Source organism: Colossoma macropomum, unplaced genomic scaffold (genome assembly GCF_904425465.1).
Source record: "Colossoma macropomum unplaced genomic scaffold, Colossoma_macropomum, whole genome shotgun sequence".
Classification (NCBI taxonomy): domain Eukaryota; kingdom Metazoa; phylum Chordata; class Actinopteri; order Characiformes; family Serrasalmidae; genus Colossoma; species Colossoma macropomum.
This window is the reverse complement of record NW_023494810.1, coordinates 18386496-18458584: the sequence shown is the minus strand read 5'-3', so window position 1 is coordinate 18458584 and position 72089 is coordinate 18386496. Positions and strand designations below refer to the sequence as shown.

The 72089-nt window shown below is 39.6% G+C and overlaps 2 protein-coding genes and 1 long non-coding RNA gene across 4 annotated transcripts; 1 reads left to right on the top strand and 2 right to left on the bottom strand.

The window, feature by feature from the left end:
- Nucleotides 1-18985: 18985 nt before the first annotated feature.
- Nucleotides 18986-22087, bottom strand: LOC118800070. Its single transcript, XR_005006161.1, has 2 exons — nt 19955-22087; nt 18986-19622 (listed from the first exon to the last, which is right to left on the bottom strand). It is a non-coding gene; the product is annotated as an uncharacterized LOC118800070 (long non-coding RNA).
- An 8606-nt stretch (nt 22088-30693) lies between these two features.
- top1l (DNA topoisomerase I, like) lies at nt 30694-40064 on the top strand. The gene is made up of 21 exons (XM_036560087.1): nt 30694-30848; nt 31196-31220; nt 34285-34381; nt 34702-34816; nt 34966-35012; nt 35274-35366; nt 35542-35623; nt 35714-35811; nt 36037-36152; nt 36383-36504; nt 36612-36734; nt 36888-37075; nt 37454-37598; nt 37763-37906; nt 38163-38348; nt 38472-38540; nt 38925-39039; nt 39148-39275; nt 39386-39480; nt 39597-39746; nt 39869-40064. The coding sequence occupies exons 1-21, from the start codon at nt 30816-30818 to the stop codon at nt 39969-39971; spliced, it is 2274 nt and encodes a 757-aa protein (XP_036415980.1). The 5' UTR covers nt 30694-30815; the 3' UTR covers nt 39972-40064.
- Nucleotides 40065-43998: 3934 nt separating this feature from the next.
- si:ch211-232b12.5 (zinc fingers and homeoboxes protein 1) lies at nt 43999-65350 on the bottom strand. 2 transcript variants are annotated; one of them, XM_036560085.1, is made up of 3 exons: nt 65202-65350; nt 54694-57707; nt 43999-44371 (listed from the first exon to the last, which is right to left on the bottom strand). In XM_036560085.1, exons 2-3 carry the CDS (start codon nt 57555-57557, stop codon nt 44338-44340), a joined length of 2898 nt encoding a protein of 965 aa, XP_036415978.1. In that variant the 5' UTR covers nt 57558-57707; nt 65202-65350; the 3' UTR covers nt 43999-44337. The 2 variants fall into 2 exon arrangements, with proteins under 2 accessions (XP_036415978.1, XP_036415979.1); XM_036560086.1 differs by having other exon boundaries at nt 65104-65217.
- Nucleotides 65351-72089: the final 6739 nt, after the last annotated feature.

Here is a 72089-nt window from a genome sequence, read left to right as displayed (position 1 = left end):
CATACATGGACACAGGAAACAGGACACAGATACCTCGATGTGCATATGTCCATGCCATAATGCCTGAACACTAACATTACTGATATCACACTGCTAATGCTGTTACCGATCTCTCCTTTTAGAGTTAAATCCATGATGAGTGAGAGAACTGTCAGATTCACAGCCCATCGCTTCTTCCTGTTTTTTCTCAGTGTTAGTCTTCTTTGTCAGAGATATGAGGAAAATGCATCTGTTGAAAAATGAATTTTAAGACAATAAAAAATTTTAAGACAAAAAAGTGAGGGCATGCCAAGCTCGCTGGTAGGTGGGCAGTAAGGATAGTGATATAGGATTACATCATCTTGTAACAAAGGAAAAGGGCTGGGGAACTCCAGCCCTCAGGCAGCTGAGAAAAGTGGTTTATATGCCAGAAACTCTCCCTCTGGCATATACTTTCAGCTTTGTATCTTACATGCACAAAAAGCTACATAACACAATAAATGAAAGGTAAAGCATTATAAATTCCCTTTATAAGTAGAATATAATGTAAAGTATACATACGTTTACGTTTATCTAAAATCAACTCAGGCATTTAGTGCACAAAGAAATGTGACAAGGCTTTAAATAATACCTCTGCATGAGCGTGGCACTCAGCTCACATGCATAGCTGATGTTCAGACAATGATGTTCAGTGTAATGAAAGAAGCATCAGGATGAGGCCACTTGTGTAAGAGCACAGTTGAGTGTTGAAAATGATATGGACTGCCACCATACTGGATGAGGCCCAAAGAGAGGATGTTCCTTTGGAAGGATTGAAAACAACAAAGTTGATTAGATAATTCATAATTCTATTGTTTTCATCCTCTAACATGCCTCAGTCAACACGTAACAGAAATGATCATTTGCAGTTGAGGCAGGTGTGAGCTTAGTACTGATATCTCTATCTGTTAAAAGTTGTGTTAAAGGAGAATTACACAATTTTTAAGCACAATTTCATCATTAAGATGCAAAAAAAAAGTTATATAAAATGATATGAAATGTTCCATTGTGGAAAAAAGTACAGAGTCAGAGTTGTTCACAGTGGCAGTGACAAGAACCAGACGTTTGAAGAGTTCAATGTCTCTAATCTCTCTCACAGAGAATTATTACATCAAATGATTATTAATAAGCGCTAAACTCTATTAGAGCATGTTTACCACATGCTGTATGCTATAAATTGTAGCGCTCTGAGACTTGCAGTATTACACATTAAAGTACCAAGAAGAAGTAAATTTATAAATATTGATACAGTGTTGGTGATATTGCCATATCTATATTTTGAACACAGCTGTAATAGCAAACAACATATTAATAAATTGAATGAACAAAGCGCAGATATTTGAGTACTGTAACCCAGCTTTACCTAAACATTCTGCTCTTTTGTATTACAATAAATACTTCATGAAATATACTTGTTTGGAATAGCCACCAAATCTAAACATCTGTCTGACATTCATATAGTTTTATTTAAAAAAATTAAAACTTGAGTCTCACCAGTTGCTCAGCTTCAGATGATTTCTGATGAGAAACATCTAAAACAAAACAGACACATGAGGTAAATACGGCAAAACAATAACAGCAAAGCATAACAACGAACGTGAACACAAAACAAACTGGTCATTATATATTACTGACTAAAATGTAGCCGAGTAAAACATAGATTTATTAATCTAAAGCACAAATAATATATTTAAAAAATATTCTAGAAAGTTCTTAGATTTAATTCTGAGGCAGCTTTTCATTTGTTCCAGCTACCTAAATGCTTCAACTGACTGATTCTGCTGCACACCAGCATAACATCACACCAGATGAGACAGCTGTAGGTTACTAACGCTATGTTTACAGGGCGCTGCTGGGAGCTGGTGCTAAGCGACAGCCGCGAGACGTAAACAGACAACCCGCTTGGCCGCTAGCTAACTATACGCTAACCTAACGCTGGTGTCTTCACTCGGCAGATCGACCCAGAAATACAGAAAAAAAGTTTACTCCAGCTGACTGTTAATGAGGCTGCTCATCTCATTTTGTCACTACTCACCTTTTAAAAGCAGATTCTGACCGTTGCAGTCGTAACTCCAGTCGCCTTTCCACTCGATCCAGTCAGTTAACTTGAGTCAGCTACGCAGCTGAAAATCCTCGCCTTTGGGAGCTGAAAGCGTCACCCGACAGGCGGCGCTGTCTTAGTAAGGAATGTAAGAGACTGTCTTATCGAGGTTTAACACTCGCTAAACAAACTCGATAAAACTGCTCGCGTTTGCGACGCGAGTGAGTCGCTCACTGTAAACGGCTGTAACGGTCGCGTTTGGCTTTAAAAGGAGGACCGGCGGAGAGCGCTCGCGCTTCAAAACCGAACGTCCAAGCGTCGGAGTCCCGCGCTCCGATTGGTCTGAAACTCCCGCCAGTCTTTTGTTTTGTCCTCCCGTAGATCTTTTTTTTCTGGTTCGCGCCTCTCTGTGCTGAATTAACTGTGATGTTTTGTTTTTGTTTGTTTGTTTGTTTGTTTGTTTTAATTTAGACACAGAGCAGAAAACTGCAAACCCTTGAAATACATAAGACAGCTGTACAGCATTATTTTACAAAGCATCACTGGAGGCCATGTCTTAATATATTAAAGTCAAAGTATGAAGTTGGACATTTAAACAAAAATCTATTTATTATGTAATTTTACGTGGTTAACCAATATAGGTCTTTATATTACTACTCAAATACATTTGTTTATTATTGTTTGTGTTTTCCTAATACCTGGAGATAATAATTTTGAAAGTTATACATAGTATATAAAAAGTTTGTTCTCTCTTTCTGTTGGGCCAAATTAAAAGTCCTAATGGTCTAACTTTGGGCAGCCCTGATCTACTTAAGAAAATAAACAGAAGTGTAGATGTTGAAGAGAGTGAACCAAGTGCTTTTTTTTGCATTAAGTTTTTGTGGTATGTGATCTCTAAAGTACTCAGGTTAGCTGTACATTTACTTCCTATTAGTTCAAAGTTGTTTTATCTTGGTTCATAGCTTGTTGTCTCTGGTTACAATTGTACATTTGAAAATAGATCAATGTTGTGTTAATCATAGTTTTCAGCAAATGAGCAAAAGGCTGTGACTGACTGTGATTGTAACATTTACAAATGGAGATAAATTAAAAGTTATTCTGCCATGAACAGCTGGGTATGTACTGCTACTTATAATGTTGTTTTAATAATGCATCTGTAATTTCTCTCTCTCTTTATTTTGTCATAACATAATGCTGTTCTATGTGTACTGTTGTTTCCCAGGTCTGCGTGTCCATTAACTCTTATCTTTGCCAGGTGTGTGTTCAGGTAAAAGCCCATGGATCTACAAAACAAACGCCAAACAGGTAGACAACAGGGTCCAGCCTGATCATGTTTCACCGCATTAGTGAACTGTTTTTCGGGAAGCTGAATGAAGCCACTCAGAACAAGGGTCCAGCAGAGGAAGGGTGGCTACTAGTCAGCCTCACAGGTGGGAAAATACACACACACACACACACACACACACACACACACACACCATGATACACACTACAAGGCCTTAAGTTAACCCTGCTATATCATTATTACAATTTTTCTTTGTTGGATACAGACTGTAAAAACCAAATTAATCTACAGAATGACATTTCAGTCTATTATTTTTAACATGACCTTGTGTTGCTATTCCTACTCAGGTCATCCCTGATGCCATCTTAGGGGCCTTAGTTTATTAGCTCAAAAGAAGTGTGTTAGATGAGCCCTCGAAGGGGTGATGGACCAAGTGAACACAAAACACAACTTCAGCAAGAAAAAAACACAAAACTTCAGCAGGAAAAAAACATAGTAATCTTTTCTAACCCCAAAACACAGCAGACAAAGCATAGCAATTGAATACTTTAAAATATGTAATATTTCAAAACCATGACAGTCAATTCATTATGATCACACTGGGTTTAAGGTAGCAAACTACCCAATCTGTTGTACGTGACTGCTGATACAACTTGATTATTTTGCTCTGCTGGCCTGCTTGTTAGCATGCTAAAAGCTACACAGCTAGCAACAACAAAAAAGAAAAGCACCATGGTTGTAGCCAAAGCATATAGTCTAACAAAGCAATTATTCATAAATGCTTTACAATACAGAGTTTGCATGGCTAGTTGTGTAGCTCACTGAGGCTAAATTAGCTGAGGAGGGGGGCATTGAAATTGAATAATCCATTCTCTGCTTTCCCCTGCTCCCCTTGTACTGCAAGGGGCTCTTGTGTAACGTAGGTGTAATGGAGCTGAACAGTCTGGTTCCAGAAGTAAAAATCCCATTCAGAATCGCCACAGGGAATTTCATTTTTAATCATAATATTTTATCCAGCCAATGTTAGACTTACCTTAAGCTTTGAGATTGTGAGATGAGGATACATGCTCCATTTAAACTCAAAAATCATCTTTGTTTCCGAAAAATTGTGTATTACTGCCTCATTCCTCTTAAAGAAATACACTACCCATACATCCTGAAGCAAGCTCCACCAATCAGAGACGTCGCTGTTACCATGGAGAAAAGCAAAGCAATATTTGTCAGCAAGCAGCAGCAACAGCTGCAGTGCAGTTTTCACTGTCAGAAATGATGTGTTTATTTAGTGATTAGCAGAAAACAGTTAAAAGGGCTAAAAAAAACAGTGTCTGACTGTGTAGTGGAATGTAGTTTGTATTGCAGCAACAGACTTTTTCCACCTTTCAAGTTCCCTTTCAGTGATTATATTTGTCACTTGGGGCCACCTCAGTGAGTAAAATAAGAAGATAGGGAATGTCTAGTTTAATATCATTTTTATGGAATTAGACAAAAATCATTTTTTCATAAATCATTTTATAACCAACACTTGATAGCACCAATAAAAGAAAAGTACTGTTAAAAGTATAATGAAAAAATGCAAACATCATCTGTATATGAAACTTATTATGTATTACTATATATGATAATTAAAAAACAGTAACATCTACAAAAGTACCAAAGAGTGCTGCATATGTAGTCCAGTACCATGGTGAGCTCCAAGGGCGATGGCCTGGTTGAGCACGGTGGGCGAAGTCTCTGTGCCCCTTTCAAGAAGGCCACAATCAGCTAGTTGGAGCAGTTACGTAGACTTTGAAAGTAGAGGGAAATCTCTTCATCTCCAGTAGCTCCTGCAGGAATGAAAGCACTGTTTCCACACAGCATGAAAGCAGGTGTATTTGGTTCTTTGAGCATACATACATCCAGCTCAAGAACACCTGCCACTTGCCTTCATTTAAGGCATGCGTTTGAGGAGATCTTGCATGCAGAATTGTATTTCTGACACCATGAGAGCATGATAACAGATCTGAGGTGGCCCTAAGGGCAGCCATAGCTGGAGAAACTCCAGTCGTAGATGCCACACATGGCCCCCCAGCTGGGAGAGAAGGTCCTTCTGTAGAAGGAGCTCACACGGAACGCCTTGTAATAAAGACACAGAGAAACCACAGCCATTTCAGCCACTCTGGCACTACCAAGACGACCTGATGTTCTCTGTGAACTCAGTGGGAGACAGGGAAGCAGTTGGAGAAATGCATACAGCAACTTCCTCCGTTAATCTTGGGCCAGTGCATGCTGTCCCAGTGGACTGTCTTCAGAGAATCACAGCTGACAGTAAATTGGGCTTGACGTATGTCCCTGTCCATGTTAGCCTCAAGTCATACTGACCATGTCTTGGTGAAGTCTCCAGTGGCTCTGGCTGAGTGCATCTGCTGTTGGGTTCACTATACCTGATAGGTGGAGCAGTTGTCAATGACAGGAACTTGGGGTGCGCCCAAGTCCACAGGCCCTGTGCCAGGCTCAACAGAGCCCGAGATCTGATGCTGTCTTAATGGTTCACATGTTAGATAGTAGCTTGGTTGTCTAAACCTACACTCAGATGAGTGTCCAGTAGGTATGGAAGAAGATACTCTAAGGCGAGTTTCACTACTTACAACCCGAGATGGTTGATATGTTCCTGGGGCCGTGCTACAGAAACTTCCTAATTTGTGAAAAAAAAAACTTGACCTGTCAGATCTTAGGTTAAGACAAAAAGATATGAAGTTTCTGTAATATGGCCCTGTGCATATCCACTGACTTCTTGCCCTGAATTCACCTGTGCCACCATATGCATCTGTTGTCACTACCTTTCTACATGTGGGTAGCTGACCCATCATCGTCCGAGACATGAGGAACTGTAAGGACCACCATGATTTGAGACCTATCAGATACTCGTATGGAATACAAACTAACGCATGCCTGTGGCACAGAGAGTCAAGCCAGAAAGATATCAGCCACATCTGGAAGGAATGCTGGATCATCAAGTTATGAGCCCTTGGGCACGACTGTGTGGTTGGCCCCTATCTGGCTACCTTTTTTGGGTGGTCGGTGATTTTGTTATCACAGCAAGATAAAGGAGGCCTATGCAGCATCACGATGGCAGCACACTAATCACAATGTTGGCATGTCACCTCTATGAGCGCATTTTTTTTCCAATTAAGACAAAACAGTAGCATTAGAACACAGGTTAACGTAAAACCCAAGAACCAGTACATTTCTCTATAAAGCATTCATCCGTTCCTGACAAGCAAAATATTAACCCAATGAAGACGGCATAAATTAAAAACGGGCAGCTGAAATGTACATGTACAAATGTACAAAAGAAAACTTAAAAACACAAACTGTCAAGCAGCCTTGACAGTTTGATGAGTCAGTTTGATTCAAAAGATGAGTCATCAGAGGTGTCTAGCTCAAGTATACTACCACCTCTGATGACTCATCTTTTGAATTTCTGGAGCTTCATATTCAAAGTACATGCACAGCAACGCTAGCTCAATGCTAAAAACCTGAAAGCTTGAGCAAGATAATGAAGGATAGTGTAACAGTGATCAGCAGTGATCGGAGGAGAAAAAGAAACTGATGTTTACGAAAGATGCGGAGATTGACCACAAAATTACACTGTGTCCTACCAGCAACAGGCATTCAAATGTAATATTGCATCGGGTCGCAAAGCTTGCAGGATGTGTACATCGTAAACGTCAAGCACATGTCAAAACGTAAACAAACCATAGACCTTTCAAAAGCTGCTTTACTGACAGAGTCATCCAGCTATGGTTTGGGCATGTATTTAATAGAGTTTTTAACAGGTTACATTACGTTTATCCCCATTTTTATCATCAGTATTCTAATTAACATAGCATTATTGTGGTGGTGGGCAGCTCGGCCATATTAACTTGTCCCTTTACTTAGCTAACCTAACTATGTAGCTAGTTATTTATCACAGAACAATTTTCATCTCTAACTTCCAGCACTCTGGCTGTTTGTCTTCAAATTGTTTACTGGAAGGGTCATTGAAATCCCTCAGAGCGATGTGACATGGTCAGAACTCAGAAACAGTGCATCTGACAAAAAATGGCATGGTGCATTGCACCGCATTGTGCTCTACCACTCTCAGCTGGTGTGGTCATCCTCACTAATTATAATGGAAGCGTATTTTTTTTTGTTGTTGTTCGCATCAGTTTCTGTTAGGACACAGTATTAGTTCATTTTCCCATTGTACCATTCCCACCGTGACTCAGAACAGCTGTTTAGATTTTCTTATACTTGCTCACAGGGGCCCCCTGGTAGCTCGTGCAGTAAAACTCATTGGATGATCCGGGCCTGTCTGGAAGCATCTCATATAGAGCTGCCCCAGTGTAATGACCTGTGCTACAGCCATGAGAAATCCTTGAAGCCAAAGCAGTGTTAAGTACTGCACTTGTGTTCCCAGCCTCAGGTGGCCAATGAGCAGCAGAATTGCCTGGGCTTGATCTATTGGCAGAGAGGTCACCATCATTTATCACCATGCCAATGAACTGCTTAATCTGTGACAGATACAGTTAGCTCTTTTCCCAGTTCACAGACAGACCTAGTGCTTGAGAACTTTGAAATGGAACACTTTTCTGTGGAACGCAAACCGGAGGAAACGCCAAAGGAAGGTCCACCAAAGTAAACCACTCTCCTTCATGAACACTGTGCAGAACTGCAGCAGTGTGAAGCATGCAAAAGGAAGTTCAACCCCCAGAGGTCCAGAATTGGCCAAAGTCTCTGTCTTTTTCTAATGCTCGTCTGGCCAAGAAGGAACTGATTTCCTGGAAGAGTGTCAACATGAACTTTATTCTGAATAACAATAATATTTTGGAAGGCATTGAGAGGAGGCCAGTGGCAGAACTTAAGCCTGTAGCCTGTTGACATGATGTTTAAGACCTCTTGGTCCATGACCATCCTTCTCCAATAGGCCATGTGTTGGGCTGACAGCAGCTCCATCACCAGCTGAGGACTGTCAGTGGTGGCCATTAGCCACCATGAACTTGGAAGCATGGGCAGGTGGCTTAGGGTGGTGTGGCCAGGGTTTTACATCAAAGCTTTTCCGCAGTTCAGCACCCCAGTAATGAGGGTTTGTCGAGGGGTCAGTGGAAATTCCTGTGTTGCAACAGTAGTGTGGCACTTGTAGGGTCTCCAGCCTAGACAACTTGGAGAAAAGGTGCAGCATTCAAAAGCTGCCCTAATCGTAGGGTCGAAGACATAGCCCAGGACGAAGGGCAGAGAACGAATCCGCGTCGCCGCACATGCATCTGAAAGTGTAGACTGTGCCAGCCACACTTGGAGATGACCATTAACCAAATTCTGCCATGGCCCCGAACCAAATAACCAACTGACAGAAGGGCAGCGTTTAAGAGTTTGTCGGTGCGTTGTGCTTCGTTGGTTGCTTGCTGAGAAGAATGCGGGACCAAGAGAAAAAGGGAGAGAAAATAAACAATTCTGGCCATCCTGGCAGCTATATTATGTGTCCTGTTGAGGACCTCATCTGTGCGTCTACATCCCAAACCAGGGCAATGTGGGTCAGGGCAAAGTGCTTCATCTGGTGACACTACCTTAGAAGTGACACAAACATCCACTGCTGGCATTGAAGCAAGGCCAAAAAGAATTTATTAGCTCTGACACTTTGAAAGAGTGTCGCTGGGCTGCAAAGTCAGTCTGATAGTAAGAAGTGAGAAAGCTTGCAATTTGTCCTAGATGATATAGCTTTGGTGACATCAAGTGCAGGGTGACTTATTTGGTATACATCTCTTGGTCTGAAGCTGTGAACAAAGAGAGATATCCACTCAGTAAGCACCACCCATGGTGGTCAGTAAATGCGAAATATGAATACATAATTGCAAAAGCTGGTGGAAAAAGGAGTGAAAGTGATTAGTTGGAACCATTTGCAGTGCTTTATGGGATATGTAGTTCATTCCAACATTAAACACATTAAGTACACAGTCTTGTACCTTTGCCTTTTTATTCATTTTCCAAAACTTTTGCTTTGATTTTATTTTTATAATGTCATGATTTATCTCGTAGCTTATTGGTTTGGCTGAGTGCTTAAAAGTGTTTAAATATGCATTTTTTTTAAATGTCTTAGGAGAAAATGAATGTGATTTTTTACTTCCAGAACCAGGGGCTGGATTCATGACAGTGTCTTAAGAAAGAAAATCTTCTTAAATGTGTGTTTTTCTTAACTTCATTCTTAAGAAAAGAAAAACTGTTGTTCTTCAAGTAACTTCGTAAGACTTATCTTGTTCTTTTCTTAACCATTTTCTTAAGGATAATTTTGAGAACGAGTGGTATTCCTAAAAACATTATGTTCTTAAATGTGTTCTTAACCTTATAGTAGCCCAAAGAACCTTTGCAAGTTTTTTCTTAAGAAAGCTTAATGACTGATTAAACTCTTTGGTGCTTTTTGTCTTACTTGTGGTCGATGTGCATCCATATCTGCTGTTTGTGTTTGTGAATCAGAATGGATTACTTTGTTTTACGTCATGTATGTATTTTTCCCGGTTTCTGTAGGGTGTTGAGGATAGTGTAAATGATAATGGGTGTTTGTAGCTTTCAGAAATGTGTGTAATATTCTGTGAATATGTGTACGTAGTTGGGAAACAATTTAAAACATTAACAGCCTAAAATCCAGCAAAACGCTGTTTGCACATCTTTTGCCTCTATTACAGCTTACATTAGTTTTGAAAGACTTGCTTCTGTTGATATTTTCCACTCATCCATCGTACGATCTTAGTAGATGGTTGCATTTTATGTTTCTTACAGTCGAATAATCACCTTCAATATATATATATATATATATACATATATATATGACATGTTTGGGTCCAAGTCTATTAGTTTCCCAAATAATTATTTCATAAATACATGACATATATCAAATCTTTAAAAAAATACCTGTTTTACCTGAAACTATTTTCAGTACCTCCATATAAAATTCATTTTAGATTCTTTTTGTCCCCAAAATGTCAGATGGTACAACCCTCATACCATATATGTTGATTAAGTAAACTAAGAAAAAAGGTGATTTAGATTAAAATTCTAAATAGAACTATTTTTCATGATTTTCTGTTTGAAACCTTCAAAAAAATACACATTATGTCCTTTTTAATAAGATTTCTAAAAATGGTAATTTTGAAAAATCCTGTCATTGAGTCACCTTCTCATATATATATATATATATATTCACCCATATTTGTATGTGTGTCAGCCTTATCACCTATTTCCTTCCCCTTTGTGCAGATGTAGAGAATTTGGTTGAGATGAAGTCTGTGTCCTCCAGGAGGTCTGTGTCCAAGTTATTAGGGGGTCAGTCAATAACTGAGAACACCAGTTTATGTTCGACTAGGCTTGCGTTTGGTCTGATGTTAAGTTTCACCTGATCTGAGACATGATGGTGGTTTTTCTCAAGACTCGAAGTCATTTACCTTGAGGAATGATGCCATTCTGACTCTGAGGTCTGAGGATGTCCTAAAATGTACCCTGTAGCCCTGCCTAGTGCTAATTAACATATATTTGCATGTTCGTCAGTTTGAAAACGAAAAAGCAAAGTGGCAAATGAAAAGTAAATCCCCAGTAGGTGGCACCGATGTTCGTTTGCATTTGCCTTTTTATTCTGACACTTAAAGCTCGTCCACGCCAAAAACTGAATCACAAACTGTCACTTTGCTGTTAATTTATCCATTTTGCATTTTCATTTTAATTTTGTCAGATATGCTATGAAAAATAAATAAGAACGTGAACATTGCATTTTGATTTTAGTTTTGACACGTATTCTGCATTTCATGAAGCAAAGCCAATGTGAAGCTTGGATTTTCTTTTATCTATTAGCTTTTTCATTTTAGATGTTTCCATGAAATACCAAAATAACGACTAAAATGAAATGACAAATAGCTGTTTTAAATTTATTTTTGTTTTTGTCACAAATTACTCGAGCTCATGTGCAAAATGAAATTGCAAATAGTTATTTCATTTCATTTTCAATTTTGGCAGGATTTTTGCACAGATGTTTGGAAAATGAAATGGCAAAAAAGAGGTTTGCATTTACATTTTAATGTTTTAATTTTAATTTCTTTTTAGGGTGGATTTGCCTCCCATAGTAGCCCGCCTGTTAAGCACAGTTGCGCTAGCCATTCTCTAGCCTCAGTTTCAGACCACAGAGCTGCTCTTAGTTGATATTTTGGGCAGCAGACAACCCTCAACCTAGCAATGTCACTGACGTGTGTATTAAACTGAGCAACTAATTTTCCGAGAGTATGGTGTGTCTTGCTGCTTAACATGGCAAGGAACTGCCTGCTTTGACAGGTTTTAATCCTGGCTCAAGGGAAGCAAAATAAAGATGTCAAACACACTGAGGTTACAAATTAGGAGACAAGTTTATTAAAGTATATGGGGAATTTTCACACCACTGAGGGAAAGTTGTGGTCACTTGGTACTGAATTTTCCAAAAGAAACTCTTGAATAATTAAAGATGTACTACCATGAAAACTTTTTTCAATTCAGCAACAATATTTTGCCCCAAAGTGAAGCTTGGATTTTCTTTTATCTGTTAGCTTTTTCATTTTAGATGTGGCCACGAAATACCAAAATAACGACTAAAATGAAATGACAAATAGCTGTTTTAAATTATTTTTGTTTTTGTCACAAATTACTCGAGCTCATGTGCAAAATTAAAATACAAATATAGTTATTTCATTTCATTTTCAATTTTGGCAGGATTTTTGCACAGATGTTTGGAAAATGAAATGGCAAAAAAGAGGTTTGCATTTACATTTTAATGTTTTAATTTTAATTTCTTTTTAGGGTGGATTTGCCTCCCATAGTAGCCCGCCTGTTAAGCACAGTTGCACTAGCCATTCTCTAGCTTCAGTTTCAGACCACAGAGCTGCTCTTAGTTGATATTTTGGGCAGCAGACAACCCTCAACCTAGCAATGTCACCGACATGTGTATTAAACTGAGCAACACATTTTCCGAGAGTATGGTGTGTCTTGCTGCTTAACATGGCAAGGAACTGCCTGCTTTGACAGGTTTTAATCCTGGCTCAAGGGAAGCAAAATAAAGATGTCAAACACACTGAGGTTACAAATTAGGAGACAAGTTTATTAAAGTATATGGGGAATTTTCACACCACTGAGGGAAAGTTGTGGTCACTTGGTACTGAATTTTCCAAAAGAAACTCTTGAATAATTTAAAGATGTACTACCATGAAAACTTTTTTCAATTCAGCAACAATATTTTGCCCCAAAATACTGATCACAGTATGCACAGCAGACATATAAACCTACAAATTGTACCTATATGGTAGGTGTTTCCGATAAAATGGCCACTGAGTGCAGCAGCTATGATGTAGGTGTTTCTAATAAACTGGAGACTCAGTGTATGATCATTTCCATTATGTTTGTGTGTGTGTGTGTCTGTGAAGTGGAAATGATCCAGAGGAGGTTCCTGTCATTCATGTGCATGTGACTGATGATCTGATTCAGGCTAAAGCAGCCCCAGAGGCCAATGTCCAGCAGTTTCGAGCTGACCATTGATTGGGTCATCGCTGCATTCAACGCCAAAACCGTGTCCTCCAGCAGCCTGACCACCGTGGGGTCCACCACTAAATACACACATACTAACACTAATGTGGGGCAATCTTTCAGAGAAAAAACACACACACATAACCCAGCAGCTCCACCAATGGAAAAGAAACCCTCACTGACACAAAGTGCAGTGTTTTTACTGAAAGTGTTTCATACATGCATTTGTTCACAAATAGCTTCAAGACTTAAACCTCATATATTAGCCCACACTTCAAATGGCAGCTGTAATGTCCACCCAGAAGCATTTTGTTGAAGACAGTGCCAAAGTCTGATTCTAGAGCAATAAAACAGTTTTTGATGTTGTCCTGTGTTTCAATTATTACAAACCTTTTTAACTGGAATTGTCATTCAATAAACCTTTTGTTAAACTCATTGTACCTTGAGGGTGACCCTAATTTGCATAACATAACAAAGCATAACAATACAAAAGAACTGAAAAGAATAGAAATAAATGTATGTATGTAAAAATATATATGTTTATGAAACAAACAAAACTAATGTAGCAAATAAAATCAAAGCAACTCAAGCACAACAACAAACCACAATAGACACCTCTTTTTTGGGAGAAGTGGGGGCAGAGTGTGCGGTGCAGCTTTGCACACCACACCCCGCAAAAGCCCCTTCTGTAACACGGAGCATCAGCCACCACATAGTCCCCCTACCACCCACATAGGGTCAGCCGTCCCGGTGACCCACAAATTCAGAACAAAGTCTTTGAGATGTGTGGTAGTATGTTGCCCCTGCTTCGGTCTTTTCACAGATGAGATTTCAGAATGTCCATTGTCCTGGGTACTGCAAGCATCACAGGTGTAGTGGGTTTTGCAATTTAATGTTATTATTGCTAGAACCTTAGACAAGGGTTTAAGGTAACCCAGATTTATTTGAAGTCTACAGACTAGGACAAGAGAGAGAAATGCTTGCACCAGGATGCTTCAATAAAAGGCGATTTATTGGCTAAATATCAAACTACATTTGGACTACCTTCAATGATAAACAACAGAAAATAAAAAATAAAATTAAAAGTCAAAAGAAACAAATAACTCAAGTAAAGTGATTCACAGCTAAATGTGAGGTTCTTGGGAAGCAGCTCGAGACATAGATGTGAAAGAGCCTCTAGAGAATTAACCTAAATATGGACAGGAATAACTATATGCGTGGTTATATCTATTAAGAGTTTTTGTATTAAACAAATTGGCACCCCAGAGCCCTGACTGCAAATTGAAGGAGCCAGCTTACGTTGGATTTATCTTTCTGACCAAGGCCAGCTCAAACTTAGAAATTGGCTATCTTCTTGTCAGCGCAGAACTCCCTGAAACTGCTGAGCACTCAGGTTTTGTTCGGCTGTAGGTCCTGCCCTTTGGAGGCGGAGACAGAGTACTGATCATCTAACGGTTAATTAACTATTCATTGTTTCCAATTCTGATTTGCGGTGCATAAGTTTAGGAGCACCTTTTCCCAGAATCACTGCCTTCTTTGTTTTCGTTTGTTTTAAAACAAAGGAAAAGAAACATTATTCTAACATAAAATAGGTTTAACTTTCAAAACCAAGGAATGAACAACTAGGACATTCAGGCAGACCACGCAACGAGTTTTCTTGGGTTCTTTTCTTAGAAGCAAATGTCTTAACGGTGGCAGTGGGTTGTGTCTCATTCTCACCACTTGGGGGTGCTGTGGCTTCATATCTAAATTGTCAATAAAATCCAAAAAGGGCTAACTCTGTTATAGATTCTCATAACAACCTCGTTTTTGGGGTCTCCAGACTCCAGACAATGAACCCTGTTGAATGGTGGCAATTCGGAGTCGATGCACACTTTAGAAATTTGATTTTCTGTAATTCAAAAGTTTAGTTAAGAGTCTTGGTAAAACTCTGCAGCTGGATTCCAGGCATGGATTTATTGCTGCCTGGTCTATCTTTTGGGGCAGAAGGTTGATAACCTCCCGCGGTGTCCATGCTTGGTCCCAGGTTACTTCCTTTTAAGCTATAAAACTTGTTAGACAACTTAATCCTGTTTTATGGCTTTTACCTCAGACTTTGTGGAGCCAAAACTTTTAGTTTGGGTAACATGGGGAGTTCTTGTAAACAAGAGTGACTTTGGTTCAACCAGATGGTGGTGTTCACTACACAGGGCATCCGCTCCTTGCCATGGACACCCCTGACTCTCTCTCATGGCTGTGTCTCTGGCACGATGGCTCCTATCGGGCCTGTATTTTCTCTCATTCACAGGACGGGTATGGGGCCAGTCTACCTCTGTGGACCACAACAGTCTGCCACCCGCCCTGAGCCAATATGCTACCTTGCCTAGGCGGTCTTTGACCATGCAGAAGCCCTTCCACAGTGACTTTTTTGACAGATGAACCCCTGGTCACTATGTAATTCCCTACTATGTATGGCCACAATGCACCTCACGGCCTGACCCTCAGGTTCTTTGAACTGCAAAAGCCAGATAAATGAGGCAAGAACAGTGCGGTAAAAGGGGGTTCTATACAGATAGGGGCGTAAAAAGGGGATTCCATATGGGTAGGGTCAGAAATGGCGCAGCCCCACCATGAGGGGCAACAGCTCCCATCATATCACGCAGTAGTTGCACACTGGCATACTCAGACACCAGCTTTAGTATACAATAACTCTCTCGTTCCCTTCCTGCACTTGTGAGAGGACAGCACTGATGGCCCTATCGCTGGCATCTATGAACTCACTGCCCAACCTAAGGATTGACAGCACCGGTACCTTGCATAGTCAGGCGCAGAGGGTAGAAAACAGCGAGCTGATCCAAGGCATTATCAATGCGTGGGGTCCAGCTACCATCTTTGCTATAACTGCCAGCACCACCCAGGGGCTCCTCAACAGCTCAGTGAATCTTGCCATCTCCTTTATTTTCTGCTCTGCGACCTCTTTCTTTGCCAGCAGAAGCCAGCAAAGCAGAGCTGAATTGGGGCAGTGTCACCAGTGTTGATTTTGTGTTGCACTAAGTCAGTCCGTTTACATTTCATCTCTCTAGCTACGGAGAAGCTCCTACAGCCACTGCTTCTGCTCCTCCATTAAGCCCAGCCCCTGCTTTGTACTAATCACCGCTGTCTGTGCCTTCCACCACTTCTGTTGTTTGCTGCGCCATCAACACAGATGGGAGTGCTCTATGTGTACACCCCGAACGACCCTTGGGGATCCATTCACTGGTACTGGCCCTGTGTGTTCAGCTCCTCCCACACAGGTGCCTTATCTTTTATTCATCTCTTATCTCTGCCATTACAATACACTATTAGCCATATCAATTTTTTTTTTTCTAAACTGAACCAGAGTTAACATCTTAGCTTTAACAAGACCAGTCAGATATGCCAATAAAAGGTCATTGGCAAAGTTGTTTAAATAATTATAAGTGGAAAAAGTGTTAACAGATCATTAAAATAATTTAAAATGTGCACTTTTTACATTTTACATTACATACTTTTTGGAGCAACCTTTTGGTGGGCCTTTTCCCCTGGGCATTGGGTGCTCATGGGCAGTCATCCAGGTCACCTGTATAGTAGATCCAGCCATGAGTACAAACTTATGTATTCTCCACTCTCATCTCTTCCGAGACAGCCAACAAGATTGTGTCACAAAATCAGTTTCTGAATCATAGAATAGAGAAGCTGTATGAAGAGGAAGAAGATTTGGGGTTTCTGGATAGAGCGAGTGATTCCATCCTTATTTAACACAAAATAGACACCAAATAGACATGTGTACCCTTTTAGTGAAAGCAAAGGAGCCCAACTGAGATATTGTGTCAAGATAATTTTACCATTTCATTTGTTGTCATCCTCATCTGACGAGTTGTTTCTGTTGCTCAGGTAATTCATGCTCCTTATTTTAATGATGGTTTAAAGACAGTTATATGACCACAATACAATATTCAGCATACTGAGGTATAGGGTCTATATAGATACTAGTTTTATTGTTTAATTTGTTGTCCTCCTAATCGAATGAGATGTTTCTGTTGCAGTTGCAGTAATGTTAATCTTACTTCCTCCCCTGCAAAGGACTGCACGGCCTATGGCATTTGTTCTGGTGTGTCTGTGTGTGCACCCAGGGACTTGGCTCGAGCTGATAGGTTGCTGGGGACCAGCTGACCTTTGAAGGGGGGAGCTATGTAGCGTCCTACTACTGCCAGGCCCTGGCACTGAAAGACTCTGGAGGTATGGCTAGTCTTGTGTGAGAGGAGATGTTATTGTCAGGGTGAAGTGCAGAGGCGTTGACCGGTAAATATCCGGGACTCAGCCCAGATCACTGTAGAATTATTTTGGGATATCAGCCTCAACAGTTTTTTAATTACACAGTAAAATGTGCAGTTGCTACATTTTTAAAAGAAATTATAAGTCAGCAAAACCTGCAGCGATTCAGCAATGCTTATTGCGTCTTATAAACAAAATCATTAAAAATGTTATTGTACTTAAAATAATGAGTTAACCAAAGTACTACAAGTTCTGTGAACTCTCTCTCTCAACGCTCTCTCCAGCACGAGAAAGAGAGCGAAAGAGTAGTGAGTGCACGCACTAGAGAAAGTGCGAGAAAGAAAATGTGTGCCTGAAATCTCAGTAAAAAGTGGTAAATCTACAACCCCATTTCCAAAAAAGTTGGGACACTGTGCAGAATGTAAATAAATATAGGATGCAATGATGTGCAAATCAAGTAAACCATATTTTTAAAGGAAAATACTACAAAGACAACATATCAAATGTGTAAACTGAGATATTTTATTGTTTTTTGAAAAATATATGCCCATTTTGAATTTGATGTCAACAACACATTCCAAAAAAAAGTTGGGACGGGGCATGTTTACCACTTATTACCTCTTCTTTTAACAACACTCTGTAAGCGTTTGGGAACTGAGGAGACCGACTGCTGTAGTTTTGGAAGTGAAATGTTTTCCTATTCTTGTTTAATGTACGATTTCAGCTGCTCAACAGTTCGGGGGCTCATTTGCAGTATTTTTCATTTCATAATGTGCAAAATGTTCTCAGTGTGTGACAGGTTGAGACTGCAGGCAGGCCAGTTCAGCGCCCGGACTCTTTTAATATGGAGCTGTGCTGCTGTAATACATGCAGAATGTGGTTTGGCACTGTCTTGCTGAAATAAGCAAGGCCTTCTCTGAAAAAGACATCATTTGGAGGGCAGCATATGTTGCCAAAACATGTATCTATTGTTCAGCATGAATGGTGCCTTCATATATGTGCACATCACCCCTACCATGTGCACTAATGCCCCCATAACATCATGAATACTGGCTTTTGAACTGTGCACTGATAACAAGCTGAGTGGTCTTTAGCCCACAGGACACTGCATCCATTATTTTCAAAAACGATTTAAAATTTTGATTTGTCGGACTACAGGACACTTTCCCACTTCCCCTCTGTCCATTTTAAATGAGCTCAGGGCCAGAGAAGGTGGCAGGGTTTCTTTTTTATGTGGAGAAACATTATTCTTGAATTGTTGCACTGATCATGCAGTTTTTCACCATCTTAACTTCTGAAAGACTCAGCCTCTCTGGGATGCTCTTTTTGTACTCAATCACATTACTGACTTATTGCCAATTAACCACCAGGTGTTTTTTAGCATTACACAACTTTACCAGCCTTTTGTTGTCCCGTCCCAACTTTTTGGGAACGTGTTGTTGGCATCAAATTTAAAATGGCCATATATTGTTGTTCAAAAAATATTAAGATTTCTCAGTTTCAACATTTGTCTGTACTATAATATTACAGTCTGTACTATTTATGCTGCATACCTGTACATCTCAGCCCTATACTGCACTGTAAAATTTTTTTAGCTTGTGCAACAAAAAAAAAAAACTTGGTACAGAATTTCCTCAAATTTTTTCTTGATCACTCAACCTTTGTAAATTGTTAGTTATGCTGATGAATATATTTTGTTAACACTAAAAGAAAAACTAACAATTTCTTAGCACAACAAATGTTCTCATGCTTGTCTTATAAAATTTTTAAAGCTCACCTGTGTTCACTGGTATGCAGACATGAAATGATTACATCAGAAAGCATTTTGAAGGAATTGCTTTAATTGTCTAAACAACATATACAGAACTTACAATTCAGACAAAATGACTGGAATAACAATTACACAAGTAAAGAAACAGTTAAAATGGTGTTTACCAAAAAATTACAAACTACATTGGTGTGTGCAGCACCTGTGGCCAGCATCCTGTGATCGCTGATGAAGGACTAGAGGATGACCAACACACACTGTGCACCAACAGATGAGCTATCATTTTTAACTTTACGTCTACAAGGTGGACCAACAAGGCAGGAGTGTCAAATAATTTGGACAGTGAGTGGACACAGTGTTTTAAAAAATTCCAGCATCACTGCTGTGTCCAATACACCACCCAAATAATACCTGCTCTGTGAGGGTCCTGTGGAGGTTCTGACCACTGAAAAACAGGGTGAAAGAGGGCTAAAAGTTATGTACAGAAACAGATATGACTGCAATCTGTTAGGAGTACCTTAAAAATGGCCAGTGAGTGTAAATGTGTAGGAGAGAGTGACAGCAAGAGAATCAACATCTGAAGCCTACCCTAGTGGGCTAAAAAATACTCTTAACTCTTAGTCTTAACAGATGTGGAGGTCTCTGGTCAATTTCTTTGCCACTTGCAACTTGTGAATGTGGATTCTTAATGGCTGCATCAAAAATGAAGAAACATTAAGTAAAATTAGTAATAAACACTCCAAAAAGAATAATCCAAAAAGCAGACAGTGTGAAAAATCGATATACAAATCAACAACAAGAAAAAGAAAAAAGCTTATGCAATAGAAATGCTCCTTGCATGTTATTGTGAATAACAATGTACCAGTTTTGCAAAGTAAATAAAAAAGCAAAGCATGTGAGCCATAGTTCCAAATACATCTTAAAATGTAAATCATAATATTGGCAAAATATGTAGTACAATATAATGAAATATGTACTAATAATGTGAGGAGCAAAACTCTAAACAATACTATAGTAAAAGCACCTGGGACAAGCTGTAAGCCCTAAGCAGTTTAGGATATCTGTAGGCTCCTGTAGCTGCAATGTGGTGGGTGGGAGGTGCTTAGAAGTAGAGGAAAAAGAGACATTGAAACAGGACTTTAGTAAAATTAATATTTTCGTTGTATAAGATGGGATCCACCATGGAAGCAGATATACTATTCATGTAAACTTGAAAGGAGTGAAAAAGGTGAGGTGAGAAAACACAATCCACTCTAGTTAAGTTCAAAGGCATCCTCACCATTTAGAATTTTAGTGATTTAAAAATGTAAATAAAAAATTCTGGTACACATTAGATTAACCTACAGGAAAGGAAAAAAAACAGTGGTTCAGTCAAGCAAAAAAGTTGTATTACATAGAAACAAAGCATGGGCACAATCTTTATGGGCACGACCCCACATCTCTTATTCTTTAAATTTTCTGTTAAATCACCTTATATCTCAATGTTTTCATTCCACAATTTGAGGTGGCATGGAAATATGTATAAGAGCAAACTTCAGGTTCATGAACAACGTAATATGTTTATTTTAAATCATAAGAAACAGAAATACAGTCTGTGCTACAGACAGAGAACTTTTCCAAATGCACTCTGCACTCTGTTGAGTACCCTGGAGGTAAATGTGGAGGTCATTACAATAAGAGAACATGTTTGGTTAAGACCTAAAGCAGCAACATGAATAGAAGAGAGAACAAAGATTTCCCAAATATTAGTCTGATACTGGTTAAGCCACTTAGCATCTAGTTACCAAATCACAGCTCAGTTACAATAACAACTTACTGTTTTAACTGTATCTGCAGCACCAGTCACTCCCGCAGATTTCTGTTTTTACCTTCTAAACTCATGTGAGTTGTTTCTTTTTTTTAAGGTAATGATGAAAAACAATTATACTAAAATGGTGCAGTTGTATTTCTAGATATTAAGCATTTGTAAATGTACACAGTTTAGCCTTATTAATATTTTATGCTTGCAGTTCTGGAAATTTATGCAAGGCCTGTTTAATTAATTGTAACCTCAGTGATTCCCTTCTTCAGACACTTTAAACAATCCTTTCACCAGCACCTTAACTTTGCATTCTCCCCATGGATTGGGGGGGGATTATTCACAGAGACCTATAATGAAGCATCATTTTAACTGTTCACATTTCATACATACAAACATTAAAGAAAAATATTCCATGTGTGTTATTCTTTTCAATTTTTTGTGGGGGTGTTACACATGGGCTGTATCCATGGGGTGGTGTTTTACCAGTTGCCAGCTGCAGCAGAACAAATGAACTGTGAGCTTTCCTCCATACTCCATGTGCCAGATGAAGGACACAAATTACATGTTTTCACTACACTTGTACATTCATCTTCACAATGAAAGACTCAACACCTTTTTACATCTTTTTACATCAAGAGCACAAGCATTCTCAAGAGCTCATACACGTAGGAATTCATGGGAAAATGCTACTTGGTAAATCAGGTAAGAATATGATGAAGAAAATAAGATCATTCTTAATTTAGGTGTATCGTAAGTGATGTATTTTAATAATGTTTGTTGTGTGATTTCAATGGTAATGAAACATGGTACAGGTTGACATTATCTATGAATAAAAAAATATTTTATGAGTGTCATGTAATCATTCATAAATATTTGCAGAGCCACATCAAAGATATCTTGAAAACCAGTCCAGATATCCTGAAAATACAGATCAAGATATCAGAGACACAAAGGAACTTCCCTCTGTCAATGTTCCCAACTCATGAACAAAATAGGGTAATAGCAGTGTTTACCTGTAAATTGACAATAACATAAAGACAATAAAACATTACCAAAAATATAAAAATTATTAACTTTATCTCACAACTCTACTCTGTGCAAAGAAGAGAAAATCACATAATTGCCAGATTCTCACAATATACCAAGCTGGAACTCCAGGATGTAGGAACTCCACGATGTTGGAACTCCACGATGTAGGAACTCCACGATGTAGGAACTCCACGTCATCTCCTAAAGGACTCAGGAAAGAGTGAGATGCATTGGCTAACTGATAACGTAAGCAATAATATATCACTGCTGTCGGAAAAAAACTTTGTATCTCCATTTTTATTGTTTTTCAGTTTTTGGCATAATTTGAAAAAGCCTGTTGGCCTTATGCGTTGTGTGTAAATTTCATGATAAATGGACCAAAAGAAATGGCCCAAAATGACTCCGAAAAACATCTGGTTCCATTGACTTATATTAAAAGTAAAGTACGTTTTTTCCTTTTCCTGTAAAGTTACCATTTTGGAGATACACGGTTTTGTTCCAACAACAGTGATATAATTAACAGGGCCATTATTTAAGTACATTCTTATTTGAGAACACTGAGCACTATGTACAGAAAGTATTATTATTATTATTATTATTATTATTATTATTATTAATAGTAGTAGTAGTACATATTTTGAAAAGATGTTTTCTCAGGTTGTAAATGAGGTTACATATGTTTAGGAAAGGACTAAAATTATTCTGAAGTATTGTGAAATATATACACATGTATAACTGTATATTTTGAATGCTTTTAAACAGGCTATCAGCTGTCGCTGTGCACAAATTGCAGCAGAGACAAAAAATGTAAGTTATATACCTCTAAAAGTATCATTTACTATTTTATAGGCAGGTTCACAGTCAGGGGTCAGGTGTGTATGTTCATGCTCACGGCAATACCGCTCACTTATTTCAGGTATCGCAGTCTCTCAGGTTTCTCAGGATAACTGCAGAAATCTGGTTATGATCGGATTATTGAGTGCAGGTAAACGCACTCACCGTTTTCTGAATCGCCTATAACCAGAGCTCTTTCAACAGGCGTCTCAGAGGGTGTCGCACTGCATGAGGCAAACCTGTTAGACACGTGAATGGGAGATGAGTGGTGCTCATGTGAGGTAGCTTTAACATAAGCTTTAGCTTTGCGACTGTGCCGCCAAGACTCCACCCATTCGCCCAGCTGTGAGGGCTCTGCTGCCGGAGTTGAGGGCGTGCTAACTCTCCCGGAGGCACCTGGAGCATCTAACAGCGAGTCTGTGCCCTGTTGACTAGCCCTGCTCTTTTCTAACTTCCGGATGCACACCTCTAACTGTATCATCTTCTCCGTCAAGCACGAAACTAACTTGAGTTTTTTACAGGTGTCTCGCGAATCCGATGAGAGAAGAAGTGACTTCCAATAGTCGGTGCTTGTAATTAATTGTGAGTAATGCTGCCTTTAAGTCCTCCTCAGAAGTTCCTACGTACGACTTTGGAGGTTGTAAGTACGACTTGATTTGTGTTCAAGTGGGTTTGTTTAGAAACAATGTTTTTGGTTTACTTTTATTTTTCTGTTATGAAAGAATCTGTTTATATACATAATATCTGTAATTCCATGTGTGGATGGTTTTAGTCTACAGTATTAATGTTGTGGCTGATGAAAAACTGAAATACAGCCAGTTCTGAAGTTTCCAGAAGCTGCTCTAAGCGTGCGCTTCCCGCATAGATGACGGCTTGGACCTCAGTACAGGTAGAATCTGCCCTTATGTTTTTTTCCAAAACACCAGTTGCCGAGCCTCACTTGTACCTGCCCTGATTCCAGTGTGATTGATGTTTACAGGGAATCAGTTGGACGCTACTAAGTCAGTTTGCTCCAGAGCAGACCCGCCCAGGTACTAGAACTCATGGAAAAAAGTTACATTAACTTGAAATTGTCAGTTGGGCCAACTGTATTTTTAAAATTTGCTTAACATTTAGTGAGTTGAATTTTTTACAGTGTGGCTTTGTACTGTGTTTTGTCTTTTTAATGGGTTGATATCACAGTGTAAAGGATCCTTATGGTTTAACAGGTGACCAATGGCTGATTTTAAATGCATTTGTTAATGGGCTCTAAAGGTTTTCTACACTAGTGGTCTTTATTGCAAATCATTAAGCCAATGTCCCTTAGAAAGCAAAACCATAAATTTTTCATTGTAATGTTTTCTAATGGTCCTTTTTCAGCAAGGAAGAGGTCAATCAGTGTCTGAAGTGTCTGTCACAGAGGTAAACCTAGCAGGAAGTTAAGTCTATGGCAGAACCACAACTGTTCTAAAGTCAGCTGAGAACCAATCACTGCTGTTTAGGTAGGGTCGTGACTGCAGAGCCACAGATGTACACCCGCAGCATCACTCCAGCAGTTTCAGGCCAGTGGGCTCAATTTAAGCCTACTTAAGGTAAAGTTTTATTCCTGTACATATGAGTATACACATAAAGCCCCATATTAAGCGTAAGTTATTTGAGCGATATGTCCACATAACCCATTAGTTTACCCAGGCCACATCAGCTGTTGTATGTGTAATATTTACCCTGTGAATTGCTATATGCATTAAAATAAAGGTTTGTTTTAGCCTAAAGCTTAAAATACAACATTAGCCCAATGCAAATTTATCACATATTTATTGGAAACCCACATAAAATGACTGAAATGTTGATAAGCATAAAATTCGATATGAAAAACCAAAACAAGTGTTGGCGCATGCACTGAATGCCACTGGCTTGAACCTGCTGGAGAGAAACTGCAGGCATGAAACTGAGGCTTTGCGGCTCTGCAGGCAGATGTTATTGGTGACATACAATAACCGTCCACCACTCAGTTTTTACTCAGCAACAGTTCTGAAAGCTTCCACTAGCTTGTTCCTGGTTTTCAAGACATATTAGTGATTAAAAATGTTAATCATCTGTTCACAGTAAAGGCAGGAATAGTAACATTCCATTTATATATCACTGACTGTGACTGAATTTCATCATAAGTAAAGTACTGAAAGTAGTAGGGTTTTATAAAAGTAACGTACAAGCCCAATTCCAAAAAGTTGGGACAGTAGGTAAAATGCAAATAAAAACAGAAAGCAGTGATTTATAAACTGTCTTTCACAGGCATTTCATTAAAACAACACAAAGGAGAGATTATTAATATTTTGCCTTATCAATAACTGAATTTTTGTAAATATAGGCTAATTCCAAATTTGATGCCTGTAACACCTTCCCAAAAAGTTGTGACAGGGGCAAGACTGGAAAGTTTGTGGAATTATTAAAACACCTCACATCTGTTTTGAAACTTTCCACAGGTAAACAGGCAACAGGTGAAGGTATTGTCACCACAAAAGCTGTGTCCGGGAACTGTCCAACAGATTAAGAACAATGTTTCTCAAAGCACAATTGCAGTGAATTTTGGGATTTCACCTACAGTCCATAACATTATCAAAACATTATCAAAAGATGTGTAAAGGGCAAAACTGAAAACCAATATGGAATGTTCCTGACTGGCACTGCATTAAAAACCAGCATGCTTCTGTAAAGAATATAACCACATAGGTTCCAGAATATTTTGAAAAACCCTTGTCAGTAAACACTGTTTGTTGCTCAACAAAATGCAAGTCATTGCTCTACAAATGCAAATTAAGACTCTAGCCATATATCAAAAACATCCACAAACACTACCAACTTCTCTGGGCTAAAGCTTATCTGAGATAAAGTGGAAAGGTTTTCTGTGGTGTGCTGTGCTCTGACGAGTCTACCTTTCAAATTGTTTTTGGAAATGGATGTCGTGTTCCACTTTCACAACTACACCAGTTGGTGTCCAAACAACTACTGAATGTTGGTAATAACAGTGGTAAACACTTAAAACATTAAATTTATAATAAGTGTATATACACAAAAAATGAAGCAAATTATGAGAAACATTGAATGTCTTGTATTTTTACTGTTTTCAAATTAATAGAGTCAAAAATGATTTGCAAATCATTGCTGTATGTTTTTATATACATTTTTCTTTCTGTCCTGGCATTTTTATTGAGCTTGTAAAAGTAAAGTAATGAGTAAGGAGATTTTCCAGGAGGTAACAAGTAAAGTAATCCCACTACAGTATGAGAGAGGTAATAAATAATTTGTAAGCAATTACTTCTTTGAGTGGCTAACCCAACACTGTTGGAAGAAGACCTGAAAATCTTATATTCATATGGGTATCCATATGTGGATCCTCTCTTCAGTTCCTCACTCTCATATTTACAGAACTTACACATTAGTTTCATAGTGATTACTGAATAATGCAAAGTAGTTACTGGATAATAAATTAATTGAATAAATGTAGATAACTCTAGCTAACAGGCTCCTCAAATAATATTCCAAGAATAACTTTAAGCTGAAATATTTACTGAAAGATTAACTGCAAAACTGCAATGTAGAAGCCTTTGCCAGTGAGACAATTAGTTTTGAATTAATTATACAGACTGCTAGACAGTATAGAATGGGTCTACGACACCAGATTACTTTTTATTATATACTTACTTCTGAAGAAGGGTTATATTTGTATTTGAACCTGACCAGTGAACAATACTGTACATAGTCCCTGACCTTATTGATAATATGACTCACATGTTAAAGGCTATGGCCAGACACTGTGATGCTTTCCAGATGCAGAACTTTGAGGCTGACAGTGACTGGAATCTTTCTTTCATTTTAGATATAAATGTGGTTCCTGAGGTGTGGCCATTTTAAAAACCTTATTACCATGTGTATTTATGATCAGAGTCAAGGCGCATACACAGGTGCAGGTAAGCAAAAAGCAAGAAGCAATTTGAGGTTCCTCCATGTTTAAATGAAGATTCTAGAGTGTAACTACTTTCTAGTAGTTTTTATTATATGGCCTTATCTGTATACTTATGATCAATTTAATGGGAAGGTCTTTTTATGTGGCCTTAAATGTACAGAAATGAATTGCATGTTCTGAAAAAACTATGTACTTCTGTAAGACTAAGTTTATTTACACTGATCAGGCATAACATTATGACAATCTCCTTGTTTCTACCCTTATTGTCCATTTTATCAGCTCCACTTACTACATAGGTGCACTTTGTAGTTCTACAATTACAGACTGAAGTCCATCTGTTTCTCTGCATATTTTGTTAGCCCACTTTTACCCTGTTCTTCAGTGGTCAGGACCCCCATGGACCCTCACAGAGCAGGTACTATTTGGGTGGTGGATCATTCTCAGCACTGCAGTAACACTGATGTGGTGGTGGTGGTGTGTTAGCGTGTGTTGCGCTGGTATGAGTGGATCAGACACAGCAGTACTGCTGGAGTTTTTAAACACTGTGTCCACTCCCTGTCCACTCTATTAGACACTCCTACCTTGTCAGTCCACCTTGTAGATGTAAAGTCAGAGACGATTGCTCATCTGCTGCTGCACAGTTTGTGTTGATCATCCTCTAGTCCTTCATCAGTGGTCACAGAACACTGTTGGCTGGATATTTTTGGTTGGTGGACTATTCTCAGTCCAGCAGTGACACTGAGGTGTTTAAAAACTCCAGCAGCACTGCATATGAAAATAGTTTTTTTGTTTCCTAATGATATCACCTAAAGATAACAACACAAGGAATAGCAAAAGCCCTAAAACTGAACCTTGTGGAACTATTACATTAAACTGAATCAAACCTATTTTACATTGAGCCAGCATTAGTAAAACATTTGTAGAACGTGGTGCAAGATGGTACACTCCAGATTGTAGCCCCCAAATTAATGTTGCTACAATATTGTTTTCAGCCATAAATGAATTTGAATCAATTTAATTTGTTCTTCCAGATGAAAATTTAGTTTTTTCCACATTATAAGATATTGTTGGCTTTTTCAGTTTCCATTTGCGCCACTGCTGAACAGAATGTCTCCATTGCTTTGTCCTGCCTTTCTCTCTTACTTTAGAGTTAACTTGGACTTTAAATAATAACATTAAAATTTTAAACTATGTCACTGAAAAAAAACATGCTTTACCAGGCAATCTTCAAAAAGTTCTTATTCTTTCTCACTAAGGTACAGTATAAGGCTGCAGATAACATCTCATTTTAGTGCTTTTTGAACAAATTAATATTGTGTCAATACTGAATATCATTCATACACAATGAACTGTCAGAGCAAGCATGTTTGCAAGGAGCAGTGATTTTTGTGCTAAAAAATCTTTACTGCTTTAAATCTGAGGAATGCTAAAATTAAACCTGTTCCGTGGTGTTTGGAGCTGTAGCTCCCTAACTAAACTAATGCTAGCTGGCTCCTTTCTCCTAGCTAACTTAGGTTAGCTAAAGATCCAAACACCCTTGTACAGGTTCAGTTCGACTAACTGGTGCTCTGCTATCACTAGTATAATACTAGTATAATACTAGCACAGTACTAGTATCTTATACCAGCAAAAGCATAGCTGACTGATTGGTGTTGGAGGGAGAGAAAGCCAAAATTGAACCTGGTCTGTAGTGTTTTAAGCTGTAGCCTGGTAGGCTGAGTCCACATGAGTGTATGGTGCCTCCCACGGCAGTAAAGGTTCCAGCAAACTAATGCTTAAAAAGACCCCTTTAGAGGACAAAGACTCATATTCAAGAGTGCAAATTTGAATGTCTGGTGTTAAACTGACAGAACAATTCAAAATAGAATTGTTTTGTGGTGCTTTGAGCGGTACCCTGCTGGGCGACACTACTGCTAGTGTAGTTGGCCAGCTAAAGGTGAAACCGTGCAACCCACAGCATTACAGGTTTCAGTAACTGATGCTCAAATAACACCTGTTTAGACGATAAAGAATGCGAGAGCAGATTCTTTATGCTCTAAACAGAGTGACTGGTGTGACAGACAGAATGTTCTGTAGTACATGTATGCAGGCATTAGGCTATAAGCAGTTAGCCACTTTTTTGTGTAGTGTAGTTTTCTTGAGTATTTCCTGGTTCTGATTTAGCTGCTCAGCAGATGGAAAAAGAAATCACCCAGAGCACCCAGAGGAAATAAATGTTCTAAATGAGATCTCTTCTTGATCTCAGTTCAGTTTGAAATCAGAGTGAGACTTAGGCTATTTTCTCCTGTTTCTGAAATTTGGCTCCTGTGAAATAACCCTCAGATTTTCTCACTTTGATCAAAATGTTGTCACACACAAGGTTTAACTCTTTTGTATCTGACTCATCTCACTTTAGTCTTGGCTGCATAATATTTCCACAAGAAAAAGTGTGAGTTTACATCTACAAGGTGGACTGACAAGGTAGGAGTGTCTAATAGAGTGGACAGTGAGTGGACACAGTGTTTAAAAACTCTAGCAGTACTGCTGTGTCTGATCCACCACCCAAATAGTACCTGCTCTGTGAGGGTCCATGGGGGTTCTGACCACTGAAGAACAGGGTAAAAGGGGGCTAACAAAGTATGCAGAGAAACAGATGGACTACAGTCTGTAATTGTAGAACTACAAAGTGTACCTAAGTGGAACTGATAAAATGGACAATGTGCATAGAAACAAGGAGGTGGTCATAATGTATACTGAAATGTATAACATTTGTATATAATTAAGTTTTTGCTTAAGAAATTCTAGTTCTCACTGAATCTTAATATTACAATGTAGAAATTATGACAGTTAATTTAATGTATTTAACTTTACCACAAAGTTCAATGTTTTTGCAGTGTACATATAATATCAGACTATTCATTATTTAGTGTGTTCACCCTGTCTCTTTATTACAGCTTCCATTATTACTTGTTTTCTGGTTTTCTGTGGAGATATTTTCCATGCTTCTTGTAAACATAATTAAAGCCCAGTTCTAGAAGTTGTTTGCATTTTCTGCTTCTCATGATCCAAGTAATCCCATACACATCTGGGCCTTTGGTTGTTCAATCTAGAACACAAACAGCAGCGTCTTTACTTGATTTGCAAATTTTCCTCTTTTTTGTCTATTTGCTTTTCTAACTAATGGCTTCTTGACAACTACACAGCCTTTCAGATGGCATCAAGTTATCTTCTTACAATTAAAGGATAGAGAAGAAATACCTCTGGTGTTTTTTTCAGATCTGAGCTTGATTGTCTCCTATCTTTTGAAGATTAAAGCTTTAAATATTGTTTGACGGTGATAGTTTTGGTGGTCTACTAAGGTCTTCCGGTGGCCAGGAGTCCCAAAATCTCTGTATTTTTTAATAATGTTTTTATTTAATTTCTTTTATATATTATATTTTATATATTCTAAACAGGTTAATCTTGAGATTCGCTAAAACTACATTTTCACACATTTTTGAAAAACCAATCACATACAGTGGACCCCCAAAAGCATATAGATATTTGTGCTAAAAAGTTTTTCTTCTGAAATATCAATTTGTTAAACATTTTATGAAGATGCCTAAGAAACTGAGAAAAGTGTTCCAGTGGTTTAAGTATTATGGACCCACTGTACGCTGTCAAATTTAGCTTAGAGGTAGTAATGTTTTTTGCTGAGAATGCCCAGTGGCTGGGTTAGGGTTAGGGTTAGACAAGGCTAAACAAGGCATTGTCATAGTGTGCACTGTATACACCTAACTAGGGAATGATATCATGTTTTCAGTGCCACACTGTGTTATTGGTTTAATTGTGCTCTACTGTAATCAGTAATAGCAATAAACACTGTTTTTTGTTGCAATAAGTGTATTCATTGGTTGTTTTAACTTAATATTGAATTCAAATATTTTGGGATTTCTGCAGGTAAAACAGTTCATGTGACTGTAAACTGATGTGAAAAAAACTCATTAGGACACAAGTACGGTTATTGGAGCGTAGAAATCTATAACGTTTACGAGTTTTCACTGTGGAGGATTTAGGGATTAGGGAGTAGGGATCATCATTTCAGAAAGACGGTCTCCCTATGTAGGCACGTTGTGTGGGCGGAGCTTAAAACAGCAAGCGTGGACCCCCTTAGTTAAAGCCCCGCGCATGCGTACTCACTGAAGTTTCGGACTTGGTCTGTTACACAACGCGAGTTTCTCCATTTCTGCCGCAGCTGTGCGCCGGCGTTTTACTCCCATACGGTTTTAAACTTGTTTTTAGTAAACAATAGTAGTGGAAATGACCGGGGACCATTCCCACAACGATTCTCAGGTAAAGTTTTCTAAATGTCCTTTGTATTTTTGGCTTAGTAGAGCATCTGCTTTTCAAACTGCCGCTGCTTTAACCAGGAGTGCTAAGCTAACAGGCTACCTCGGCTACTAGTCGGTTTGAGCACAAAAAGGGTTAGATTTCGATGTTCATTTGGATATTATACACTGATTTAGTAAAGTATTCCGCAGTATATTGTACATTCACTTTAAGCGTTTGTTAAACCTATTGTTTTTGACTATTTGGCTAACTCCGCTAACATGCTAGTTAGCGAACTGTCCGGTTGTAAGTTTAAAGTTAGCGAGCTGCTGTTATTGCGGTCTAACTTGCTTTACCCTTTTATTTCACAGATTAACTCTGGACCCAAATATGGTGGTAAGTGTTGGTTGATATACCTCAACAACACCAGTAATTTCTGTATGTTTGTCTCTCCGTTAGTTAGTGAGGACAGAAATGGCGTCCAGAGACTAAGTCCCCTCTCCCTGTGACAGCCGCCTATTGTTCACATTTAGGCCTCAGAAACAAAGATTATTTTCTCTTTTTACTAAAGTGGGCCTCGGATTTTGGCAAATAAAGAGATTGTTTGTATAAAAACTCTGTTAAAATTATGAAAAGGTGGCTGGCCTGGTGTTACAGTGGTTTTGAAAGTCGAGGTTTGGGGGTTAAGGACTTAGTCTCTGCGCCATTTTCTTTTTCTCCAGCGGTCTGAATGTAACATTAAGATGGACATGATATGGAGGAGCAACACAAGCGGCGGATCTGTCCTCATTATCCTGAAGAGGATATGTCGATATGCTGAGGTCCTTCACTTAAAATGATCTTAGATCAGCACTAGTTGCCTAAAGCCCGTTTTCTCCCCAAAGAAGGACCCTAACTCTTCTGATGCGGATTAGCCTATTTATGATGAATGTTCTATTCTAAAGACTGTAGGATTAAACAGTAAACTATGAAAAAGAGATGTGAGTTAGACAGGAGATTTTACAGCAAAGCTTGGCGTTGTTGCCGTTTTAAATACAAGGAGCGTTTTAGATATAGACAAGTTACAACAAGCATTTCTACAGCAGTTGTGGGAAATGTATATTTTTAATTTCCCGTAAGACACTAATGACTAATGTTTTGTTTTAGCTTCTTTTAGCTGTTTGAAGCTTTTAAACCTTTTGATCTTTGGATAATTTAAGTAGAAATCTACACAAAAGTACTGGCTTTTAAATTTAATAACACGTTTACACAATCATTTCAGTTGTTATTCCATGTTTTATATAATACTAATTCTGCATAATGCATAATTCTACTTGCTCCTTATTCCTGCATTTTACCATTGCCGTTTTGCTCAGTACTCAACAAAGCAGTTTTAATAATGAAAAGATTCATTATAACTTTACAAACCAAAGTGACAGTAATGTTTGAAGTTAGTGTGGTTAGGATAAGTGTAGTCTGATACTCTGAGAGAGAAAATGCCTGATTTAGCTGGTACACCTCCATACACACACTTAAGAGTTAAATCCATGTGTGTACATAAAAGATCATTGAAGTGCCAAATTGCATTAACATGGAAGTGTTTATATGCCACTACTTAAGTCTCAGATACGAGTTAATGTCTGAACCAATTCTTTTTCAAAATTGTACTTCTTTTAAAGAAACTAAACTAAATTAGTCCTCTGGTGAGGTTGTAATTTTTGACAATTATACTGTCTGGTGTATTCATTGTAAACTGTAACCATATGAGGTGTGTGTGTGTTCTACGTCACCTGCAGTTTACTGGTGGAATGAGGAAGTATGCAGGTTTTTACACAGTAAACTCATGTTCTCACCTCATGTTCTAATACTTTATTACCAACCTTAACACTAACAGCCATAAATAAATGGCAGAGCATATTTTTAAAAGGATACTTGCTTTAACCATGTAATGAAGATGGATTTCTTCTTAGAGCGTTTAGAACAAAAGCACAATCTATATTTTGAACTTCTACTTAATATCGTTGCTTTGCATGTTGTAATAGAAAGTGTATAAAATTCTTAGGAATTCTGGGGGGAAACGCCTGTCCTCAAATACTATAGCAGATAGTCATAAGTAGATTAGGTCTGCAGATGCACGCTTAACATCCATAACTGCTTCCCACTGCATACATCACAAAATAAAGTTAATAATTCTGTATATTAGAATGTATAATAGAATGTGTTTATTTCACAAGCATATCCAGTATAGTATGTAAAGGTTGGGAGGCAGATATTGGTGTTTGCGAAAACAATGCTGAAACAGTAGAGGGCGCTGTCCACAAACTTCTGTCCTCCACATGGCCATGTGTTTGGTTGAAGGGCAAAACTTACATGCTGAAAAATTTAGTTAAACTCGTCACACAGGCTTTCTCTGGGCCTGTTGGGTTAGAAGTAAATAAAATTGTGATGTCCCAGCATGCTGAGTGCTGTGTTGTTGAGGGACAGTGTAGTTACATTTAGTAGACTGATTAGATTGATTCAGGGGATGATTGTATTGGCACATGCGAAGAATTACTTGTGGTACAATAGAAATAGCATATTATAGGCTGATATAGCAAGACTAGTAGAGTCAACAGTATTAAGTAGTGATTTGTGTTACCTGCCATCTATAGTTAAGCTGTATTTGGGTTTAGTTTCTGTTAGGCCTCTTCTCTTTTGGAGCAGCCATATGTAACATCAGAATTGTGATGCTGATGGATGCTTATTGGTGGTTTGATTGTAAGATATGTTTGTTTTGCATGATTTTTCACTCTGCTTTTCATCTCCATGACAGTGGCTCATGCGTGCAGATGGTAGAATGGGGTGTAATGGGTGCACCTGGGGCATGTGGAAACACCTCAAACACGCACACATTTTAAAGCTGCAGTTTCAGTGTAATCCGATCCACTCTGTACACTTTTCCCAAATTGGTAGGCTCCTTGGTTGGACCCTGCGCAGAAAGGGTCCTCTGTAAACACACACTCTACTGCTGTGGCCTGCTCAAGAACTGAACACCTCTACATTCTGAGCAGTAAAGTGCCAAAGTCTAGATGATGTGTCTAACATGGCACCTGGAAATGTGCAGCTTTTATGTATGTGAGTCGACATTATGTGAGCTTTACTCTGAAGTTGCAAAAATACTGCAGTGTGAAGATTTGATTTTTCCTGTAACTTATTTTTTTCTGCAACATTGTATTTAAAGCCTAAATTGTCACTTATTACTGAGACTCGATGGTGTAGGCGTAAAGGGAGGTGTTAAATTAGAAAACAAATTTCTAATTTAAAAGTTGGTGCCAGTTTGTCTGTTCTCTCTAGCTTTGCCTGAATTGTAGTTAAAGCATTTATACAGACATTCTGAATCTGGCAGTTGGGATGTGTGCTGCACTGTTGAAGGAATATTACTGCTAGGTGTTTACTGTCTCTTCAGTGTGCCGCATCATTTTTTAAATTTTCTTCTTGGCAGATTCTCATAAACACAAAGATAAGTATAAGGACAAAGAACACAAACACAAGGACCACAAGAAAGATAAAGAACGTGAGAAATCAAAGTACAGCAACAGGTATGACTCACTTCTTCTTTTCACCCACAGTCTGTTTCTGCACCCTGCTATTGCACTGTGTGTGTGTGTGTGTGGTGTGTGTGTGTGTGTGTGTGTGGTGTGTGTGTGTGTGTGTATGGTTGATTTTATGGCCTATTTTATGGCCTGGCTGTCCTGATGTGGACTCTAGCCTGATGTTTTGATAAGCAGGGTGTGGTCTACAGAGCCACAGGAAGGAATTTTGGCTTTATGCAGCTTTCTCCATAAACATCATAAACACAACTGCTTCCTGCTTTGTTCTGAACTGCTTAACTGTGCTGTGTTTTCTTGCACTTTTGCAGTGAGCACAAGGACTCCTCAGATAAAAAACACAGAGATAAAGAGAAAGTGAAGCACAAAGATGGATCCTCAGACAAACAGAAGGACAAATATAAAGAGAAGAGGAAGGAGGAGAGGGTGAATATTTTTTTTTTATCTTATTTGCAACATTTAGAGCACTCTGAATAACAGCTGTTCCACTAAGTCTATAATGAAAACATTGTGGAACAGAGCTTGTGCTTGTTTCTTTATTCCTCACTTTATTTATATGTATTCTTCTCTTAAAGTCTTTTGATGGGGAGTCGATTAGAGAGAGAGAGAATGGCTTTGCTAGGTGAGTAAGCAAAACAGTTTGTGACGGATGATGCAAGTGTAAGGACACACTTTTTTTCATCTAATCTCTGTCTCTTCAGACTCGTACTCTGTTCTTTAGAACTAACAGAAAAAGTAACAATTTGTCATGTAATCTTACTCCATTTCCTTTATCTTTTTATCTTTATTTTTTCCAGTTGTGTGTCCCCACCCTAACCCTTTTTGTCTACAGATGGTTGATCATTTGATAGTTGATAACTTTTTTTGCTCTGTTCCTTCACAGCCCTCCTCACATAAAGTCTGAGCCAGAAAATGAAGAATTATATCACTCACCCAAACACAAGAAGTCCCTGAAAAGAGAGCACGATGATGATGAGTGAGTGACCAGCACAGACTCTTTACACTTCACTTTGTTCTCATGCCAAAAAAGTTCAAATTCTGTTAATGTCACTTTGTCTGTAGTGTGAAACAGCGGCCTCTAAAAGTGGCCAAAAAGTTTGACTTTGCTGGAGATGAGAAATTCCAACTTTTTTTCCCCCATAATCTTTCAGTGATGAGTTCAAGCCCAAAAAAATAAAAACTGAGAATGATAAAGGTGAGAAGAAGGTGAAGAAAAGGAAACAGGAGGAAGAGGTATGAGCATAGGTTTATCCCTTTAACGACTTAAGTTTCAGTCAGTTTTTATTTTAAGCATTAAATACTGAACCTGCAACTCTATAACAGGACATAAAACCCAAAAAGAAGACTAAAGACAAGAAAGGGGAAGTGGGAACAGATGGCAAAAAGAAAGCAAAGAAGGAGCCAGAGGAGAAATGGAAATGGTTAGTTTTTGTTCTTTTTCCTCCAATTATGGGCTGTCTACCAAACTGTGTATTGTAAATCAAAAAGACATTTCAGCTGTTTGATGTCTTGATGTTGTTGTGTATGTGTGTGGGTGTTTTTTTTTTTTTTAAACAGTATCAGGTTTTTAAGTAGTCTATGGTTTTTTTTTTGTTTAAGATATGCTTTTATTTGTTCTTCTCCATGTGTGTTGTAATGGCTGTTAGGTGGGAAGAGGAGAGGTATACAGATGGAGTGAAATGGAAGTTTTTGGAACATAAAGGACCTGTGTTTGCTCCACCGTATGACCCTCTTCCCAGCAACGTCAAGTTCTATTATGATGGTAAGACCTTGAAGCTTCTGTGCCGTTTTTGGGGTGTGGTGTTCATGAATACAGTGCTGACTGGCGATCTGCCTTTTGCTCAGCTGGATTTCAGCTTGGTTTGAAATGTCTCTGAATTGGACTCTGTAGGCAGTCTTTCTGTGCCTTCACTAGTTTTTTCACTATTCTGTGTGTGAATTATTATTTTTTTTTTTTTGTGTGTCTGTTTCTTGCTTTGTGGCTCTATGCAGGAAAACCCATGAAACTTAGGCCAGAGGCAGAAGAAGTAGCAACCTTCTTTGCTAAAATGTTGGACCACGAATACACTACCAAGGACGTATTCCGGAAAAACTTCTTCAAAGACTGGAGGAAGGTAACACTAAGTTCTGTGGGTTTTAAATGGTATCAATTAGAAACCAAGGAAAAAATGTAGTGTTCTTGGGAAAGAGGACTATTTAATGTCTCTATTTTTCCTTCTAGGAAATGACTGCAGAAGAGAAGGCAAAGATCACAGACTTGAACAAGTGTAACTTTAGTGAGATGAATGAATATTTTAAAGCTCAGTCAGAGGCCAGGAAAGCCATGACTAAAGAGGAGAAACAGGTATGTTGAGTAATATCAATATGACCCTCTGTCGCTATGGGTGGTTGTGTTTTATTTATTCACTGATTATTTATTTTCCCCATAGTATATTATTGATAAGGGAGAGTGCAACCTTGTCTAACCTTGTCTATCTGTTTGTCTCCATTTCTTTAGAAAATCAAAGAGGAAAATGAGCGTCTCCTGCTAGAGTATGGCTTCTGTGTAATGGACAATCACCGTGAGAGAATCGCCAACTTTCGTATTGAGCCACCTGGCCTGTTCCGTGGCCGAGGAGACCATCCAAAAATGGGCATGTTAAAACGTCGTATCCGGCCAGAGGACATCATCATCAATTGCAGCAAGTGCGGCCATATTTAAATACCCTACACACTGACCAGTCACATTTGAATGCTGGGCTGGTGTGAACAGCCCATGTGTGAGCTTTGGAGTCTCTAGAACAGGGGTGCACAACTCTGGTTCACTCCAATCACTGAACTGTGCTGAACGCTGACCCTCCAGGACTGGAGTTGTATTCTATAGTCAACATTTAATGAAATGGTGTGGATTGTTATGAAATTGTAGTTATTGTATGAATTGTTGTAATTTGTATCGTAATTAAGTGTTGGAGGGCCTTTAACAAGTACAGTAAGGCTTTCTTTGTTAGTGTCCTAGGTAAGCTGAATTTCTGTAATATACCAAATGTACATCCTCATTGCAATCTAGCTTTTTTTGTGTCTTAGGGACTCTGAGCATCCTAAACCTCCTCCAGGGACCAAGTGGAAAGAGGTGCGACACGACAACAAGGTGACATGGCTGGTATCCTGGACTGAGAACATCCAGGGTGCCATCAAGTACATCATGCTGAACCCCAGCTCCAGGATCAAGGTGCAAATAATAATGAGTCTGGTCTTCATACCTGATAAAATGCACATGCTGCATCCACACATTTCTCTGTAGCCCCTAAGTTGTTGGATTCATCTAGCAGTATTTTATACGGTATAAAGTGTATTAAAGTAAAATTAATTAAATGTTTATGCTGGACCTTGCAGGGAGAGAAGGACTGGCAGAAATATGAGACAGCTCGGCGGCTAAAGAAGTGTGTGGACCGTCTGCGGGCTCAGTACAGAGAGGACTGGAAGTCTAAGGAAATGAGGATCAGGCAGAGAGCCGTGGCCCTTTACTTCATCGACAAGGTTTCTCGCTGTTACATGTTATAACTCTGTTCATGTCATTGTTTAATGCAGAGGCATTGCACATGTAGGATGCCTTTGAAATATGGTGTGTGTGTGTTCTGTGTGTGGATTTTAAGGAGGGCTGTACCAGAGGCCATATTGAAGTAGCCATAATTTCCAAGAACATATCAAGATTCTGCTTATTTACACATGTTACATAACCACACGTAATCATGGCCACACGATGGGGTGTGTGTGTGTGTGTTTATGTATGTAGCTGGCTCTGAGAGCAGGAAACGAGAAAGAGGAAGGAGAAACAGCAGATACAGTGGGCTGCTGCTCGCTGAGAGTGGAGCATCTCAGTCTGTACCCGGAGAAAGATGGCCAAGAATATGTGGTGGAATTTGACTTTCTGGGAAAAGATTCGATCCGCTATTACAATAAAGTCCCTGTGGAGAAGAGGGTAAGCTGGATGTTACCTGATGCTAACTTCATGGTTCATGCAAAAGTGCCTTCATGCACAGTGTCTCAGTATTTATGTATTTTTTTTCTGTTTAAGTTCAGTCTGATTATTGCATGTCCTCAGGTTTTTAAGAATCTGCAACTCTTCATGGAGAACAAGCAGCCGGAGGATGACCTGTTTGACCGCCTAAATGTATGTATGCTTTAAATTATGACTTTAATCCCACCTCTCCCTTTTACAGAAATCTCTTCCTAAAAGATTGGTTCACCAAAAACACATCTATGGTATTTGGCAGGAAGCAGTTCTATTAAATCATGTTACAGAGGTAGGCACATGTAGCATTAAGACACGGGCCCAGGTGGGAAGAAAAGCGGCTGTTTTTCAGAGGTCAGATTTATCCCATTTCCCCTTACCCCAAACACAGTCTTTAGTGCTTTAGTGCAGCTGTTTAATTTCAGTAGAAAAGTGTTTGGTTGGCAGACATCCATTAGTAGTAGTAGTTTTGTTAATCTTTTTATAAACTGTTGCTTTAAAATACTGATGCCACATCTCTTCACCTCTGCCCCAATACGTCAGACCACCATTCTCAACAAGCATCTTCAGGAGTTGATGGATGGCTTGACTGCTAAAGTGTTCCGTACCTACAATGCGTCAATTACACTGCAGCAGCAACTGAAAGAGCTGACCAACGGTAAGCCTCCTTTAAAACCTCCTGGGTTCTAAGGCTACTGAGTCTTAACTGCAGATTAAAATGTTTGAAATTCCCTAACTCTCTCTTAACAATTGTCCTTGTTTACAGCGGAAGACAATGTCTCTGCCAAGATCCTCTCTTACAACCGGGCCAACAGAGCCGTAGCCATCCTGTGTAACCACCAGAGGGCGCCACCCAAGACTTTTGAGAAGTCCATGCAGAATTTACAAACAAAGGTCTGGGATGTTTTATCAGTACCTTAAGTTGATTGCTTGCACTGCTTTCTGTGCACTTGAGGTTTTGACTGCTATTCTGACATGTCTTCTGCCATGCCCATCAAAACCAGATTGACGCCAAGAAGGAGCAGCTTGCTGATGCTAAAAGAGAACTGAAGAGTGCCAAGGCTGATGCCAAAATACGCAGAGATGAGAAATCCAAGAAGTGAGTATGAAAATGTTTGCCTGGAGGGAGCCCAGTGGAATTTGGCTTAATCAACTATTTTTTGGTGGCTGCGTATTGTAGAGTTGTCTGAGTGTGTATTGTAATGTTGAACTTAGAGCTGTGGAGACAAAGAAGAAAGCGGTGCAGAGGATAGAGGAGCAGTTGATGAAGCTGGAGGTGCAGGCCACAGACCGTGAGGAGAATAAACAGATTGCCCTCGGCACCTCCAAACTAAACTACCTGGATCCACGCATCTCTGTAGCCTGGTCAGTACCTGTATGCTAATGTTTTATGTTTTACTTTGAGGTAAGCTACCCCTTTTTAAAAAAAAAAGAATCTACTATCTATTAACTACATTAGTGCTGATTGTATTGGATTTGTCACTCAGGTGCAAGAAGTGGGGTGTCCCTGTTGAGAAAATCTACAACAAAACTCAGCGTGAGAAGTTTGCATGGGCAATCGACATGGCGGATGAGGACTTTGAATTTTAAATTGCTCCTGTTTTTTTTAAACCCTCTTCCCCTTATGTTTTCATTTTATTCTTATTTTATTATTATTATTATTATTATTATTATTATTATTATTATTTTGTAAAGTACTTTTAGTATATGTGATTCAGTAGGTGAAGAACCTGACAAGGGAATGGATGATGTTAAACAAAAGACTTGATCAGATGGATCAGGGTGGAGTTTGTCCAGAACTTTTGGCTGAATTTTTTTTTTTTGTGGAAGGGGTGGGTCAGTTGGTTGTCTGTCCTTTGCAGAAGGCTGTTAGTGGCTCAATCTGACCACATTTTCCACTGGTTTTTTCCCTGCCCTTTGGGCACAACTGCACGTGGATGTCTTAATTAATGAAATCTGTGGTTTCTTAGAGCTACTGTGTTTGACAGCCAGTTGCTTGTGTAATATTTTTTTTATTCTGTCTATTTTAGACTCGTTTTATTAATATTCTGTATTTTAAGAAAGGAAAAAAAATCAAATTCCTTAAGTACACCCATGGGCCTTTTTATGAAATGAATATGTACTTACTGTGAGAGTGAAGAATTGACAATGAAATGCTGTGTGAGTGAACGTGACAAATGTTCATTTACCTTTTTAGTTTTTATTTTTTAATTTATTTATTTTTTTTTTTTTAACTGGATTTGGATCGGTGTGTGGGGAGTATCCATACCACAATGTAGGAGAGTTGGAAGATCCAGTACAACTTTGACAATATTAAGCAAAGCAGAAAGCGTGTGCATGTCTGTAAGTGTGTGTGTGTGTGTGTGTGTGTGTGTGTGTGTGTGTGTGTGTGTGTGTGTGTGTGTGTGTGTGTGTGTTTTCCTAAAAACAGCTATCAGGGACTTGTCAGTGTAAATGTGAATTTTTTATTTTTTTTTCCCTTTTACATTTCCAGTATCCTGCAACTTTTTCTGCACAGCTTTGAGTGTCCATCTGTTTTTAACTTGACTTCAGTGAGGAAAAACTCCCTTATCTGTTACTTGAAGATCACTAATGTATGGGTTTGAGGTTAGGCGAAAGGAGATATATTTTTCCTTCTGAAAAGGTATGTGAGGGATATCAACTTTGCCAAAAATAGAAAAGAAAAAAAAAATCAATAACCATTTATGATTGTAGGCGGTTCTATTTTTTAACTATGTAAAGACAAAGGACAAATATTTTAACATGGGTTTTAATGTGAATTCTATTAATTCTATTGCTCTCTGTACCATCATGGTTTTGAAGATGTAAAATTGAAAGCATCCATGTAACTTCACGTCATGGCCTCCAATCATGGTTTATTTTGTTTTAATTTCTCTTCTCATTGTAGGTTATTTAAGAATAAAAACCCTACAACAATACATCCTGTTGGTTTGAATTTGAATTTACACTCAACAATTCTACACTTCAGTCTAAATTGCTCAGGCACATTTCTGGAAAACTTAAACACAAAAAACATAATTTACCAAGGCAAAGTACTGAAGAAATAATTGTAGTTTTACCAAAAAAAAAAAAAAGCATAAATCCCATTCATCTTCATTACATGTAGTAGTAGCTCTAACCAGGCAGCGAGGAAAGGCACACTTTTTTCCCACCCATTTAAGAGTGCTTGTGTTTAGTTTTACAATACCTGCCCACTTGTTTTGTTGGTTTTAAATGTAGATTTTAGTTTTAGTACCATCTGTTAGAAAGGATTCAAATGTGCCATATTATTGAGGCCCTATTTATTCATTCTTAGTTCTGACTGGTGTGTGAACAATTTTGTTTCTTTGTATTTACACCTGAAGAACTGTCATTGAATTCAGTTTCATGATTTTGGTTATTTGATGCTAGTGCTTTTTTAAATGAGCGCAGTGTATAACATGATTTATTTAGTGTAGAGTTTTGCACTAAAAGTTTAACAAATCTGCAATGTGTCAGCTGTTTTGGGAAATCAATGTTGGTAGCTGATAAAATGGTTACAGCTGTCTGGCTCATATACTTATAGTGTGCAAGTGGTTGAGAAAAACACAGTATGAATTATTGATTTTTCAATCCGTGTCATAAGTGTGGCCATGTAAATTCCCTGTACAGGCTGGTGAACGACCATCAAATGTGTGTGTAATGAATTCTACATGTATATTAATAATAATAATAATAATAATAATATTGCAGATGAAAGGCTTGTGTGAAATTCTGTTACCAGAATCCTCTGAAATGAGAGCCAGTTTGAAAGAGTGCAGGAAGAGGAGCTATTATGTTTGCGTTGGATGCAGCAGCTGAGTGAGGCGATAAGCAGGCTGAGATTTTTAGTGCACCCTGAACTCTTCTGAGCTGAGGAAGTATTCTGGTCATTCACACTGACTGTGTAAATGCTTTAGTCTGCAGTTGTGTTATTCAGTAAGAAATGAAAATAGATGTTAAAAGGTTTCCCCTTTAAAAGGCTATATTCAGATTACCAGGTTACAGTGACACAAATCTATTTTTTTACCTTAATGACATCAGATGTTTTCAAATCTGTGCCACTTTGATATGTAGGCCTAGATCAGATACATATCTGATTTGTGGCCATGACACCTTAATACCACATATTACCATTATCATTCAGTGCTGGCAGTGAGTTTCTTGAACTTCCTGCCAGTAAACACTGCAGAAGCATTCATATACAGTACTGTGCAAAAGTCAGAGACCAAACCTCACTTAATTTCCACACCAAATGTCAAAGGAGAATAAGTGAAAAAATTTGATTTAAAAAAATATATATATAAAATACAGAGAAAATAAGACTATTAACAACTGTGCGTGACCTAGTAAACCACCAAAAATGTCACCATCAGGTAAACTACTTAAAACTTTACAGTACTAGAAAATCAAGCTCCTGTGTAGCTGCCAAGAAGCCCTTACTGAGAAAACTGACAAAAAAGAACAAATTTGCAAATCAATCAAGCAAACAAGCTGCTGGTGTTCACAAAACAATGGACTGGCCACCCTAGGCCCCAGATCTCAACATTATTAAAAGTGGCTGGGATTACATGCATTAGGAGAAGCAGAAAATACTAGAAGCCTCTGCTGAACTTGTACTTAATGGCAATTTTAACTCAAAATTAAATAAATGAAGAATGGTCTCTGACTTTTACACAGTACATATCTGACATTTTTCAGCCCTTTCCCCTAATCATGAACAGCAGGTAACCCTGAGCTGATCAGAACTAATAATCTTTCCAATGAAGGCTTATGCTAGACATTCATGCATATCACATGAATCCTAACCAAGACAGAAGGCAAGAATCAAGATCAGATCCAAGTGAAAAATCTGAATTGAGCAGTAAGGCTTGTAATGTAAATGTAGCCTTAGAGTGATTTGATCATACGGAAGGAGTTGGAGACATGACTAAAGAAATGATCCTCCAATCACTTTATTCCATTTATCACTGAAAGACTTTAATGTATAGAAAGGGTAACACTACAGTGTAATTGTGTTCTTCAGACAGACCAGTACACTGGAAATTAAAGTAAATGAATATAATACTGCAAGTCCAGATTTCTGATATTATGTTCAGAAGTTATCAGGTGGAATACAAATGCAAATAATATGGGATCAAAAGCACCTTTGTTAACTTTGGATTTTCTTAAATTTAGCAGCATATCTGTGATGCATAATATGTGAATACCAAAGACCAACTTCATCTATGAACAGGGACTATCCAGTTAGCTTTGTTTTGGCTATGAGAATTCCACATTCTGACTGTAAACTCACTGTACAGTTTTCAAGCTCCTTCCATTATAAATTAACAAATCTTTTTCATTACTTACTTTTAGATTTTCACATTATAATAATTTGTTTTTGCAAAAAAATGATCAATTTCCTCCAAAAGTATAGCAGCAGTTCTACTGGGATTTATAACCCCACTTTGTACACACAACTTTACAACACAGTTGCTGAGAGCTGGTTGGGGAGTCATTTGAGTAAAAGGTGATGTTTAAGGCAATGTTACCAGGTCCATCAAATCTGTGCAAACACCACTAAAGCAAGTAAGAGTGAATATTTTGTAACTGCTAATGAAAATTGAGCCGCTCTTAAATTCTTATTTAATCTGGACATACAGAAGGAACAATAAAGCAGATAATGTAAAACTCAAGGCAATGCAGAAGTGCTGATTATTTGACATAGTACAAAACATCACAACGTCCCACTGACACACACATTTGTCCAGTCTTGAACACCCTCAGTAGTGCAGCGACAACCATTTACATTATAGATTCCTACATCGTTTTTGACCATTACGGAATGACATCTGGCCTACGTTGGAGCTGCTCCTTCATAGACTACAATCTGATCCGCTGTCTGTTATCAACACGCCAACATTCATCAGGGATCGCATCCTTCATGTGAAGTTTTTCACACTTTCAGCAGCTCCCCTCTTACACAGTCTCTGCAGACAGTAAAACAAAGACTTAATCATATAATATCAAAAGCAGCCCAAAGCAAATTAGTACCATGCTAATCAACAATTTTACACAAAGAGCTTAAAATGCATTGTCTTAGTTTAACATCTTTACTGCACACAATTTTCAAAATTATTAACTGATCACACACACACAGCATCTATGCTGCTTTTCCTCCTGGGTCACTTTGGGGGTTGTGTGCCTATCCCAGCAGTCATCAAGTGGAAGGCAGGAAACACCCTGGACAGGCTGCCAGTCCATCACAGGGCAGACACACAGACATATACATCCTCACACACTAACACCTAGGGGCAATTCAGCATGTCCAATTCGCCAGACTGCATGTCTTTGGACTGTGGGAGGAAACCGGAGCACCCAGAGGAAACCCACACAGACACAGTGAGAACATGCAAACTCCACACTGAAAGAATCCTGGACGTCTGGCCGGGGAATCGAACACAGGCCCCTCTTGCTGTGAGGCAACAGCGCCACCGTGCCGCCATCATTATTAACTAATCACATGTAAGTTAAAAGAATTGGGTCAGTTTTGTGTCAGTCTTGGACTAAATTGCAGTGCCAGTGATGAATCACCTTCAAAGATTCTTTTTAGTCTAGGAGGAGGCTTAGTCTGGGTCTGGGAAAGTGGCCCATTAAGTGTTAAGATCAATAAGGAAGCAAGCATTATCACCTGGGGTTTATTTCACAAACCACGATTTCTCAGCTTGCCAGAAGTCCAGGCTGTCCACAGATAAAGGTCAAGGGAAATCACTATTGGACAATCCTCACTTAATTTTGACATTTTTCAGCTAACAGAGATACTGGTTTGTGCAAAACTTTATTCCTGACAACAGTGATGCAAACAGCAAAAAATTTCAAAATGTAAAAATAGGATGCAGTAGGTTCTCTTCTCTTAATAATGTTCTAAACTGTGAATTTTGGTAAGTCTTATGTTTTGGATACACCTCCAACTGTTTTTTTCTGATTTAATGCACTGCTTCATTTTGGCTGATACTACAATTAAGACCATCTTGAGCATTCAGCATAACTGTAAATGCACAGAACAGTCTGAAAACAGCTGCTGTAATAAAACTACATTTAACAGAAGGAATAACTGTAGGGAATTTAAGCTACAGGGTTTTCCGCAGGTGTGTGTTTTACTCATGGGTTCTTTCCCCATCACACAGGGTTGCCAGATTTGCTGTTTTCTGGTTAGTTTAAAAGTGCACAGAAGATCAATCAATCAACCTTTATTTAAACTTAGAGTACACTGAGGGAGAACCTCATTTACAATGTAGCTGAGCCAATATAGAAATCAGGGATTGAGAAGTTAAATAGTAAAAATGTGACAAATGCTAAAAAGCAATAATAATCATTGTAGTAAATTAAAAAAAATAAATAAACCATTAAAATTAAACATAATTGTAAGTTTAAAGAGAAGATAAAAATAAATCAAAAATAAATGAAAAAATAAAAGATGTAAAACATTGGCTTGGGAACATTAAAATAAAAAAGAACAGAATAATAAAAATGAAACAATAACTAAAAACATACCAAATTTTATTTATTTACTTTTATTTATTTTAAAATCAATTAAAACAGTTGCAGGCTGATTGGAAGCGGTTAGAAACTAACACACCAGTGAGTGAAGCTTTAAAGTTTTCTGTAATACATTCCAGCTCACTGGTGCACTGTAGCTAAATGCAGATTTTCACAATTCAGTAAAAGCTCTCAGCACCTGAAGGGTAATCCAATCACTGGAACACGTCTGGTAAAATGCATTACTTACGCTGAGCATTTCTGTGATGTACGATGGCATGCAGCCCATAAGTGTTTTATAGATAAAGAGAAGCCAGCGAACAGACAGAAATGACAAGCCAAACTTTTCATACAGTACACAGTGTTTGGTGTTGTATGGATCACCAGTAATGAATCTTAAAGCATAGTGGTATAAAGAATCTAGAGATGTTAGAGTAGTTACAGATGCATTTCTTTATATTATGTCGCCATAATCCAGGGTAGACGTTGATTTAAAAATCTTTTTCCTTTTTTGGGAAACATAAATTTGAGTGTGTTAATATGGTGTTAAAAAGTGCATTTATCATCTAGCCATATGCCGAGATATTTGTACTCACTAACTCTTTCAATGTCAGATCCCTTTAGAGTTGTGATTTTAAAAGCATTAAGATCAATGTAAGAGGCTCTGGAAAACAGCATAAACTTAGTTTTCTCAACATTTAAGACTAGTCTTGTGACTGTAAAAAGCTTATTGTAGGACATTAAAAGACTGCTGCAGTTTATCCACTGCAGTGCCAATACAGTCAGCCAAGCAGTACGAGATGATGTCATCCGCATATAAATGTGCCGTGCAATCAACAACAGAGGTGGCAATGTCATTAATGTAAACATTAAATAGTACTGATCCGAGAATGGAACGTGGTGGGACCCCTTTAGTTACCAGTAGAAGCTCTGATTTACTTTGTCCCAGGGCCACACTTTGCTGTCTATTGGACAGATAATTTCTAAACCAGTTGGTGGGTATGTGGTCAAAAACAATATTTTGTAGATTTTTTAAAGGTATGAATGATAATGATAATGATAAATTGTATCAAAGGCTTTAGAGAGATCAATAAAAATGACTGCACACTGTTTCTTTCAATGGATCTGAAAAGATCTTCTAAGATGAAAGGAGCAGCAGAAATTGTGCTGTGCTTTTCTCTAAAACCAGGTTGGTAGTTAGACAGGACTGAATTTCTATGAAGAAATATTTTGAGTTAATCATTCACAAAGGTTTCTAAGATTTTAGCTAAGCATGACAATTTTGAGATGAGTCTATAGTTACTGTAGTCTGAGACATCACCTCCTTTGTGAAGTGGAATTACATGTGCTGTTTTCCAGATACTGGGAATTCTGCTTGATGAAATAGATACATAAAAAAAAAGTACGTAACGCATTCCAAAATAATCGGGGTCGCAAGCCTCAGAATGTAGGGCTCCTCTCCTGTATTATTTTTTAGTGTTCATGGTTTTGAGGACTTCGGCTACTAAGCGAGGAGAGAACGGGTGAATTGAAAAGAGATGAAAATTGAATCAGAAAAAAGATGAAACGTATGTTTTTGTTTTGAGTACTTTCTAAATGTACAGCTGCCATGGAAAAAGGTTTGAAAATATAAGCAAATCATCTTATAAATGTATATGTATTCTAGTGTTAAACAGCTGGCAAACCAAGGACATGCAGTCCCATTTGATCATTCTAAACCTGAAGGAGGACAAACATGCATGTACTATCACAAAAACAGATCTTTATAAAGAGACGCTTAAAACTAGTACGATACCACTAAACAATAAGAGTACTCACAAGCGATGACTTGAAAGAAGATTAGGTAGATCCAGAAAGATTATTTAAAAAAATATGCTGTTTTTTAAACCCCATTTCAGACATTTTGCGTTTGAACAGATTTTGGGTCAGTTTCAGCTTCTAATGGGTTTTAATGAAACTTTCGGCTGTCCATTCTGTTTTACACTGATGGATGTGAGAGACGCATAGCACGAGTGTGGTCACATGACCACTACAACTTGCAGGACATTCACACATTCTGTGTTTGCACTTCAGCAAGAAACATCTACAGATATTCTTTAACCAAATGGATAAACAGTCAAATTAGCCACCCTGCTCAACAAAGATATAATTCTTAAAAGAACACAGTACATTTGTTTAACTCTGACTTGTGATTAAGCAATTGCTTCAAGCCAGGTAGACCATCCTGGAAATCTGTTTCAGCATGGAGTGTTGAAGCAGCATTTTGTTTAATACAACCCCATTCCATGTAAATGAAAATAGAATGCAATGATATTTTCAAATCATGTAAACTCTATATTTAATTGAAAATAGTACAAAGTCAACATATCCATGTTTTTTGAAAAATATATACCCATTTTAATTTTGATGTCAGCAATATGTTTCAAAAAAAGTTGGAACAGCTGTGCTGCATCACTTCCTCTTTTAACACACTGTGAGCTTTTGGAAACTGCTGTAGTTTTGAAAGTGAAATGTTTTCCCATTCTCGCTTGATATAAGATTTCAGCTGCTCAACAATTTGGGGTGTCCTTTGTTGTATTTCTCACCGCGCCAAATGTTTTCGACAGGTGACAGGTCAGGACTGCAGGCAGGGCTGTTTAGCACCCTACCTCTTTTGCCATAGAGCCATGTTGTTGTACTTGTAGAATTGCTGATATAAGCAAGGCCTTCCCTGAAAAAGATGTCGTCTAGGTGGCAGCATGTGCTGACAAAACCTGTTTATGTCATTCAGCGTTAATGGTGCCTTCATAGATGTGCAAGTCATCCATGCAATGTGCATAATGCATCCCTATACCATCACAGATGCTGGCTTTTGAACTGTGTGCTGATAACAAGCTGGATGGTTTTTAGCCCTGAGGATGCAGTGTCCATGATTTCCAAAAAGAATTTTAAATTCTGATTCATAGGACCACAGGACACTTTTCCACTCTGCCTCAATCCATCTTAAATGAGCTTGGGCCCAGAGAAGGTGGCGGTGTTTATGGATCCTGTTTATATATGGTTTCTTCTTTGAATGTAAGTGTTTTAACTAGCATTTGTGGATGCAGCAATGAACTGTGTTCACAGACAAGGGTTTTTGAAAGTGCTCCTGAGCCCCTGCAGTGTTTTCCATTGCAGAATCAAGTCTGTTTTTAATGTAATGCTGCCTGAGGGCCTGAGGATCACGGCCAGCCAATACTGGCTTTCGGCCTTGTCCCTTGCATACAGAGATTTCACTGGATTCTCTTAATCTTTTAATGATGTGATGTACTGTAGATGGTGAAACGCCCAAGTTCTTTGATATTTTATGGTGAGAAACTTTATTCTTAAACTGTTGCACTATTTGCTCACAATGTCTTTCACAGCGTGGTGAACTCCTCCCTCTCTTTACTTCTTAAAGGCTTAGCCTCTCTGGGATGGGATTTTTATTCCAAATCATGTTACTGACCTCTGGCCAATTAAACACCAGGGGTTTTTTACCATTACAAAACTTTACCAGGCTTTTGTTGCTCTGTCCCTTTCAACTTTTTTTAAACGTGTCAATTTCAAAACAGACATCTTTCAAAAAAAAATTGAAACATTTACTATGTTGTCTTTGTACTATTTTCAATTAAATATAAACTTCAAATAATATGTACATTATTGCATTCTGTTTTCAATTACATTTTACACAGCATCCCCATTTTTTTGGAAATGGGGTTGTAATAACAATTATTTATAGAGCAATTTTCATACCTTCCGGTTCTGGCGACGCGGCTAGCTGCAGCGGCCACTTCGGGAACAGCAAAACGGTGCTTTTTTGCTATTTTTTTGTTTACTATCTGTCGTGTAACCCAACCAAAACTAAATATCATGACTGCTTCAACGAGCACCAGTGTCTACCATCGCCAGAGCCAGCTACAGCTGAGAAATCAGCCTCAATCTCAATCTCTGCTTCCAAACGAACTGCGAGAAGAGCTGCGCAAGCTAGGCCTGCTAAGATCCACGGCGCTGCGTGAGCCTGCTAGCCGAAAGCGATGTGCGAGAAGGCGGAAGCGAGGCAAGTGAGCCAGGGTGCGCGCTAGGCTAATGGCTAACTCCAGATGACCAGCCGTTCCATCGCTTCTTCTCTCAAACGTTTGTTCCTTGGAGAATAAACTGGACTACCTCTGGATTCAGCGGGCCACCCAGTGTGAGTTCAGAGACTGCTGTGTTTTCGTTTTTACAGAGACATGGATTACGAGCTCCACTCCAGGCTTAGCCGTTCAGCTCGACGGCCTGTTGTGCTACCGTGTGGACAGAGACGCTGAGCTGTGCAGTAAGACTCGAGGTGGGGGACTGTGTGTTTACATCAACACTGAACGGTGTAAAAGCGCGAAGCTAGTCTCTAGTCACTGCTCACCGCTGGTGGAGTTTGCGATTGTCAGAGCCAGATCATTTTTTTTGCCAAGAGAGCTAACTACAATGTACATAGTAGCGGTGTATATAGCTCCCAGTGCTAATGCTAACACCGCACTGAACGAGCTGTACAGCGCTATCAGCAATCTGCAAAACACACACCCAGACGGACTGTTTATTGTTGCTGGAGATTTAAACCATGCTAATCTGAAGTCAGTGCTCCCAAAATTTCACCAGTATGTGGACTTTGCAACCCGGGGGCTAACGTGCTGGATCTTGTTTACACGAACATCCCCGGCGCGTACAGGGCCAAGCCCCACCCCCACTACGGCTACTCAGACCACATCTCTGTGATGCACACTCCAGACCGCTCATCAGACATGCCAAACCAGACCAGAAGCAAGTGAGAACCTGGCCACCAGGAGCTCTCTCTGCTCTTCAGGACTGTTTTGAGCACACCGATTGGGAAATGTTCAGAGAGGCAGCAACCTCTGGTGACTCCATCAACCTGGAGGAGTATACAGAATCAGTGACTGGCTACATCAGCAAGTGCATTGATGATGTTATGTCTCCAAACTCGTCACAACTCACCCCAACCAGAAACCATGGATGACTGCAGAGGTGCGCACACTGCTGAGAACCCGTGACAAGGCTTTCAAGTCAAGGGACAAAGCAAGCCTCAGGATAGCAAGAGCCAAGCTTTCCCGGGCCATCAAAGAGGCTAAGCGTGCCTACTCAAAGAAAATCTACAATCTCTTTAAAAACACTGTTGACACACGGCGCATGTGGCAGGGCATCCAAGCCATCACCAACTACAAGCCACCTCCACCTGCTTGTGACAGTGATGCCTCCCTTCCAGATGTGCTGAATAATTTCTATGCTTGGTTTGAAGCACAGAATGGCACGACAGTGAGGAAAACCACTCCTCCTCCAAGTGAACAGATACTGTGTCTGTCCACAGCGAGTCAACCCACGGAAAGCACCAGGATCCGACAGCATACCGGGCAGAGTGCTCAGAGAATGCGCTGAACAGCTGGCTGATGTTCTCACGGACATATTCAACATCTCTCTGAGCACTGCAGTCGTTCCAACATGCTTCAAGTCCACCGTCATAATCCCTGTGCCGAAGAAGCCTCCAGTGTCCTGCCTCAATGACTACCGTCCCATTGCACTCACTCCAATCATCATGAAGTGCTTTGAGAGGCTTGTCATGAGGCATATTAAAGACCAGCTTCCTCCTTCACTGGACCCACTGCAATTTGCATATCGCCCCAACCGCTCAACAGACGACGCCATCTCCACCACACTCCACCTGGCTCTCACCCACCTGGACAATAGAGACACCTATGTCTGCTGTTCATAGACTTCAGTTCAGCATTCAACATCATCCCCAAGCAGCTGATTGGAAAACTGAGCCTGCTGTGCCTGAACACCTCCCTCTGTAACTGGGTCCTGGATATCCTGACTGAGAGACCTCAGTTAGTCAGGATAGGTAATAACATCTCCAGCACCACCACAATGAGCACCGGTGCCCCTCAGGGCTGTGTGCTTAGTCCGCTGCTGTTTACCCTGCTGACTCATGACTGTACTGCAAAGTACAGCTCAAACCACATCATTAAGTTTGCTGATGACACGACTGTGGTGGGTCTGATCAGCAAAAATGATGAGTCAGCATACAGAGAGGAGGTGCAGCGGCTAACAGACTGGTGCGGAACCAACAACCTGTCTCTGGATGTAGACAAAACTAAGGAGATGGTTGTTGACTTCCGGAGAGTGCAAGGTGACCACCGCCCACTTAACATCACTGGCTCTGCTGTGGAAATCGTCAGGAGCACTAAGTTCTTCGGTGTCCACATCACAGAGAACCTCACCTGGTCCCTCAACACCAACTCCATAGCCAAGAGAGCCCAGCAGCGCCTCTACTTCCTGCAGAGACTGAAGAAGGCTCATCTCCCCCCTCCCATCCTCACCATGTTCTACAGGGGGACTGTGGAGAGCATCCTGAGCAGCTGCATCATCGCCTCGTTTGCGAATTGCACCACCTCTGACTGCAAGACCCTACAGCGTATAGTGAGGACAGCTGAGAGGATCATCGGGGTCTCTCTCCCGTCCATCATGGACATCTACACCACACATATCCGGAAAGCCACCAGCATTGTGGACGACCCCATCCATCCCTCACACGGACTTTTTTCACTGTTGCCGTCTGGCAGAAGGTACCGGAGCATCCGTGCCATCACCGCCAGACTCTGCAACAGCTTTGTTCCTCAAGCAATCAGGTTTTTAAATTCACAAGGACTGAACTAAACCCCCCACCCCACACACCTCTCTGGAACATTGCTGCTAATACTGTGTTTACACTGTTTTACTACCTCAGTAACTGCTGTGCTCATGTATGGAATGACAATAAAAGCCTCTTGACTTGACTTGATACTGGTGGCAGCTCAAGTGTATTACAGACAGGTGATTTTGGCACAAAAACGCAAAAGTGCAAAAAGTATGATAGCGAACAAAATAAAATATTTTACATGTATTCACCCATGACTCTCGCTCTTACGTCAAAGTCCTCCCCACAAATTAAATGTATGTCATCAGATTAGGTTGTTCAAAACCTACAAATATTTTTTTTGACCGCCTAATAATCTGAAAATGACATGAGAATAATATTCCATCATATTCAATGGAAAACCAATTTTTCACGTTTTCCTTAAAGGTGCCATAAAAATGCATTTATTCAGCATTTTAAATTGTTCTGTAATGTCTACATAGAAGGTCTGTGACATTGGTCAGGGTGAAAAATACCCAGATGCAGTTTTACATGCCCATTTGCAATCCTATGATTTGGCCCTAGAATGAAACAAGCTGTTTTATTTTGTTTGGTGAACTGATTAATAATTTTATGAGCAGTGCTCCAATTTGCTGGTTTCCAACATGGCACTGCAATGGCTCTCAGAGAAGCAACATGTCAAAATAGACACAGACATAAAAATAAAATTAACATCCAAATAAATAAGCTAGATTGTCAAACTGTTTAGTTAGCTATGCTAGTTACTTGGAGCTTGCTAGTAGCTAGCGTTACCTGTGCTAGCTACTTGCGTTTAATCTCAACAACAACACAAAGTAAATTAAAATTGTTAGCTCACTATAAAACTTTCAATTTAAGATGATTTGGCTTCAAATGTCAAAAAGTGAATAAAATCACACAGCTTGGCTAGCTACTTATAGGTTGCAGTTGAGGTTGGAATGCTTAATAAAGTGTCCCTCTTTTCAGTGTCTGAAAAGAAGCCTGCTCAATACTGTCCAAGGGTTGAGAAACTGTCCAGAGTGAAATGTACAGAGCAAACGAACAACTTTAAATTAAAGTTGTCTGGGATCCTGTTAAAGATGCAGGGGCTAAAGCTGGCTTCCTATTTCAACTTGTTCTGTGAGTTTTTCATTCCAAATTATTGGTTCCACAGTTCTATTCTGGCACCCATCCAAGCTGTAGCATTTAAGGTGGAACAGAACATTCAATCAAAAAGCTGGGGAACAGAAAGCCAACTTCAGCCTTGTTTAAAGCTGAACATTAACCATGTCCATTTATACTTTGGCTCTTTATGAGATATGAATAGTGTCGACATTCCCTTCACAGCCTGGAATGTTATGTTTCTGTCTGCCATTTTCATTGCTCTTGCTCCTTTGTCATTGTTTCACTGGGCTAAAACATGGGCTGGTGAATGCAAATTTTGGGGGTGTAAACATTAATGAGTCAAGACTGTTACATAACAGTTTTATGCAAATGCAGGATTTGCATTTAAAGGAGGAGACAACAGTGTTTAACATTCACAGTATGTCAAATTCTTCTTATTCAACTATGCCAATGAAAATGCAGTTTTCCATGCTATGGCACCTTTAAGAGGCACTTGAAAAAGCATTTATCATTTTGTATTCCCTGTGGCCTGAATCAAGCCAATGTATACTGTTCTACCTCAACTGCACGACTCTGAACATTAAAACATGAAAACAAAAAAAAAACTCAAAGCCGACGTTGAACGTTGGCTGCCAATTCCCAGTCCAATGATAATGGTAATGAAATACTGCATTCATTTAAGACAGGTAGCTAGATGGTTAAGGTAAATTAAAATTAAATTAAACATTTTGATATGTTTTCTACTTGTGAGCAGCTTAAGCTATGTGTAAATTAAGCAGCCACTCCCATCTCTGTAATTTATTTCTTATAATGTAATAATGAAGTAATGTAATAAACATTACAGAAGTTCTGTGTTAAAATTATCCCACCTCCCCACATAAAACTAATCCCACTTGAATAGTACTTACGAATCATCCACATTTATAATTAACCAATTCAACCACTGTATTTGAAGAAAAGAGGTATTACCTTGATTGATTATCTTGCTGGCATTCCTCATCTTTCATCAGCCAATGATCTTTTGCTGGTGCTTTTTCTGAAGGCTGCTTGATCCCTTCTGGATTTTCCTCTGCTAGCACAGGAGCTTGAGTATCTAGACTGTGTAGAATTCTTTGTTGTTCTGGTCTAAGATATTCTGATTTTACTTGTTCGATGTTGAGCTCCTTACAATTAGCTTGGTCATTCTGCCTCTGTGACTTTTTCTTGATGTATTTATTACCTTCCACAAAGTGCTCATTAGCTGGTGTGTGCTGGTGGCTTTCTTGCTTCTTTGAAGGCCCGTTGTCATAACAGGAACCGCCATCTTTATCCAAGTGCTGGTTATTCATATGCTTTCTGCTGGCTTTAGCCATGTGCTCTGCTTCATTTAGTTTCTTTGAGTTGATCGTGATGGACTCTGTCTTTGGCTCATGGTAGGAGCTGTTACCCTCCCATTGGTCCTCCACCACCTCTGTGTACTGCTGAAGTGAGGGCTTCTCTTCTATAGCAGCTATCTTCTTAACCTCATCCTTTTTCAAAGTGTATTGTAGGTGAACTATCCTGCACTGCTCATCTTTGTCAGTGTTGTACAAAGTGTTGTTTGCTTGGCTCTTCTGATGCTCCAAAAACATAGCGTCAGTTTCTCCTTGTTTAATTTTACTGTTGAAGTGTGACCTGTCTAAGATAGCCTTAGATGGCTGAGGGTGGTCCTCCAAGGCAGAGAGGTCTTGGTCGCTGTAGAGGACGGCAGTGAAGTCTGCTGAGGGAACCTGAGGGGCTCCCAGCGATGACTTTGGGGAAAGTTTCTCTGGTTGAGCAGGAAGAGACTGCGAGGAGAACTGATTATCTTCCTGAATGCATGCATAATTTGAGCAGAGAGAGGTTTGGGGCACATTTCCTACAAAATGCCCCAAAGCCAACTTTGAGTCTACTAAGCTATGGCTGTGAAATGGTTTATCAACCTCCCATACAGACTCGTCCCTGGTTGCTATAAGCTTCCGTTCTGGAAATAAGCTGTGGTTGATACTTTGCTTCAAAGCCTCTAGCTGCTCAGGCAATTTGCTCTTGTTCTTACTAAGGACTGCATCCACCAGACTGCCAGTCTGGACCAGCAAAAACTCACCTGATCCAGTGCTGCTACAAATTACGATAGAGTCAGGTGTCTTTGTTTTGCTGGTGTTGTCAGATGTGTTGCCCTCCTTTTTAGTGCAAATAGTACTGTGGCTGGTGCTTTCATCAATATTTCCATTATTAGATTTGCTGCTGGTGGCAAAGTTGCTGTTGCTGCTTTCTTTTGTGTCGACAGTTGCTTTGTCATGCCTGTATATGAAAGCTGAGCTTGTGTTAAGTTTGCTGGTGCCATTTGTGTTATTTACATTACAATCAATCTTCCTAACAATATTAGTCAAGTTTATGATGCTACCTTCACTGCAACTACTGTTTTTTTTCTGAGTAGTGCTGGTTAACCAAATAGCACTAGATATGCCAGAACTACTTGATCCAGTTTCATTTTTTTCACCATGTATATGATTGCTAGCGATATTGGTTTGGCTCGCTGAGCTGCTTTCAGCTTTCTGCGAAGATAATCCATTTCCAGCTTCCTTGGTGGCGATGCCATGTCGGACAGTGACCAGTGACGTTTGGACCACTGACTGGTGCTTCAGGGAGGACCCCTGGGCTGTGCCAGGCTGTGTCACTATGACTCCTCCTTTCCTCCCTATCACACTGCCCTTTGATGCATGTGGTATGATGCCAGCACCTGCCGAGGTGGGCTGGCCAGAGACATAATGGTGGGGAACCTGTGGATGAGATTGACTTTGTAATGCTTTAGGTGCAGCTTGGAACACAGTGTTGAACATCCTCCTCCTCGTGTCCTCGATTTCCTCAGGAGACCAGCTGATGCCCTGCTTTAGCCTCTGAGCCGTGAACCACAGCTTAATCTGCTCCTCTGGAAAACCTGATACCACAGTCAGGTAACACAGCTCTGCTTTGGTGGGGTATGGGAACTTTCCAAAAGAAGCCTTAAGGAAACTGCTTAGATCCATGGCTGGGTCGTAGGTGGGAATGCTACTTAGAGGAATCATTACTTTTGGGAGACTGCTGTTTAAATCAGGAGAAGAAGCAAAATTCCAGAGAGGCTTCACATTCTGTGTTACTTGTATTCCCGTATTTGTCATTTTCGGCACAGGGATGGAAGAGGTACCAGTGAGAATTTGTGATGTGGGTACGTTCCTCCCTGAAGAGCCATTGGTCACTGTCATGGACTTTTCATGAATAATATCTGCTTTCTGTACCTCAACTGTGTGGGAGACAACAATTTTCTTGTGATCTCCTTTGACCATCATCTTCATTATGGGTGTTTTGGTGATGGATATTCCAGCATCGCTGAAATTCTCCTTTTCTGTAAACAGCATCTGTTCTACTGTCAGAACTCCATCTCGCATAGTAACCTGCAAAGCTGCTCTACCAGGGCTTCCCTCTGCTTGCAGTTCAGGATGTGTTTTTGCATTATGCGATGCCAGACCCTCAAATTTTGCCAGTGAAACCTTGCAACTCAGGCAGTAAAATATTGTTTGCGTGCGAAAGTCCACATGGCAGCTGTCCATATGGTTGAGAAAAAGGCTCAGATCTGTTGTTTGAAAGCTGCATGGTGGGCATCTGTGTGTTCCCCTTTCAGACAGGCTGGAGGTCCTCTGTGCCTCTTCCTCCTCTTCCTGACCAGAGATGCTCAGGATGCTGTCTTCAGGAATTGTGGGCAGTAGCTCCGGTAAACAACCCAGCACAATCTCATCTCGCAGGTGTTTGCTCTTCGCCGGGATCATGCAGGGAACGGTGGACTTTCTTTTGCTGGCCATAGTGCAGGGATGAGTGAACAGTTAGGACTGCGTGCTCGGAATCGATGGAAATTCAGTGTCGTTGGCCAGCCATGATGACAGTGGAGGCTGTCTTTAGGTATTGTGATTTTTCCCCATTGTAAAGCAGAGCTCCAGCAACCCTCTGGGAATCTGTGGATGAATAAAAATATTGTAATGAAACTAATTTGACGTGAGCAGAGATGCCAGCACCTACCATTTGAAATTTATCCAAAAAGCTTCGCTTTTCATCAAGTAAAATACGTAATCCATGCTGAAAAGTATGGATGGTATGCAGATTTAATTGCTGACAGTGGAAACACATCGCACACTTCCAGTGAACTAAAAGCCATGTCTGTTATGTGGTTAGAAGAGTTTGTATACGTGCTAGGAAAAATTTAAAAAACAGAATTAGAAACATTAATAATACATAAATTAATGTATAAGCCATGGACACCATCATTATTTCCCTTGGCATAAATCATGCAATCAAAAAACACTGAGTTATTTGTAGTTCACCATACTGCAGCATACCCACGTTTGTGATTTGACCATATGTTCACTCCCTTCCGCACCTTTATATCTCCTGCCTATTTTCCACAGTCATCCGCACACTACACTTCAGGCATTTTGGGGCCTTTTCAGGATAAGGTTCATCTGCGGTTCACATTTTTCCGCCTGTTCTGTTTTAATAATCATGTAAATATCTTGTAATGATTGTTTCTCTGGGCACTCAACCATATGTAGCTTAGTTTATGAGTCTGGAACATGAAATCTGAAAGTAAAGGCAGTGCTGTGTGTCCTCCAACCATAGCAAGTGGAAATGCCTTTACCTCAGCTGGCACTGCACTAGGACTACTGATGCTACAGGCTTTTGTCTCTATCTCAGAGCTTTTCCGTCTATTAAAACCTAACTAAGTTTGTCTCATTTGGGTAGACCCATGCCAGTAAATACCTGGTGAATACTGGTAATATCATGCATGGTTTTTCATGCAATACACATCTGTAAAATGTGTTCCATTCAGGCTTCTGTTTTGGGTCTGGTTCAGACCTCTGTTGAACTTGTCTTTCATTAGACTATAAAAAAAAAAACTGTATAAAAATGTGGTCTCAGTGTGTATGTTTTTTCAGCATGACCGCCTGTCTTTTAAATAAAAGATGAAACCGTTCTGGAATTAAAAATTCCTGAGATGACTGCCCAGAATATACAGCTCTCCCAGACGAGCTGTGACATCCTTGATACAACTGACTCTCTTTATTTCTCATGACGGCTGCCTTCCAGCTGGGAAAAAAATAATAATAATAAAACTAGGTCACCAGCATCTTATGCCATAATCCCGGTTCTCTGCATCCAGACATGGGCATTTACTGTACATTCAGCCAGCCCAGGGGTCATAAAACATGTCATCAGATCAGAGTACTGTTAACCCTTTACACAAACTGAGGGTACAAGGAGGCTGATAGAAACTCTACATCAGAGCGTACCTGGCAGTAGGATTAACAGCAAAGCTTTTTTTCATACCCAGAGCTAGGGCTGCAACAAACGACTAATTTGACAGTTGAATAATCTATCGATTACTGAAACAAATAATCGATTATTTGGATTATGAATCACTACATTACCAAATAACTTTTATGTAGTCTTTAGTTTTTAAATTTAGCTTGTGGTTGTTTTATATATTTGCTAACAGTGAAGACAATAAAGATGAATAACATTCAAGAATTCACTGTTTTAATTAACTTTCCTGCTAATACAGAAGATAGAAAAAAAACTCCAATGTATTTTTCCTGTCAGAATTTATAATGAAGGATGTGCCAAGTAGCAGCAATAAAATATAACAAAACTAAATCAGTTTTTCTTTAATCAAATAAATTTTTAAAAAATCTAAATTTAAATGTTAAATATTAACAGTGCAGTCTGTGCATTCTGTTGTGTGTCTACACTTTGCTGCAACTACATTCTACAATCACAGGTCTTTATTCAAACAGAGGAAAGTCAGTGTCTCTCCGTGCTCTTGTGAGATTCTTGCTGTCCTTTGAGAGCAGATACTCCCCGCTGCAGAGAAGATGCGCTCTGATGGAGCGGATGGGAAAGTGGCGAACGTTTGTGGAAAACTTGTTCTCTTTGAACAATTAAATATGAACGATTTTAGTCTAAATGCTTCATTTCAACGGTAACCCTTTGTCCAGCTACCCTGTGTGTACACGGAGAACTACCTCCTTAAACTGTTAGCGAGTGGAGCTAAACGTTCGCGGAGAACAGAAACCTGTTTGGAAACGCTCTCGTGTTCACCGAAACCAAACGCACCGGTAGCCTTGACGTTAAGACGACGATGCAGTGTTTAAAAAGTCTAAACGTTATCTGGAAGGTGAACAGGGTCGCTGTGAATAATAGTTACTTGCTCCTCTGTTCCAACTCCGTTAACAATTCCAGAGAAAATGCATTTCGAAATAGAAAATGTTACATCTTGGTTCACAGCATGAAGTAGGACGGCTTTTAGCAATAACATTTGCCGACTAGCTCGCTAGCACAACTATCGCCGCGTCCTAAACCACACACTTCTATACTTCACACACTACACTAATAAGTGCACTTCTAATGGTATATGCGCTATTTTTACACATTATTTAGTGTGCTAGTATGCGGTTTGGGATGCGGTATATCTTACCGAGATATCTTCTTCATCCAGTAAGCCGACAAGTTTCCTCTTCAGATGCTACAGTACGGAGGATGTGCTCCTGTGCCAGCTAAGGTCGGCTTACAAAAAGCACAACTGATAACATTTTTTCTAAGTTTACCTCCACACTTTTGAGGATTTTGTTCTTGAGGCAGCCATCGCACTGTTAACTCTCCAGTGAGCGGCTATGTCAAAACTCTTCTAGTGAGCGCGAGAAAGACGCGGAATGACGTCACCAACTAATCGACTACTAAATTAGTTGCCAACTAATTTGGTCATCGATTTTAGTCGACTAAGTCGAATAATCGTTGCACCCATACCCAGAGCTGAACACAATGTTCCATTTTTCATTTTCCAACAAAGTGCTGTTTTTACAAATTAATTTATGGTGTTAAAGCAGGTGTTGTGGAGGAACAGGAACATTACCATTTCACTTGGTTTTAGTCTTGCAAGCCATCATCTGAGAGTGGGTGGGTTTTGGCCAAGAACCACCGACTTGACACAAAAAAGGGCCATGTGACTGACATGTGAAGCAACCAATTACAAACCATTTTTTTGCTTGACATTTACACTTACCCACGTTTGTGATTTGACCATATGTTCACTCCCTTCCGCACCTTTATATCTCCTGCCTATTTTCCACAGTCATCCGCACACTACACTTCAGGCATTTTGGGGCCTTTTCAGGATAAGGTTCATCTGCGGTTCACATTTTTCCGCCTGTTCTGTTTTAATAATCATGTAAATATCTTGTAATGATTGTTTCTCTGGGCACTCAACCATATGTAGCTTAGTTTATGAGTCTGGAACATGAAATCTGAAAGTAAAGGCAGTGCTGTGTGTCCTCCAACCATAGCAAGTGGAAATGCCTTTACCTCAGCTGGCACTGCACTAGGACTACTGATGCTACAGGCTTTTGTCTCTATCTCAGAGCTTTTCCGTCTATTAGAACCTAACTAAGTTTGTCTCATTTGGGTAGACCCATGCCAGTAAATACCTGGTGAATACTGGTAATATCATGCATGATTTTTCATGCAATACACATCTGTAAAATGTGTTCCATTCAGGCTTCTGTTTTGGGTCTGGTTCAGACCTCTGTTGAACATGTGAAGCAACCAATTACAAACCATTTTTTTTGCTTGACATTTAAGGGGAAGGTGATTGTCAAAACAAAAAGACACCCATATGGAACAAAGTGGTACACCTGTTAGCAAACATACAAGATCTTATGATTTACTAATCACTAAATTCTTCAAAGAAAACCACTGCATAACGTTTTTACGCTGTGATGCTTCACAACATCTTTAAATCCAGCAACTATATCTTGCTTGAAAAGGCTTGCTCTGCAGAGTGCATAACTACTCGAAAGTTTCCAGTCTCACTGAGGAAAAACTAGTGCGGAGAAGCGTGTACACATGGCACTGTGGAGAGGCACTCAGAGTACAACTGACAAAATTACAATGGTTGTCAGCATACAATAAATATCAGACAGTCTGTGTACCTTTGTGGGTGGAGCTTTTGAGGCTGAGACAAGGCTTGCTTCAGAAAAAGTTACATAAAAAAAACAGGTAAGAGAATGGGCCGCTTTATCTGAAACGATCAGACACAGCACAGGAGGCTTCCAGACAGTGAGCTATTGAAGGAGTTCTGAAAGAGTGGCCTCGTGTTACAAACTGAACCACACACTCCTTCCCTCCTGTGTGTGTGTACTTTTGTTGCTCTTGTGCTGGACCTGAATGCCTTTTCATCTTAAGCAACATGATCTCTCAAAACTAGCGATGATCTACACTTCATCTTTTCTGTACCAATTATTTGGGCTAAGAAACACAGAGTCTGTGTTATAATTCTGTGTACTGTGGTGTGTGTATTTAAGCTTGGGACAATCACATCAAAATTGTTCAATCCAAAAAAAAGAGACAATTTAATACAGCCCACCCTAAAAAAAAGAGGCTACAAAAACCAAGGCCTACAGGCTACCCTAACACAGTTACTTTTAGCCATTGTGTTATTTTACCAAAAAGCAATTTATAGGCTGCTACAGTGTGATTTATTGAACTCATTGTTGGCTTAAACACAAGCTTGAAGACTAGTTGTCCATTATTGAACTAGTGGTTCCACACTTAATGAGGCAGTGTTGGCATCGTTCCTTAACCGAAACATCAGTGTGCCAGACGCAGAAAAAAATGTAATTGGAGTATGCTGAGCAAAAATGTATTCACTACATGCTGCATACTGTAGGTAGGACAAGGAGTCTTTTGGATTAGAGTTAGGCTGATGCCCTACTTCTCCTCTCTACAGAACTGGAGAATGTAGTGAATAGGCATGGGCTTGAAGGGTCCAAAATAAATCCTCGAAGACAAAAATCACCACAGTTAGCCATTCATCTTCAGTTTAATGAATGTTCGGACCACCTTCTTCCTGGGCAGGTTTGAAGTTTCACTGCATGTAATAGCTCCTCCATTTATAAAGCAAATGTAGCACTAATCTGAAGGAAGTTGTGTGCCATGCAGTGCCCTTTAAGCTGGCATGCCTTGATTACAATTCCTGTATGTCTAGACATGTGCCAGCCTAGAAAAAGAGCATGTGACAGTGCATCATCACCATACAACTGCTGTGAAGTGCTATTAGCTATTTGTGAGAAGCCTGTATATGTATGTCCAGTCGTGTGTGTGCATGTCCATCGTGCTCCTCTTACCCCTACTCTGTGAGGCCAGACTGTGCTGCCACTCATGTGTTAACATTGCCATAGCAACCCGTCTCCCTTCCCATTGCCTTACCCACTGCACACTCGGAGGACTAAATCCCCAAACCCACACACACATATGGACGAAGGCTTTTATGCTCTCCAAAAAAAGCCAAATTCCAAGCTTTTCAGGGGGTTTTTGTGCCAGTCATAGATGCCACTTCTCAAATTCATCTAAACAAATTTAGTCTATTGTATCTGCCATTACAAAATCATAACATATAACCAGAACAAAAATATACATTATCGTGATTTATGTTTTTTTTTTGTATTTGTTTTAAACACAATTTTGCTTTCCGAAATGATTCTGCAGACCTGTGACTAAAGCAGCTCCAAAGAGTTCTGACAGATTTTTTTCGCTTTCACCTATCAGAGATAAGCGTGTGTGAGATTTGTTTAGTTTAATAGCCGGGCCGACGCTGATTAAAACCAAAATGGAAGATGGCGGAGCACCATGAATTGTACTGTCCAGCCTAAAATGGCTGACACTGTAACCACAGACAAGTGCCATGTCTCAGCAAACACCAGCTCTAACACACACACACGCTCCGCTCACACACCTCACACTCTCGCTGCAGAAGCGGTCCGACTGAGAACGAAGTCTGAGTTAAAGGAGCTGGAGTTAGGTTTTTTCTGAAAAGGGTTTTGGAACCAATTTCCAATCTGTGATCATTTATGTGTGGGTGTGTGTTAATGTGATGATGTAAAACACACCTGCCATCCTTCAGCTAAAAAAATATTATTATCTTTTCACAATAGGTAACACACAGTAAGATTCTTAAGAGTATTTTTTTCAGTTTCATTTTAACGACTGACTAAAAAAAAGCTGTATATCCATTTAGAACTATTTTAGACATAAAGTGGCTTGAACAGAATAACAGCTGACATATAATATCTCTGTATGCTAATCTAATGTTTTCTAACAAGAAGGTACACTGGCAGATTATTTAGTGACTCAGCTTTACTCTGCACTAAAATTAATGTGATGGCATATTGTAATATTAAACTTGAAGAACTGATAGTATTAATTGCACATTAATTATTTGAACTATTTGATTATTTATCACAGACAATGCACATTATTCAAAATAAAATAGTTTTACCAGTGCTAGCATACTAACTCATTTTCAACTATATTCACTGAACAATTTATAATGGGCCTGAGGTGATATTTTAGAGCTAAATTATCCCATGATCATTCGAATTTGTGTCATTTATTATGGTTTGAGTCAACTCTTCCTAATCTGATAATTGCTAATAACTTTATAATAACAGCTAATAACTAAAATGTCATATTATATTTTTGTATTATGTCACATGGGCAATGCATTTAATCAAACGAAGTAAGCGGTGATTACTGCTGCCAATGAAGAAAACGGCATGCCATCTGTGTATGTGTGAGAAGGAAGCGACCAGAACATCAACACAGGACACAAGAGAACTAGGACAAACCTGTCGAAACGCACGCGCGCGCGCGCACACACACGCGTTTGTCTTGCTATACCTGTAAGGTTTCTATTGATGTTTGTATGACTGTAGCCAACCTCACCCTAACCTTAACCTCAGTACGCAAAAGGCAGCAAAATATCCTCATTTGAGCAAAAATCCTATCACTGTGAGGACATGAGGTCCTCACAAGTATAGCAAGACAAGAGCACACGCACATACACACACAGGATGCTCTGCTCTCTGTACATTACTCGGTGAGATGCTGCATTTCCCTCAGACTAAAATACACACACCGCCCCAAACCGCTGTACAGATTTTAGAGAAACTAAGTTAGATCACAGAATCGCTGCTTACTAAAACCCCGGTCTCTCTCTCCCTCACTCACTCACTCTCTCTCACACACACACACACACACACACACACACACACACACACACACACACAGCTGCTGAAGCTGGAAATGAGGCGCCGAGAAGGAGAAACAAACACAAACAGCGCGCGCGCGCGCACGCACTCACACGACTAGCCCACATTCCTCAAACTGCTTAAGCCCCATTAGCTATTAGCTTCGTTAGCCCCATTAGCCGCGTTAGCTCGGTTAGCCTCGTACTTCAGCGCTTTAGCCCCGCTAACGTTAACTTTCCCCAGCTTCCCCCTCTTCTCCGCCGGTTCTTCCCACCTTTCCCCCGGTCTCTCTCTCCTCCATTCCGCCGTTCCGCCATTTTTACCCTCTCTCCGCAGCACCTCAGTGTTAGTTATCCATTGGCGCTCTCCTACCTGCTCTCAGGGTTTCCGTCCTAAAGCGCGCGGGCTTTTTTTTTTGTTGTTGAAGCTCCTCGCGTGGAGCTCTCCCCGCTTGAACCCGTGAACTGGCGCGAACCCGCAGCGCAGCGCGAACTCTCACTACCGGGAGCGCGCTGGGAGGAGGAGGAGCGGCACGTGACGGAGTGCGCAGCCGCAACACTATAATTAATGATGGTAAATATTTGTATAAATGGTGATATTTTAGTCTTTTTACTAAATTTAACAGCGTGTAACTTAAATATAGAACAACATCAGAGATAATAATATTAATAACACTATCACTACCATTACTACAATAATAATAATAATAATAATAATAATATAACAATAATAATAATAATAATAATAATAATAATAATAATGTTAGTCATTATTGTAGAATGTTCTATTCTAATCACTGTAGCCATGCCGTAGCTACAGTTGACCATAGTAGTATTGTTAATTAATGTTATGTGTAGGTGTTTTTTGGGATATTCTGTGTTGGGGTGTGTGTGGGGGGGGGTGTTAACATCAGGGTGAGGCCTGTGGCTGGTGGTGATCTCCGCTGCAAGTTTGTGTGTTATTACATGCCTTTTCTGTTGGTGTGTCATTAAAGAGCACTTTCTCGCTGCAGATCATTGCCACTCCTGTGTCTTACTCCCTACAGATGTCAAAATATGACTCTTCTTTGATGTTGCTGATATCTGAAGTTCCTCCCACCTTCAAGCGGCATCAGAAGGTGGTCTACCGATTCATGAAACCGGAAAATCTCACTCTGCTTCATTTCTGCTTCCTTGCCATTTATATAGTTTTCTGCTTACCTCTGCTATCTTTCATTTCTTTTCTTTATTTTCATTAAAATATTATTTACTTTAGTTTCTCATGTTCTTTATGTTTATGGTGACTGAGTTAATGATTATATACATATGCAATATATATATATATATATATATATATATATATATATATATTAGTTACATCTTGGTGCCTTAGGTGTTCTAATAATAACTGCTTCACAATTTAAGGCAGAATGGGAAAATTTGTGTTACTTAGGCTGTCAAGATGTCCTACCTACAGTTTTATGTAGGTCACTACCTATAAACATCTCCTATGGTAGGACATTTTGACAAGGCAGCACAGTGTGTCAGAACAAGGCTTCCATAATATGATGCCTCATTACACCATACCCTCCTGATAACATATCACTGACATTGCTGTGCCCACATTGGAGGTAAAATTGAACTGATATATTCTGATATATACTGTTCTGATATATTCTGATATATACTGATATTTTTACTGATATAAGCAAATATTAATACTTGTATTCAGACTGCACTTCTTTTATTCAGACTGGGTTTAGTCGTGTGGGTTTGTGTGTGTGTGTGTGTGGGGCAAAGGGGGAGGCCTGTGGTGGCTGGTGGTGACCTCCCCTGTGAGTTTGTGTGTTTTTATGTGCCTTTTCTGTTGGTGTGTCATTAAAGAGCACTTTCTCGCTGCAGATCATGACCACCCCTGTGTTGTAGTACTATGATGTTGGATGTTACAGGGACTGTGAGAAATGCAAATGCAGATCCCACTGTTCTGATTGCATAAAAGTAAACTTTCTTATTTTACTCAGATTTTATGCATAGGGTGGTGTGTTGATTACTGTTACTATGACAATTTTCCTAAAATTAGATTTCAAAAATTGCAGTATGTTGCCTTGCTCACAGTATCGCAATATATCACAATACACTGAATCATAATTCCTGGATCATGACACGTATCATGTCACCAGGTTCTTGCCAATACCCAGCCCTACTTATAATCAGAACCATTTATACCAGTTTATCCTGTTCACTGATACAGATACAGAGTCTGCCTGGCAGATGACAGCAAGAAACCAACAGGGAAGATGGCACCTAATCCTCTGTAAAACAAAACACACACACACACACACAGATTCAGGCTCATGTGAAATTGTGTTTTGCTGTGCACTGAGCCAGAATTTTTGAGAGTGTAATCACCACTCAGCTAGGAGCTCCCCTCTACACTCTCTGCAGCTTCCTGTTCGTCTAGGTGGGCAGTGTTGAATCTTATTGGATACAATTTGAGTGCGTGCACTGGTTGCCAGGCTTTTACTATCTGCTCACCAAAAAGCACCATAATCTATCATTTTGCAAACTGACGTGCAGTTATATGTACGCAAGAGTATGTTTCCTTACTATAATGTGTTACACATTGGAAGTCACAACCAGAATTTTATAAAGCCATTTTCTGAGTTCAGACCATGCCTTCAACAGTGTGGTAGTATGCGGGAACACTGATAGACGGACGGGGGAGAATTCTGAGAATTTGGGCTGGAGTTCTGGGCAGCTTCTGCCTGTAGCTAGAAGGCCAGACCCCCCCATAACTGTAGTAGGACTGATGTAGGACTGAGGAACAGGGAAGATATGGGGTGGCGGTGGGAATTGCGAACCCTTTATCATGGGAACAGAAGGTGAGGATGTGAATATACAGGGCATTAGATTAGAAAAAGGATGGGTTTCAGGCATGTTCCTCCCCCAAAACTTCAGTTATAACATAATTACACTTGTCTGTACATTTAGATCAGCAACAATTAGATCAACAAGAACTTTGTCATTGCAACCATATACAAGTATACAGTGGAACAAAGCAGTACTCTTCTAGGGCATCGGTGCAAAATGCACACATGGCCAGTGTTCACAGGACCACACAGTAAAACTCAGAAAGACATAAACTACATAAACTCACTGGTCACTTTATTAGGTGCATCTACCTTGTATTTACACTTATTGTCTATTTTATCAGGTCCATATAGATATTTTTTGTAGTTTACTATGCCTCCTTTAAAGCCTACCTTTACTGAAAGAGCCAGTTTCTACAATGATGCACACAAAAGCTATTGGACAGGTAATATCTCCCCCTTGTGGAGAACTTGAAGAATAGGCATTTTAGTCATGTGTGTTAACATACTACCATTTTGCAAACATGTGATAACTGACCTGTTCTCACCTTCTTTGTGGCTCTACATCACACACTTATTATATTAATTGCAAGTTAATACATGATCTATTTCATTTTCTTTTCCAACCTCCACATACCTTATTTCAATACCAAACTCCACCAAAATATTTGATGACATTTTAAACGGGAAATGATATGTCACCAGGGGAGGATTAACTTGGTCATGGGCCCCTGAGCTACATTGTTTTTTCCAGGCCCACAAACCTACCCCATTTTCTGTATTTTTCTACTGTCTGTAAAAAAAGGACAACAAACCCAAACACACTAAATATATTAAGTGGACTTTAACAGTGAAAATCTAACAAAGAAAATGCCCAAGCACAGACAGCATGTCACTTGTGCCACAGAAGAAGGGAACATTTTGGATTATTGCTAAACTACTATTAAAAATGTTTATCACTCTGTCATGCATGTGGCTCTCGGAACTTCTGACCAGTCTTGTTGACCTCATCCCAAACTACAGGTAAAAACCAGCAGGCCTGTTGTCACAACAGTGAAGAGGTGGACCAGTGGAGACAATGAAAAGCTACAGGGCTGCTTTGCAACCACAAACTGGACTGTTTTTGAGGAGGTCAGACTAGTCAAATACACAGACACCATGACATCATACATCAGTTTCTGCAAGCACAGCTGCATTTTAGGTTCAGCACATGTGAAATATAGCAATGATAAACCATGGTTTTCAGCTGAACTAAGACAGCTTTGGAGGGAAAATGAGGCAGCATTCAGGAGCGTGGACAGAATTCTCTATTAAAACAACAAAGAATAAATATTTAGAAAAACCGAGAAGCCAAATTGCTGCCAACAACACAACCTCTCTTGAAAGGCCTCCAAGAGATCACTCACTACAAGGTGAGAAAAACTCACCAACGACCTGATTGAGTACTGTTGTAGATTTGAATATGCAAAAGACATTCTTCAACCTTCCCTCCCCTGCCCTGGCTGTCTCACTTCTGCCCCCAACTCATTTCACCATCAATGAACAGGGTGTCAACAGGCTTTTCAGCAGACAAATAGTCAGAAAAGCTCCGGGGTCATCTCTCCATCCACCCTAAAGCACTGCTATGACCAACTAGCACCAATTTTCATTAAAACCAGACCTGCCAGTCACGTTCTGAGCTCAGATGTCCTTTACCACGACCAGCCACCAGAAGTGCTTCCTCAGAAATTCCAGGGTATGGGTCACCACCAGATGACATGAGAAAAGGGAGGTGCCCCTCCCACTGGAGGATCTGAGCTCAAACGGAGGTCGGGACGTACTGCCAGCCCAGGGAACCACCCCCGGGGTCTGGCTCGTTCTGAAGAGCCCTTCTGGCTGGTGGTTTCCAGTCCAAAGCACAACAGAGAAACAATTTGGGTCTCAGGTATTACAGGCTGTGGAGGATGGTCAGTGGGGGGCGTGTTGCAGGCAGGCCCACAATGAAGATATTTTATGACAAATTTAAGCAGATACCCAGGCAAGGAGATTGCATATTCATTAGGAAATTGATTGAGTGATTCTATACTGGAAATCACTGCCTGGGCTCAAGAACCCTTCCAGAAATCTTCCAGAAGTTAAAGCTGTATCAAAAGAAAAAAGAAGAAGCCATATGTCAACACGATCCAGAAACACCACCGTCTTCTCTGGGCCAAAGCTTATTTAAAATGGACTAAGCCAAAATGGAAAACTGTTCTGTAGTCAGATAAATCAAAATTTGAAATTCTTTTTGGAAACCATGGATGCTGTGTCCTGTGGACTCAAGAGGAGAGGGACCATCCAGCTTGGGCCATTTTTCTGTATGGGTGTGTCATACAAATAGGCAGAACAGACAGACAGAAAGCAGAACATTATAATACTGAGGTACACTAAGGAGTCAGTTTATTTTGTTAGCTATGGAAACCCACACTATATGGTTAAAAGTGTGTGGACTGCCAAACATCGCATCCTTTTAGAGGTCAGGTACTGATGCCAGGCAATATGGCCTGACTTATTGTTGGCTTTCCAGTTTCCACACCAAACTCACTAAATCATTTCTTAATGAAGCTTGATTTGTGCACAGGGGCACTGTCCTGCTGACATAGAAATGGGTATTTCCTGAAGCTGACAGCACAGTTTCTCTAAAATCTGATTTTATTCTATGGCATTAGGATTTCCCTTCATTAGAAGTAAGATGCTCAAACCATGAAGAAACTCCCCAGACAATTATTCCTTCTCCAGCAAGTTTTGTAGTTGTCACTATGCATTTGGGCACTTTCACTTCCTGGATCTCAGCTGAGTATGAATTGATTTTGGAGACGCAGCTCCACACTAAACAAAGCACAAAAAATGTGCAAAGAACATCTGATTCTTTGCTCCCAGCGGAACAGACTATTGGTGACACTGGGCTACTGTTCATTTGGGAAAGTGAAAGCAGCCTGAAGAGCTTCATGACTTCATTCAGAAACTGAAATACTGACTTTTTCCACAATCAACTCAATGTTTGTGGCCCAGTTTGAGCTGCTTTTAGAGATCCTCATCCTTTTAGCATTTGTGAAAAGGTTCTATTTGCTAGAACACAGCTGCTCCGTCATCTTGGGTGTCATCATGCCAACATTTACTGTCGTCCAAATAAACTGCCCAAAAAAATCTAATTTGGTTTGTAAAAGCCTTTAGGCTTATGTTACTCTGGTTTGCCCCTGTTGTCACCATGGAAACCCCATCAATAAGGCTTCCAGTAAACAGCTCTTATGCTGATGTTTCTTCAAGAGGCAATCTGGAACCAGTAATGTGTGCTGTAACCAAAGACAGACAAGTTGTCAGCGCTTCAGCATTCGGCAGTCTCTTTCTGTGAGCTTGTGAAGCCCACTGCTTCATCGCTGAGCCTTTGTTGCTTCTAGACCTTTCCAGTTCACAGCAACAGTACTCTAGGAGAAACTTTAGGAGTGGCAATAATGTGTGATGAAGTCAGTAGGCGTGCCCCATCACCAAGATTATTTTGGGACATTTTGTGTAGACTTTGGGGGTTTTAAAACAAAAACCTATGTAAAAGCCAATGTAAAAAAATATTTACTTACCTGTTTATCTTGTCCCTCTGGACCTGTTCGTTTAGGAACAGCAGTGCATCCAGCTTTCTCTTTTGTAGTAGCCAAAGGGCCCTTTGTTAACTAAAGTGGAGGAGAGAGAGCCTGATATGGAGGTATCTGTGGAAGAGTAAGAACAATGTTAAACATAATCAACTGAGAATATACTTACCGGTAATATGAATTAATGGCCAAATGACATGTATTTTGTTGACAATTATGTCTGCATTAATATACTAAGATTGTTATACTATCCTCTGTTAACCCACTTGCTCTCAGCAGTAGTTTAGCCCAGTCTGTTTAGAGGTGGGACTATGAGTTTAAATGATTCAGTTTAGAAAAAAGAATGGCATGTTTGAGGCCTGTTTGTGAAGTTAAAAGTCTGATTGGCCTTGCAGCCTGAGACTTCATCCTGTATTGAAGTTGAGTCAAGAAAACTTTTATTGGGCTGATGTTTGTGGACTGGAATAAGTCAACTAGAGTCTGTATGTCTAGAAACTGCTTTTAATTCATTTATTTTCCTGGAATTTTGGAACTTCCTTGGAACCTATCTCGAAGTACTGAGCAGTCCTTTTGTAGCGAACGCAAGGTCCTGCACTTAGTACTCAACCACATGTAAAAAAAATAAACAAATAGTTGCAGCAGACAAAGTCAGGAGGAGCCATCTTCACAAAGACAGCAGTGGAGAAACAACATGCAAACAAAACCAAAAGTCAGATCGAAGCGGATAAAAGAAGCTAAACAAGAGCAGAGATGGCGCTCACTGCAGCATCAATTTAGGCTACTACAGGAAGAAGTGCGGAGGAGACAGAA

Bases quoted from the DNA above. Each gene is read 5' to 3' on its own strand.
- top1l (XM_036560087.1), top strand. From the start codon at position 30,816: ATGACCGGGGACCATTCCCACAACGATTCTCAG. The intron at 31,221-34,284 runs GTAAGTGTTGGT...TCTTCTTGGCAG, and splicing joins CTCTGGACCCAAATATGGTG to ATTCTCATAAACACAAAGAT. The intron at 36,735-36,887 runs GTATGTTGAGTA...CCATTTCTTTAG, and splicing joins TGACTAAAGAGGAGAAACAG to AAAATCAAAGAGGAAAATGA.
- si:ch211-232b12.5 (XM_036560085.1), bottom strand. From the start codon at position 57,557: ATGGCCAGCAAAAGAAAGTCCACCGTTCCCTGCATGATCCCGGCGAAG. The intron at 44,372-54,693 runs GTAATACCTCTT...TACTGTCTGCAG, and splicing joins CAGCAAGATAATCAATCAAG to AGACTGTGTAAGAGGGGAGC.